This window comes from Phallusia mammillata, chromosome 3 (genome assembly GCF_965637545.1).
Source record: "Phallusia mammillata chromosome 3, kaPhaMamm4.hap1.1, whole genome shotgun sequence".
Classification (NCBI taxonomy): Eukaryota; Metazoa; Chordata; class Ascidiacea; order Phlebobranchia; family Ascidiidae; genus Phallusia; species Phallusia mammillata.
Window position 1 is genome coordinate 17,127,185 of NC_137254.1, and position 72,089 is coordinate 17,199,273.

Sequence of the window (72,089 nt, forward strand, 5' to 3'; positions counted from 1 at the left end):
ATGTCCTAATTAAGGAAAGGGGACCTAAGGCAACCCAAAAGTTTATTGACACTTGACTAGGCCGCTAAGCGCAAATGGGACAGGTCAGGATTTTTCTATTCGGTTCATAAACATTGCAAACACGTTCTATATGTCCGAAAATATTACAAACGAGAAAGCTGTTAGATAACGCCTAGAACGGACAACTACACTGAGACCGCGAATAAGGAGTTGTAAATTTTCACGCAAGTAAACAAAGGGCATTTGGGGTAAACATTTACCTGGTATTAGTCAAAACAAGAATACATTTGAGACTATATTTAAAAAGTACAGATCATGCAATTCTGCATGTAGTGGGGGACACTGGTTGTGACAGGTAAAATGAACATATTATCTGCAGACGGAGCCTTGAGAACTTTAGAATATTACAAGGCAAAACAAATGACAATCGTCGTTTGATGCAATATATTGTCGATATGAACGTGCAATTGTTTATCCTAGATGCCCGAAGGTGAAGCAGTACTCGACAACATACCAGGCACACAAATGCAAAAAAGGTAAACAATTGCAAAAAATATATCAATGGTGACACGCTAATAAGACTTATTTTAAACCTCACGAAAATACTATCTTGATTATCGTTTTTTAATCGTAACAATTTGCTACCAAGTGTTGATTCTTACTGCTCTTTTGTTTCAGAAAACATACCTTTGTACACAAAATGAGATTCGTTTATTGCGCCTCTGTCCGGAAGTACCATCGTTTGCAAAGGTTAGTAATATGTTGAATGTATAACAATTTTTCTATGAGATACCTCACTCTTTAATTATAATCTGCCAAAGTTAGTTGTTTAATCAAGCATGTGCTTTTTAATTCTTGTCAATCCAATTCAAACTCTAACATACTGTCGCTTGGAATCTATGTTTTAGATATTTTAGATTCCGATCCTTGCAGCGCATTTGTTTTTGTTTGTATTTTTAGACGGACCACACAGAGTACAATACAACGGCAAGTACGTAGCGAGAGCGCTCAAACTTGCGTAGGTTTTGTTTTATTTTATCTGTCGGATTACAGCTGATTTTGGGCGCTCATGATTCGAAGAATGAAGCGAGCAATCGCCTACTGACCGTTAGCATAGTGTAAATAGGCACAAACTTAAACAATAACAGTCGATGTTTGATCTATTTTTTTTGGTTATTATGACTGTTACGTCATTTTATGATATAACACGGTATATAAGTCAAAGGAACATTTGAAATAAGCAACAAGAACTTGGTCACACAAATATCCACAAACGCCATAAACACTCGGAACCCTCATCTCTTTTATATTCGGATATGTAGTAAAGCGCATTTGTCCAGTCAGCATCTCTAGGTGAATGGTCTTTTGTTTTTAGATCAACGTCTTTCAAAACGCGATTTCGTAGTATTTGGATTGTACGCAATGTTTTATGATTCGCAAGAACTGCTAACTAAAGTCGAATTATCGGTGCCAACTCAAGTGTAACTGAGAATGTAGTGATTACGTCATAATTTGTGCAAACCTTGCAATAGTTATTTACCAAATTAGCTGGTTTTACTTGCTAAAATGCTCGAGTTGATAATATTCCCTGTTACAGTTAAAGTAGGAGATTGTTCGACCTTGCTATCTGGTGTTTACCCGCTTTAATCGCATGTTTTGGTATTGTGCGGTAAATTTGGCGCTGTTTAGTGTGTGAGAAAATGTGCAAGCGCCAACGGCAGAAGCATAGTTGTACAGTTTAATGTCACGTGTTATGAATTTATAAAACGTACCGCTGATGTAATGGCTCATAGCAGTTTTAGTCCTACCGCAGTTAACTCTTTGGCTTACTGTTCAATTATTTGCATTGAAGTAATAAACAAACGAACTGAAGTGCAAGACACGTGTGTGGAGTTCCCAGGACTCGGTCCTGACAAGCCCAGGAGCTTGGGAGATTAAGGACGGTGGTATACCTCTTTAATTTGTAGTGACACGGTTATACCTTTGAGACTCATCAACGAACATTAACATAAACATTCGATCACTACAAAAGTTGGTGCCGCTTGAGTGAGGAGAACTTACAAAAATTTGCTGTTTAACGAGTGATAACTTAAGAAAAGCTCTACTGATGTCAGAAGTTTACGACAAGCGACCGAAAGAATTGCAGAAATCTGTATTTTATGTGTTGTCATCAACGATGAACATTTTTGTTTCTCACCGTTCGGATCATGTTTCTATTTCATCGTACGATCAGTTACACCACAGTACGATGTCTTTTCTTAAACGGGGTGAGCAAATATTGAAGTTCTATTCTTGGCTGATTTGTTATTTGTATGCATTTTTTTAACAAAAGTAGGCCTAAATGTTTTTACAACCCATGTTACGTTATATGCGCACAAAGAATTTTGTACCGGTCTTTCTAGACCTCATGCGCCTGACTTCAAGAAACACATAATTTAACCATAAAAACAATCAAATTGTGTAGGTACTGTCCACTAGCCTAGCCATAGGAGTATATTGTTTATGCCACCGTGCTACTACATCGCATGTTCCGCCAAATAGGCGTTTATTGTTCTTCTTATTCCTGCATGATACGCCAACTGGGCGGTCTTTATTACTTTTCTGATGATTACATTACTACGCCAACTAGGCGGTGATTACTTTCTTATTATTGCATTACTACGCCAACTATAGGCGCGTTTCTGTTTATTACAAAAGAACGAACAATCGAAGCTTGTCGCAGCTTCCGAGCATGGCTCGATACACGTACGTACTTTTTATTATTTCCCCACGAGGAATGAATGCTATGCGAATGATTACTTGTATCAATATACTCCTGAGTACCATCTCAAATGTAAGGTTTAGTCACGACATCGGCTAGCTTGGGGGCAAACCTACATTAAATCACAACTTGATTTCATGTTCTACTTTATCAAACGTATTTTTTTGTACAATTTTGTCGAGTTTAGTCAGCCAAGACTACCGCTTTAATTGCGAAATTTATTGCCTGCCCAATAATTGTAACAGATAACAATGAAATCGATTTTCAGGCGATAAATGTGCTGCTCAAAACTGCAATTTTGCCATGCATAATTGTTGTATTTGTTTGTATAAATTGTTGTGTTTGCTTGCATGCAAAAAAAAAAAATTGCTTGTAGAACTTAATGTATCATTGTTATTTCGGTGTACTGCTTGTTTTATTCTTGTTTCAGAAGCGAAAGAACTTTCCACTACTATTGTGATCAAGAACAAAGAACATCCAAATTCACCATACTGACAGACACAGAATTTCAGCGATTCAGATGTCTGAGGACTGGAGACAATCAAACTCCAGAAACACAAAAAAACGTTACGCTCGAAATGCGATAATCAATTTTGATAATTGGTGTGGTGTTAATTGAATGTTGTTTGTTTTTGAATGTATACGCTCATGTTGTTTCAAATGTCTACTGCTGAAATTATTAAATCTGTGCTGTTACGTGTTTTTTTTTGTTGTGAAGTTGATCCAGAAATTTTCAGAAATCAACAAATTGTCAATTGCGTCCCTTTTACATTGTAAATATTCTGTGTGTCATTTTAATGTCCATAAAACGCAATGACCATATATTGCCCATTGCCTAAAAACATGGCGTGGGGTATTTTGTAGCGATTACGTCATAATTTGTGCAAACCTTGCAATAGTTATTTACCAAATTAGCTGGTTTTACTTGCTAAAATGCTCGAGTTGATAATATTCCCTGTTACAGTTAAAGTAGGAGGTTGTTCGACCTTGCTATCTGGTGTTTACCCGCTTTAATCGTATGTTTTGGTATTGTGCGGTAAATTTGGCGCTGTTTAGTGTGTGAGAAAATGTGCAAGCGCCAACGGCAGAAGCATAGTTGTACAGTTTAATGTCACGTGTTATGAATTTATAAAACGTACCGCTGATGTAATGGCTCATAGCAGTTTTAGTCCTACCGCAGTTAACTCTTTGGCTTACTGTTCAATTATTTGCATTGAAGTAATAAACAAACGAACTGAAGTGCAAGACACGTGTGTGGAGTTCCCAGGACTCGGTGCTGACAAGCCCAGGAGCTTGGGAGATTAAGGACGGTGGTATACCTCTTTAATTTGTAGTGACACGGTTATACCTTTGAGACTCATCAACGAACATTAACATAAACATTCGATCACTACAAGAACTTCTTCTCTCGAGTAAATGTTTTTCTCTCTCCTTTTTCAAATATTGCTCTCTCGTTTTCAGTATATATGAACTGTAAGAGTTGGAGTTAAAACTCCACTGTGCATTTCTCGTTTACGTAGTAGTTAGCTGAATTTCGTGTCTCTTTGCTAAATTTCTGATCCGGTCTTTTGGTAAATATAATTCTAACCATATAAAATGCAGTGGCGTTGTACTTTACTTCAGGATAGGCAACTGAGAAAAATAAGACTCATCACAGCGGTAAAATAGAACTCACGAGCGACCTATTTTAATACGTAGCAATACTCACTTGACAATCCCGATTAGCTCACACTCTAATCGAATAAATTCTTAGGTAATAGGTCGCAACAATGACTATATTGCCCGACGCATAACACGGTCGTTTGCAAATTTTGCCGTGAGAGGCTGATGATCCGTTTGCGGAGTAAACTCTGACCTGTACAAGTGTATCTTGTTTTTCTTAACTGCCCATACAGTTGCAAGGCATTCACTTTCGATTGTAGAATATGCCTCTTCAGCTTTGTTCAATTTTTTGCTGGCGTAGCTTACCGGAAAAAAACTTTCCATTCCGCTCCTGTATAAGGTCGCATCCCATTCCGTGTTTGTGGGCAAAAGCGAAAGGTTTTCGCACGTCAGCAAGCTGCAGTATTGGTTTGTTTGCTTCAACTTGCGGAACGCTTCTTTTTGTTTCGGTTCCCACAAGACTTCTTTTGGCTGCCCTTTCTTCGTGAGGTTGGTCAGCGAGGGGTAGAGCAGCGTAGTTCCGAATAAAATCCCGTATCTTCTCGACGTGTGTTAGTCTGGAAATCAATCAAGTCGAAAAAATGCATCCATTCTTTGCCTTGTTTGCTGTAGGAAATTTTGATGACTCTTTGGAATATGTCTCCTTTGGGGTAAGTGAATGCTGCTCTCGTATATTGTCCAGTTTAAATTATCACATGATTTTGTCTCTGTAGCCACATGGTTTTCGTCCACCAACTGATTCGATCTTTTAGTACAAAGAAATTCACACTAGCAACAATTTCGTTTTACATTGTGAATCACCCCGTAGAAATAGATCAACAACTGCCACCTTCTGTGATATGTTTTACATATTTAACACTCAGGTACATTGAAATTGTCTTTAATGATTGTCACCGGGTACTTGTTTGTTATTTATTTGAACGGGGGTTAAATGGACATGAGACGTGTGTTGAAAATACAGATATTATTTTAATTTACAATCAAGTTCGTCAACCATATAATCATCCGATGTTGAGCGTAATACATAAAATGATGTATTCGATTCCAAACTTGACCAATAAACCTATTTTACGCATGTTTTTTTGATTAACTTGTCTTTTATACATAGATTTGGAAATCATCATGAAACCCCAAGCTAGAATTGATAATACATATAGGATATCACACTTTTATGGAGTGAAAATATATACACCGTTGTCCAACACTCTACTTGGTTACACAATGATTACCAGGTATGCTGTTGATTTAAACGCTTGACACTAAGTAAAATAAATATTCATGTTAGTTCTATGTTTAGGAAACCCGTAAATACATTAGGATTTTTTGTATTTTAAAAGTATCTAACTACAGCGTGGATTCTATACTTAGATTTATTTAAGACAATTCTACTGATTTGTTATTTAGGGTCCGAATTGCTCCTATGATGACGTACTCTCAGTACCAGTTCAATTGTCCGTCGGAAACGATTCTATGGTAAACTCGATGCTGCCACCAAGTGTAAAACCTCTACCGACCGGTGTTCAATTTCGTGCTTTTACGGAAGACATGGAAGCGTCTACGCAATGTGTCCTGCTGCTTTTACGGAAGACATGGAAGCGTGTACGCAATGTGTCCTGCTGTTAAGTTAGTGCAGCTGTCATACTGTTTTATTACGAAAATTAGACAGTATTCATGTAATCAAACCAAAGCTGATTACGTCCTCATTTAAAGCTTTGTACCCCAGTAATATGTAAAGAAGATTTTTATTCAAACAAAATTATTCCAGACTGTGATACCTGATCTATTCAATATTTAATACATTACTGTATTAAAAAGCCGCCAATTGTTTAGAGTGAACGATTGGAGCGAGTATGTGTGTATTGGAGGATTGAACACTCCAGTTATTATGCTAAAGTTATTATGATTGAACAGTTATGGGGACACTATTCATAAGCTTAATACCACTGATGAAGGCATGAGCATTTGCCTTAACGTTTAAAATATAAAGCATGTCGCTATTGGCCCGTTATTTTCACCATTAAATTGTTCATGTTAAAAACTGATCATTTAGGTATGATTTACAATTCATGCTCATGTGTCTCGTAGTGGCTTAGAAATAGTTTTACCTCATATTTTTGTTTATCTTTGAAAATAAGTTTGTTGTCCAATTTAAGCTAACAAACGCATGGATCTTAATTCGATGGTTTTAGTCAAATCTTTCACTGTAAAATGCGTTATATAGTCGTACATACGTTGGTGTAGTCATTTCACGATAATATAAACAGTTAAACCGCAAGAATATTTTTTTCATCTGGGATGTGAAGAATGAACAGTTTCATAAAAAAATACTTCAATTAGTTAACGCAACCAGTAAGCTCTGTTACAACAGATTGTAACATATTGAAATGAATGTGGTTTTGCCAACTATAACAAAACAATGAGATGCCATAGAGGATTTTTTAAGTACAATATTGTCGGACTGCCAGACACAGTTAAGGATAGGTAAATAAAAAACAGCTTTTAGTCAAAACTAAACAAATAAATAGGTGGTATTACTACCTGAATGGATTCGTGCCAATATTGTCAGGGTAATTTATGTTCCATGCTTACAAATGTATAACGTTGTTGGAACCAGTCATGTCAAGTTGGGACCTGGCTAATCACCCGTGTTGGGGAGAGGGTGGGGTTCAACAGGAAAAGAAACCACTCCAAGAAAAACTGTTAGATAGTTTCAGGTGCCGGAAGTAAGCGGTGCAATGAATAAATCACGTGACTGTGGGATGCGGGTAAGAGAAGTACAGGAAGTGTAAGCAAAAGGGTACTAACAAATAGTACCTGAAACCGTAGATGGTTACAGGTATATGACATTATCTTGGATTTCGTACATTAGGTATGGGACAATAAGACAGATTTTGCGTCGATTGGCCGGTTATATTTTCATTAAACATCTTACACATTTTTGTTGTCCTTAACCTGATTTGCATGGATCAAGTTTGTTTTGGCATCTGGACACTCACCAACATTGCACTTGAGTGGTAAAATGTGTTTTATGTTTCAAATAGATGACTTTTCATGGCACGCCAACTAATTTTCGTGTTTCAATGAAGTACTACAAACCTGTTTTAAAGGGAATAATAAGAAAATTGGCATGCGTCGCTTAAGGTTGCTGTCTCCTGCGTTAGCTGAATTGCCAAAAAGTAAGCGTGTTGTACGCTTTTCGCAATGTCGACTTTATCAACATCGATTCTCTTTTCAATCACGCGAGTGACCACAGGAAAAGTTGAAGCATCTAATAAGTTCATGTAATTAAATGATATATCTCTGCGAACCGTTGCTCACCCATAAGACAACTCGGAGAACTTCATTAAAACTAGTGCGTAGATCTGGATCCAAAACAACTTAAATCTCGCAAAAGAAATAATATAGCAACCCAGCGGCTGTGCTTAGACAATTTAAATCCCGTTATCGACTGTATAATATATTTTTAAGATCAATATATTGGACAACGCCATATTGCAATGCTAACGAGATGTCAAGAGAGAAGGAAGGCGACCTAATATGGTATCGAATCAAACAAATTTCTTCACCTTTTCACATTTTGTCCTCTAGTTGGATCTGTGGAGCGGATGTGATGTAGAGAGGAACAGGGGCGCTGTTCAAACGCGTCACAAAATGACGTCATGAAATACCAAATTCATTTCCTGTCGCTAACATGGTGAGACTACGTTAAAGCTTGCAGTTAATATGTTTACGCAACGTAATTCCACCGGTAGGCCTCTGTTGCAATCCAACGCATGTTTGTGCGCGGCAACACCGCGTTACACATTGCAAAAAATTGGACCCACTTGCCGAAATTACGGGGAGGCGGAACAATACAGATAAAAAAGATTTAGTTGGGACGTCACCTTACGTCGCAAATTACTATAATGTTTAACATTTATTTTTCTCAGTACTACCTATTATAAAAACGCTTTGTTTTCACGCAACAAAGCGCACATACTTCTGCCCAAGCTATTACAAAATCGTTTCATACGTTTTAAAGTCGCTTGTTTCGTTTACACCGTGTCGCTTATTTAACCCAGTGAGTTTTATGTGACGCAATAATAATTTTAAAGTTTTGTGTACTTCACACGATGTCCTAAACTGCCAGAAACTTTCGACGAGCTAACACGTTAATTTATTTAGTTCATAAACGCTAAACTTTTTTTATCACGTGTTTGTTGACGTATACCTCGGGGCAGCGGCGTTTCCCCTACTCCCGTAAGCGAGCGCCAATACCTTTGTCGTGCTTTTTACCATCCTTTAATATTTAAATTCCAATGCTTCCTGAAGACGTTACAATTGTAATCACAGCGAACAGTTCATGGGTTGAATCATATCACAATAATTTCCATAAACGCATGACTAACAATTGTAATCACAGCGAACAGTTCATGGGTTGAATCATATCACAATAATTTCCATAAACGCATGACTAACGTTGGTCCAATTCTCGGGTATGCGGCATACCCGAGGTTTTCGTCCGGGTATGCCTGGCATACCCGGCATACCCGTGTTCGGCGCCTATGGTAACCAGTACCTATTTATATTTTGGTGTCAGGCTTTTTGGTCGAGAATAAGTCCGTAATGGCTGCGTTTAAATTAGTTTAATTGCGCCAGCTCAAATTTAACGGATACCACCATCCCTAATACCTCCCAAGCTCCTGATCTTGACAGTACGGAGTCCTGAAAACAAGTGTCTTGTCTTTTTGTAAAGGAAGGTAATAAGCCCATTGCTCAAAATTTTGGTTATACAAGAAAAAATGTTTCCACTATGATCTAATTCAATATTTATGCAAACTTACAACAATTTGCAAAGGTTTGGACCAGCAAGTTTTGTATATTAGTTGCTGCGACCAATCCAAATTTGAATGTGTTTTTTTGAACTTACAACTTTTTATAATTAAAAAAAAATGCTTACAAAAATAGAAATGTTTTGTTGTCGGAATGAAATATTTTTTAAAGATTTCGGTAGGGGGGCATTGTAGTTTGATTGGAGCATTATTCAATCCGGAAAAGGAATTACTTCATATAAATTTTATAACGGTTTTGTTTGTCAGCCATTGGTGGCAATGAGGCCTAACAAATGTTTGGCATTTTCTGTAGTGTTTTTTAGTAAAATCGACTGGTATCCAAAAAGTAAAATCGACTGGTATCCACGCCTTTTTTGCTTTCTTGTGGAGATGAAAGTCCTAATAATAAGTTTTTGGCACGTGTTTTTTTAGTTTCATTGGTGACCGACTGTCAAGCGGTCGTTTGTTTGTTACTGTTAGGAGATTTACAGTTATATGTTATTTTTTAGGGGCCTTCTTACCTTAGGTTTTATAATTTGTAACTTTTTGACAAAACATTATAACACGCCAATGTAATCAGCAAAAAAGGATTAAATCACAAGAAAAATACAGAATGACTGAATAGATCGAAGGCTAGAAAAAATACAACAAAGAGGGTTTTAGTAAAGCATTGCGGTTTCATATGTATTGTGGTTATAGGCGGTAAGTTGTGCGCAGGTGCTCTTGCAACAATCACAGGACAAAGCGTACGGTTAAAGCGCGTAAACAGCAGATTACAAAGTTGTATCTAAAACTAATTAACTGCGAAAGGAAATATTACGAAGTTTGAACATGATTTGCCAATGTAGTAAAATCAAACCATTGAACTATTTAACTTCTATTTGGAAATAACCTTTGTTTGTGTTAACAGGAAATGATGACGTTTGCAGACTAAAAAACATCGAAAATTGGAATTCTGTAAATACAAACTATTCCAAATATTCGATCTCAGAACACTGGACAGAGTCTGAAGGTAGGAATAAATATTTAAAGTAGCCATGCTTTTCTCACAAACATGAAATGGTTTTCTTCTTCATTTTGGGTTGGTTAATTTGTACGTTTATGTCCGGCATTCGACTTACCTAAGTTTGTTTTCGGCCTAGGACACCTCTGGCCTAAGACATGCTTCTTAACTTGTTTTAGCCATGAATGACTTGCCCAACCAAAATAAACCACTCGTAGACCACTTTATTGTTAACAAAAATTACATTCAATTTTAATTTTGAGTTTACTAATTTCATCTTTTGGGTCACCACAACTTGGCAAATGTTATCAAGGGGTCGCGGCACCAGAAGGTTGGAAACCGCTGGTCTAAAATGCAGTTTTTATGAAGACTGACGTCAAAATATAAGTTTTTTTTTAGCCTTTTGGGTAAAGAATACTGGTTAGGGTGACGAATAAATTCTGATGGACTTTTGTAATTTGGTTAGATGGATCTTTAGGGATGGATTTTCGAGTTATCCCCTGTGAATCTGTTGGAGCAGAAACTATTAACGGTGAGAAAATTGTGTAACTAGCAAGAGTTAACATTAAGTCAACAAAGCGATAATATCTTTTTGTGTTTGTTTTGTAGAATGCCCAGAAGTGACTGGTTTTGACGGAAATACCTCAAGTCCAAGCATTCACAGATCTGAAAAAGGTTAGTAGAATGTAAATACGTTGCATCTCACCGGTACAGTTTCTGCATGCTTGTCGCAGGACACCTAACCTTAGTGCAGTCAAACAAAGTAGGGTTAAAGCTAGTGGGTCGTCCTAAACCCCTTGTACTTGTTTTCAGTTAACACCGTGAAACATAATATTTTGTTAAAAAAGCAAAGATTGGACACATGCTTTCAACAAAACATCCGATTTTACTCAAATTGCTATTATTTAAATATTGCTTTAAAAACATTTCGTTTTAGGGAATCTTAATTTGAAGCGAAAAATGATTATCACGCCAATTCCTGAAAGTACCATCATTTGCATGGGTAAGTAAAACCCGAAATCTGTAACTTGCAGCAACACATACTTTCTATAACAATTTGTCTATATCAGCCATTTTCAGGGTACTTTTACATTAGTGTAATGATTTCTCGTACAGACTTGTATTGTATAGTGTTTGTGCTAATTATATTTGCAATGGGGTGGCCATTTTTTTACTGTTTACAGAAAAAATATCAATGAACTGTAACATGGTTATCACAGCAGCTCTGTACATACATTGGACAAAAAATAAGTTACTCTGTACCGTACCAATGATGTTCATAACCTTTTCGATGTTATCTTTAGATTCCGCGATTGGAACATCAAACAACGGTAGGAAGAAGTACACTTTGTAAAGTTAAACTAGAAACATTTTTTGTATCTCCTCGACAAAGTTGTAAATCGGGCTGGGCTTTTTTCCAACAAACCAGCTTGTTGCGGATCTGACTCCACACTCTGTGTCATTAGAGTTTTAAAATATACACAAAATTGAAGGTGATTTTATTGCTAACAACATCTACTACAATTTTTTTTAAAGATCTCTCACCCGGAAGCTCAGTTCGCATGAAGGTTGACATTATATTTGTGGTTGATGAATCTGGCAGCGTTGGTTTATCCAACTATCGAAAGGCGTTGGAATGGATAAACACCGTTACAGAAGGCTTTGAGTAAGAAAGGATAAGTCTCTCCACTAACGTATAAATGTAATGCTAAAAGGTTTTTCATTAGGTGTAAACAGGACACACCTGCTGGAAAGTATCTTAAACTTACAAACAAAATAACCGAGATTTAAGCACATAAAAAACATTAGGCTATTCGTCCTTTTTGGGGAAATTTAATACTATTGAGTTTGTAAAGCTGTTGAGTTGCAAATGTAACTGGTGAATTATTGTAGGTCATCAATCAATGTGGGTGATATAAGGGTAGGAATGGTTAACTACGGAAGCAGTGCACGACTATCCATTTCGCTGAAGAACAGAAGCTCTGAATCGTTACACGGTGGGTATCGTGTATGACTGTTTATGTAACAAAACAACTTTCTCACTCAATTTCCTTTGAGCAAAGGAGGGAAGATGTCACTAGAGCTAAAATTCCCTAAAATGACACATTCCCTAAAACGTGTTTATTGACTAATCCTGCATCCTGAACATGTTTAGTTTTTCCCAAAATAGTGATTTCCAATAAGCAGGTTCTAAACCTGACTTAGATTTTAGGCAACATGACCTTCGTTTCCAAAAATAGTGATTGACTTTTCCAAAGTAACCTGATTTAAAAACACTTTGATCATTAACAGAACTTTTGTTCCGAAGGAAAATGTCCCGTAAAACCTTTTCACACAAAGTTTGTGGAGTAAATTGGACCCAAATTACAACTCTCAAATATTTAGAATCGCAATACTTTGTTTGTGTCATGATAGGAACGGTTTAGAAATAATTTAAAAGTTGCCTTGATTCGTTTATACTTTGAGTTGTTGTAGAATTGGTGTTGAGCACTTCATACGCGGGTAGCTCTACCCATATCTACAAGGGAATTGACAAGGCAGTCGAAGAGTTTAAGGCCGTTCCAACTGATAGCAACATTCCACGGGTAATGGTTGTGATGACGGATGGCCGATCCTCTTCTCTAAGCCAGGTTACCCCTTCAGCAAGAAATGCAAGGTTGTCTGAAAAAGAAATACTTTACGATTAAACTGGCGTAAAACAGCTATCGTCATTTTTTTTTAACTTTGTTGCTTGTTTTTATTTTTCGCTTAAAATTTGTAGACTTGCAAAACTAATCATATTGTTCGCTCTTTCACATGTAAGAATGAAGATTATAAGACTTCAAAGGTAACATCAAAACAAAGAGTAAGCATCACAAGGAACTTAACATCTTCAAAAACCAGTGGTTTTCCAGTGATATTGATATTGTTTTTCGCATGTTCTTGTTTACCAATGTTTGTGTTGATTAATCTGATCTATAGGACATAATCCTTTTTTTTTCATCACATGCAAGTTACAATGGTATGAGAAAAATCATGGACTCTTGAAATAGTACACCGATCCGTTCAATAAATCTCTGATTCCAGAACCTACCACAATTCAAATATTAACAAGAGGTTTGTTAACAGGGCGGCAAACATCGCAATCGTATCGGTTGGAATTGGGTCGAACGTCAATGACAATGAACTTCTGACAATCGCTGGGGTGAAAGATCACGTTTTAAAAGTCAGCAACTTCGACACCCTGAATGAAATTGTCAACAAAGTAACAAATGTCATAAAACGAACCGCTTCATTTCAAGTTGAAGGTAAGATATTTTTGTCATTTAAACCCAGTACGAACTGGGAAATAAAGTTTGATCAAGTTTATGTACCTGTCATTTGTTTAGTTAGTTCCGAACACCATGTGACCGTTGCGGGTCCAATATATTTTTTTCTCTTTGACACGTTATTATGCGAAAAGCTAGCGACCGTAGAGATCAAGTCGCCCACAATCACACATTAGAACGTAATGACATGGTGCTAAAGCGAATATAACATTAACGATCCATCAGCAGCAGCATCAGACATATACAAGCTGCATATGTCAATAGTTGGTACAACATAACTGCGATTAGATAAATTTTACCTGGGTAACCATATTGTTGGTTTCCAACGAGGCTGGGATAACACTGCTGTGATAATTCTTGTAAGGTCTCCAACTTATAGAATTTAATTTGGAGGTTTTGCCAATATTGCGACTTTTACGGGTAACCGTATGGTCACAACTGATGATTGTTAATAATATTATTGATTATATTAATCCCATAATGGTAATAACCCACACATATTGTTGAAACTTTCATGTTTATATGACTTTTGCAGGGCCGAGATGCGGTCCGGGGTATGGTCAAGCATACTGCACCGATAATTGCACCAACATTATTCGTAAGCATACTTGAGTTGAAATTGCCCGTTTGACACTTAGCTGTGGCTCAACTCATTTAAAATCGCAATATACTTCTCATTCTGTGGACAGTTGAGTGTAACTCTTAGTACTCTTCTTTAAATTGATTTAAATGCAAGTTACCGTGTTAAATGTAAACCGTAGCACCCCTGGTAAATTGAAGCGACAAAAGGCTCGGTGAAAAAAAAAAACGAACAAAAACAATTCAACATCTGTCATTAGTCTAATGCAGTGGTTCCCAACCTTTTTGACCTTGCGGCACCCTATCAAAGAGATAAATAATTTGCGGCACCCTGGCAAAACTGAATCAATTTTATGAGGTTTCTGTATTTCAAATTGCTTACCTCGATTATAAGCCGCACAAACGGCAGGTAAAAAACAATATAAGCCGCGGCTTGCAATCGAGTAAATACGGTATGCAACAACACAGAATGAGTTGTTCAGTATAGTGCGCGCAAATAAATGTATTTTTTCAACAGTCAGTGTGAAACTTGGGCTTGGCTTCTTGCACAAAGTCCCCTAATATCTGGGGGCACATTCGATAAAGCCACCCGCATTTCTTCCTCGACTATAAGTAGTCGTTCGCGTTTTTTAGTTTTTATATTTGTTAATACAGAAAATCCACTCTCACATAGATATGACGTGGAAAACTGCAACAAAAGCACAATAGCTTTCTTTCCAACGCAAGGATATTGATTTTGAATTTTTAGCCAGAACTCGTCGAGCGGCATCTGTTTGTGCATAAGCTTAAAATTTCCATCGTTACGAATGTCAATTAATTATTCTTCTTCTTTAAAATTCAAAGCAATATGAGAGTCCACAAAAAATGGATTTCTTACCCAAGCGTAATTTTCCGTGGACAAGCTTGGAAAATACTTCACAATTTTTTCTTCCAATGATTTTAGGTGCTGAGTTATTAATGGGGCAACTTCTTTGTTGTTCATTGTAGAGAAATGTGAAAGCATGTCAAAGTTTCCATTCTCCACTCTTAAGGACCATATGTGCAGTTTCTCTCTCAGTGCTTTCATTTTGTCAGTTGAAGTTAAGAGAGTTTCATTTTTGCCCTGCATTTTGGCATTCACGTTATTTAAATGGTCGAAAATGTCCACTAAATATGCTAATTTGGAGACCCAATTGTTATCGCAAAGCAATTCACAAAATTCCTCTTGCTTTTCAATGCTAAAAAAGAAGAGCATTTCATCCTTCAACTCATATACACGCGACAATGCTTTTCCGCGCGACAACCATCTTACTTCGGTATGCAGCAGAAGGTTAGCATAGTTTGCTCCCATTTCCTTACAAAGCTTGGCAAATATACGTGATTTAAGTGGTCTACTTTTGATGTAGTTGACCATTTTGACAACTTTGTTTAACACTTCTTTTAGGTCTGAATCTAATGTTTTTCCGACAAGAACTTCGCGATGAAGAAAACAGTGTGTTGTTATAATATCACTATTTTGCTTTTTTGCCAACGATACAAATCCTTTAATTGACCCAACCATCGACGGAGCTCCATCTGTGCAAATTCCTACACACTGTTTCCAAGATAACCCCGCTTCTTCCAGATACTTATTCAATGTGTCAAAAATATCTTGACCAGTAGTAGTTCCTGCAAGTTCTTTGCAACAAAAAAACTGCTCTGTAATCTTATCATTATTGACATACCGGATAAATGCCAGCAACTGGGCTTTTCCACTGATGTCGGTTGATTCATCGACTTGCATAGCAAAAATTTCACTTTTATTTACAGATGTGATTACGGTACTTTCTATGTCGGCAGACATATCACAAATTCGTCTACAAATGGTATTATTTGACAAGGGAATCTTTTTTATTTCTTCCTCGGCCTTATTTCCCAGCATTGTTTTCACAATTGCACTGCATGCAGGGAGGATAATGCTCTCCGCTTCTGTGTGAGGCCTTGAGTTTTTAGCAATAATTTCTGCTACTAAATAACTGGCCTCTTGAGCTTTGGTAGATACTTTGAAAATTTGTGTAAACGCCTGGCTTTGCTGTTTTCTCTCAGCTAAAAGTCGCTCAAAATATATTCGAGGTTTAGCAGAAAGGTGTCCATGTTTTGTAGTGAAGTGTCTGTTCAATTTACTCGGCACCATGGCTTCGTTTGACAATTCTTGTTTGCATATAAGACACTCTGGTTGAGGTTGTGCTTGGTCACCACACCAAGTAAAGCCTATGCTCAAATAACTTTCACAGTAAAGGCGAATCTTTTTTGCTTTCTTTTCACCTATACTTCCTACTTCTGCTTCTTTTGCGTTATGATCGACATCGCTACACTTTCTTTTCTTTACAATAAACTTCTCCATCATAAGTATATAGAACAAACTAACTGTAACAGCTGAATTATTTTTCTTAAAATTATGTGTTTGGACATGGTCATACTTTACAAAGTGAAAGGTAATTGTCTTAATGCGTTAATATTAACGTCATAGGTTAGCGTGTGACGTCATAAATGCAAATTTTGGCTTGTTTTGATATTGTGCTGGACATTAAAAAATGTTTTTCCTGGACTTGGAACATTTATATCTACCAATTTGATACTTTGCTGACTAATTATTGTGTTAATTAGTTAATTATACCCATATTTTTTTTATGGAAAGAGCAACGAGTTGAAACCTCTTTCACGCTGTTTTTCCTGTGTGAACAAAACAAAGGCTTGCCGCGGTTTATCTACTTACCGCCAGCGACTTCCCACTATGCGACTCTCCAGAAAGGAGCCGGGAATAATTGCGAGACGAGAAAATTATAACGCATTGAAACTCGGTTCAAAATAAATAAATTTCACACTTAACGGGTTAAAGGTAAAATAAAGAACAGGCCGCAGACTTGGAATATCAATATCTCGCGGCACCCCTGGCATTCCAAACGGCACCCTAGGGTGCCGCGGCACCCCGGTTGGGAATCACTGGTCTAATGCGTGCACCTGCTTTTCGGAATAACTATCAAACAATACGATAGTTGTACAATTACTGTAGAAAATACGGTTTATTTGGTTTGTTCCAGATCCAGAGTGTGCGAGGTTTTTCGATATACCAGCAGCAGAGAAATTTTGCGAGGAACATTTTAAAACAATGGTGTTGGTTCGTCATAGGTGAGAGTCATACACGATCTCATACCTACACAACAATTTGCACAAATTTTTTTGTAGAATTCAACTTTAGCGATCCAGAAACTTGTCCAGAGACAGGTAAATCTATGACCGCATCATTTGTTTTTTTAAACTCTGTGACTTCAATAACCTAGCTTCACAGATAAACAGAACGGTTGCCAAATGTACCCGACTTAAAACAAATCGCTTTGTGTTTTTTTCGCTGTTTGTATGTATTTGGATCCACTTTTTTTGTTCATTGGAAATTTCAGAAATTGTGGTTCTGGCCAATCCCTAACTTTGCCAAACAAATGTCATTATGGTTTGTTTCCAGCTGGGAGTTTGATTAAGCGTTTAGTATGGTTTAGAACGTTTCTCATTCAAATCCCGTTTTTATCTATGCAAGCAGCAGATACCTTGTAGAGTTTTAACGTGTTTTATGAGGATCCTAGAAAAGTAAAAGCAATAAAAACGAGTCAAATTTGAAACCAGTGTGTATTAAATTCGAGTTTTACCCAAATCCTGGTTTGTAAACTGTTGGATTTTCTCTGGTTCCACGTGGACCGTGAGTGATAAAATTATAGGATTCTTTGTGCACTGGATGATCTTTAAAAAGTTTTTTTTTAATGTTTTACAGAAACCTTGGAATTTCAGAAAACAGTCTTCCCGCAGTGGGAAGTTAAGAAACCGACTGACGGGAATGGATTAGATGACCTGGAATGCAGAATTGAGGAGTTTTGCCGTAATCATGCCGACACCAACGGAACAACCTACAACCTGACAGATGCCCAGCTGCATGTCGTGGTTACCAACATTCATGAGGAAACGTACAACTTAATTCTCGACATTCAATCAGCTCATATCGACTTCACGCTACAAACAACTAACGTTAGTCGAATGGTTGGTGCTGTGTTTGTCTGTAAGATAAACCAAACAATAACCTTAGATCCCAAATCACCCAGTCCAAGTTCACTCGCTATAACGCGATACATGGCCATAAATAACTCATCGTTTATTGTTATTGCTGGCTGGGATGCCACTAGCTCCCTGCCTGCATCCAACTGCACGGCAGGAAGCGATCAGTTGCCAGGCAACGTCAGCTTTATCGTAAACCCACCGTCGACACAACCAGTCTGCAAGCAGATCGTAGAGGAAATAAAAAACACAAGCAACCTGAGGATCACAAAGCTTCAACACGTCTGTCGCTTCTTCGATCCAGTTTCAAGGAAGTATTCAGATTTAGGTTGCGCCACCATTACTGATGACGTAACAGGTGACGTCACATGCCTGTGCAATCACCTGACTATTTTTAGTGTCCTCATGGCAATGGAGACCGTCACCATACCAAACGGCGTAAAGGTAACCAAAAATATAGTTGTGGTTAATGATGTTTTATTGGGCTGATAAGCTAATAGGAAATCGATTTTGTTCAAAAAAATGCACTAACGTTTTATGTTATGCAGATCACATCTTACACCACTGAAGTTGCCTCCATCGTGGCATTGATAGTCACAATAGCAATCCTGCACCATTTCCAAGACGAAAACGATCGGGTTTCAGTACAAATCAACTTGTCAGTGACTCTTCTGCTTCTTCACGCAATCAACATATCCCATGAACTTGCCGTCCTACATTCAATCCCATGCATGGTGTTTACTGCGGTGAACCAATATTGCTTGCTGTCATTAGGTATGATGCAATCATCATGCATAATATGACCTGTTACGACGCGATACCTAGGCAAACCCCTTTCCAAGGCTCGTGTGCCTTGTTGATAGGACTGACGTACTGTAAGTTATAACTTACGTAAGTGTAACGTGGTAGTTGATCTACCCTTTAGAGTCCACTCATATAGAAATGACCTTAAGTCTAAATCATACCTACAAAATAAAGTCTGTTATAGTTTATCTTAGAACATGTTTGTATTTCAGGAATGTGGTTTCTTGTGGAAGGCTTCCGTCTTCTGATGGCCACCTCTTTTCCATACACATTCCGAACCCAAAACCCTGACGAACGCCAGAGTCTTTATTGTGATTGGCTGGATCATTCCGGTTTTCATCGTTGGATTAGCTGCCGGAATTGGGATTTCCCTCAACATCTACATGAAGCCTCAACCACTATTCAGAGAATGTGAAAAGTATGCAAGTCATATTTTACCCATTCCCAAGTATGACAGATGCTGGTTGGATCCCGGTACTTCAATCTTCTACTCAACGGTCGTCGCTCCTCTTGCACTCGTGCTATTCATCAACCTTATGATAATCGTGAAAACGACTCATGTGATTTTCAACTCACGAAGGATGCGGAACAGAGGTGAAGATCCTGGAACCGAAGACGCACTACGAGCAGCAAAATCTTTTGTTCTATATTTTCTCATGTTTGGTGGAACATGGATATTTGCATTTTTCACAGGTTGGTAAATTGTTTATAACAGCGTTTCTTAACCTAGTGTATGGAATAAATTCTTTACGACATAAAATTTGCCATAATGCAAACACAATCAGTTGAAATTTGTGTGTCGTGAAGTAGTCACATACCAACTAAAATCTTTAATTATACGATAATGTTACATCTTTTATAAGGCATTAGTCTAAAATTTGTACTTTTGTTCTTGCAGGATCTGGCAGCGACATTTCAAACATGGTGTTCGTGTACATGCACACCCTGGTAAATGGGTCGCAGGGAATCGTCGTCTTCCTGCTGTACTGTGTCATGGATGACGTCATCAGACATGAACTGTTTCCATGTACGAGTGAAAACGATGACAAATCCAAGCAGCAACGTAACCCCACCAACCCTGAAGCAAATCCAAGTGCAGAAGCTGTTAATCCAGAACAAAATGAATCGTCCCAATTGTAACAAAACAATTAAAAAAATTATGCCTTAACACCTGACAAAAGTAACGTCGGTCATAACTAAGTCTGTCTGGGTGGGGCAAAAGTTACAACGTATGTTACGTTTCATTGCAGAAAAATGTGGTTAAAACTTTGGTTTCTTATTGTACGAAGTCAAAATAACGTCTTCATCTATATGTTGTTGTGTTGTTTATATTCATTTTCTTTGTCCTGGTCTTCCCGTTGTACTGCGCCATGAACCACGTCACCAGGAGGAAATTCTGCCGTGTAAATCATAACGAACAGCAACGAGACAGTACAGACGCAGGCCCATCACACCAACGTTAAATGGGTATAAGGTGCAACGGGAAAACACTTGTTGAGCGATGTGTTTCTACATACTGGCGTTGTTATGACTTTTGTAGCACAACTTTTCCGTTTGCAGTTCTAATAGTAGCAACAAGGCGGTAACATTCATTCGTTGTAGGGTTCGTTATCATGCCAACAATATTTTCTTTGAGTCACTTGACATTAACAAAATGATTTCCCCAAATGGAATATTATGTGACTTTAAACAAGTACCGTCTAACCATTTTTTTGCAAAATAGGAAATTTACGCGGATAGTTTTTTTTTCACAGGACCATTTTGGAGAAAAAGCGTTTTTAATTTAATATACTAATACGGACCAATAATACAACAAAACATGTTTAGTTTTCGTTGTAGTTTGGATAACTGCGTGGCGTTTATCACAATTATAATTTTATTGCAATTTTAACTAGTGTTAAACTTTGCGTTATACGTTGCTTGCACATAGTCAATGTAAATCATTTAGTTTATCATTATTTCTGGTGTGTATTAAACCACACACAAATACACATGCATAGCATAATCTCTAATTGTAACTCTACGTACATGTTTTTTTCATGTTTTTGCTGAAGACAGAGCTTCTTTTTAACCTTTTCACCAAGCCCTTGTATTTTCCCGCTATGACAGCGATCCGCCTATTGTTGTCTGTCATGTTATCGGAAATTTCTTTACATTACGTTCATTGCGCCGTGCCCTGACGTGTCACACAGGTGCACTTATAATGTTGTTTACATATTGGCAACAATGTAGTGTCCTTTGACTAAAACCCGTTTGACATTCATGACATTCGTTTTAAATCAGTGTTTTTCTATTAACGGTACCTTTACTGCGTTTACATGTCAAAATTTTGGGCCTAGTACTAGGCCTAACTTTCCAAATATGGTCATCGAACCATGACTCAGCAAAATTACAAGGACCAAACCGACGATTTTTTGGGCCTACAAAACCCGGTGGACTAAAGCGTTTAGGCCTAGCCAAAAAAAAGTGTCTGTTTTGTTTCATTCACCTTCTTGATTCTTTTCTGTGAAAATTTAATAAGCGAATCTTGATTATTTTTAAATTTTGCTAACTAATTAAAGTGTGCACATACAAAATGAGGTTTGGAGGCGATTGTCGTCTGTGGATTGTGGAAGTTGCCAATTTTAAACTGCTTTCAAGTTTTATGCTAGCCGGAGCAGATATGTGATCTACTTGTCGCAAGTAGTATCAGTTATAGTTAGGTAGTTATTTTATTCCTACTAGTGCTGTGAGCTTACAATTGTGTTTTCTCACGTATTACTTTTGTAAGCAAGGTGGTGAAATAAGAGTCACAATCATCTAGTTTTGTCTAAACAAGCTGTTTGAACATGAGAAAGAATATTATAATAATACACAAATGTATTTTGTTGTATATGCTCTTAAAATCAAGGCAGAGAAGAAGAAAAGAGCAAATCATGATTACACACTTCTTACGGTTTCAACAACCAGCAAGAAGGTTTTGGATGCGTGACAGGTAATAGGCAGAACCTAAAGTTGTCACAAAAAATAATTTTATTCTTTTCACAATGTGGTAAATTATAGGTCAACCAACTGGTGGTCGAAGGTTTTTAAATCATTTTCAGATAGTGAATGGATTGAAAACTTTAGAATCAGAGAACCCACCTTTAACCGTTTAGTTAACATGTTAAGGGATGACATGAAGCCAGGTAAAGTTTATATTTTAGTGTATGTAATGATTGTGTTTTTTTATATGTCATCTTACTTGTTTTTATCAACCAGATGAAAAATGGGTTAGGCAACCTATTTCATTGGAAATGAGAGTAGCCATAGCTCTATACAAGTTAGCATCATCATGTGAATACAGGGTTGTAGGTAATACTTTTGGTGTTCACAAGTCTACTGTCCATCGTTATGTACTGAGGTGGGTAATGTCTGTGATGGTGTTTTTGTACAAACCTGTTGTGTAGTTTTTGCAGGGCTTTGGTCAAAAGGCGACATGAATTTATTTTCTTACCGGATGATGCAGAGGCACAACAAATGGCAAATCAAAATTTTCAAAAATGTGGTTTTCCCCAAGTATTTGGTGCCATTGATGGATGTCGCATTGCTATTCTAGCCCCTAAAGAAGGCCTAAGAGATTATATAAACAGAAAACGATTTCCATCAATGGTGTTACAAGCTGTTGTTGATAACCAATACAGGTATGTTGCAAACCAAATGTATACTGTAACAAATACAATTGGAGTATAATTGTCTCTTTTTAGATTTCGAGATGTTTCAATTAAGTGCCCAGGGTGTGAACATGATGCTGCAGTTTTAAAAAAGTCAAACCTGTACAAAAATTCAGCCCAACTACCTAAGGTAAAATTGATGTGAATTTAAAAAATATAGTTCTCACATTTGCATAGTGTTATAATAGCTTTATGCTAAAAAAATTGCACAGTAGTTTATGTGGCTTTTTATTAGGGTGTTCTTCAAATTAATGACAAAAATGTGCCACTGATGATTGTTGGGGATGCTGCATATCCTCTGCTCCCATGGCTGATGAGGCCATATTCAGGTGCTTCACTTTCTGACAAGCAAGAGCTGTTTAATTTTCACCACAGCAGTGTGCGCATTGTTGTTGAAAATGCCTTTGGAAGACTTAAAGCACGCTGGAGAATCTTAAAGCGCCAACTAGATATTAAAACTAAAGATGTACCATTAATTGTGGGAACTTGTTGTATTTTGCACAACTTATGCGAAGAAACTCAAAGTCCTGTACCCAGAGATAGTAGTGCTTATGTAAATCCTGTACCCAGCACAGTGCATTCCGAAACACCAATTGATAATTCAATCCGACAAACTATTGCTGATTTCATCTTTCAACAACATGAAGTTAATGGTTAAGAGGTTTTGGCTTATTTTATCCTACTAATAAACTGCTGACAAAACTGTTTTGTGGTTTTGGCTAATAAAATAGAAAAACGCATCTCATGAGCACATGTTTATTATGTATACATATGTTTCTGTTGCTAAAACATAAACTGTCAAATAATAATTTGGTGGTAAACCAACATCTATGGATTAGGGTTGCCACGGGCAGCAGCATCCAAACTTTGTGTCATGCTGGTAAGTGCACCAAGCAAAGTATTCCACATTTGTGCATCCCGTTCTTGTCCCTCCTTAATAAGCCGCACCATTTCTCTCCCTATTTCAATATTTTGTGCAGCAAGAGACTGTCTGCCTTGTGCACGACTGGAGGTACCTTTAAAAATATATAAAAATAGTAATAAATGAAACAAATATATACCTGAAATAGTGCCTGGTGATGGTGTTTGTATCTCTTGTTCCTCATCCGTTAATTGTGTTGCTGAGCTAGAAAGTAAATTCTCCGACTCTGATGTATCCTCTGATTGAGCTGTTGAACTGGTATTCTCTGCCACATGATATATAACATTCAAACCTTATTTATACTTTCACCAATACTTTGCTTTCACCTGCTTCCTGCAGTAAAGCTGATATATTCATGTCTTCTGATAAATGGTCTGTGCAGAAACATGGAAGTATGATGTAATTGTACCAAATTTTTACACTACTATACATTATACCAGTTGGAGTTTGGGTACAATCAGTCATATCAAGTTCTTCCACGGTTTGAGGTAGTGGTTCCTTATCGGATGATTCAAATCCATATGACTGACTGGATGACTAAAAAATGTCAAACAAAACACACATGTATGGGGCATTTAAAACTTGATAGCTATCATATATACATGCACCTACCAATGAACGAGGACGCATGGCAAACAACTCATCCATTGCATCAAAAAACGGCCAGTGTAATGCTTTTGAAGAATGGCCTGATGTCCCCAAGTCTGCTTTAACTTTATGATATTCTGATTTTAACATTTTCCATTTGCGCCGAATTTGTTCTCTAAAATGGCATTAAGGACATAAACAATATAGGTAAACATTTATAGCAGTAGGTAAGTTTCTTTGTCATACATATTAAAGTTGTGACCTCTTTGCATCATTGCCTCTCCTGCCTTTTCCATCACTGTTTTGTTTCTTATCGAGGTCTTGTCTGATTTGTCTACCAACTTCATATCTTTAGCAATGTTTATTAAATCAAAAACTTGATTTTTTGACCACCTAATTTTGCCTGACTTACTCATTTTTGCACTAAAATGTAGCTATAACATGACACATATGTTAAACCATAAAAAAAAAAAACTTGCCTTAACATTTCACGTCTTGTACAAAAAACTATTACCTGATCGACAGGTTCAAATGGTGAACTTTAAAAGCTAAATTTTCCGAAAACCTACAACAATGCTCATGTGGATAATTAACTGCCACGAACGCCTGTGATCGTGGTGCTCTGATACTTGCATGCAGACCCCAGACTTTAAAACCAATAAACCGTGTCGCGGGAAACTCGCCAATCCGGTCACGCACCATTGCGCACATGACATGTAAACGCAACGGCTTTTTGGCCCATAAAGTAGGCTAGGCCCAAGTTTAGTCCTAGTAATTAGGCCTAGTCTATTCACGGACATGTAAACGTAGTAAATGATGCGTTGCAAAATATTTGTTTTCTCAGACTTGGCCATAATCAATCTAAACGAGATTTTGTGTGGTATAACACATGTTACTGTGTGTTGGTGTTCCGAAATCGTAAACGTTTGGAAAGAACTTCTAATGCACGCTATGCACAACATTGTCATAAGACGACTTTACAACTGCAACGCTTTTGTCGCTACCGCACAATCCTACATTATTTTGCATTATGATATTGTTTACCATGTTATTTGTAAAAACATAAACTAATTTTGTCGATTAAACTCGCAAAACAAGAATTACTCACAATATTGTAGCCAGCATAAAAGCCATTTTAGTTCGACTATCGCCATTATCTCATACATATAAAATTTAAAATGGCAAAATATTGAAGTCACACGTAGAGTTTCATACACTTGTTGTATACGTAAATGTTTTATACCTTAGCTGGCGGTTTGGTACCGAAGCAAGCAAAAATTTTTTCGTGCTGGGCATTGCTTTCTGTACCACGTTGAATCTATTGTATGATTTGTCCTGTCTTATAATCTTATGTAAGTTATATATTGTGTTTTTCTGAAACATTACACTAATGTGATTAGTATGGGAATAAACGTGTGTGCTTCTACTTACTTTTTTTCGATAGTGTTTGTGAGATTCGAATATCAAAACCATTTTGGCAACAGCAGCCGCAAAATGATCCTCAGAAAATAAAAGTTTTTTCCAAACTAAATTCAAATTAATTGAAAAGCTGTGTGAAGTCAGAAAAGGCCACAAGCAACAAAGTGAAAGTGATTGTTAAAACGGGAAAATACAACCGAAAGGGAATTATCTAATCCTGGTGCTCTCAAACATGAACGACGCACTTAAACATAATACATATGATACGATGCCAAAATAATTCATATCTAGGCCAACGGGCTTGCTCTGCAGCAAACTTGCTGTTGCTTTTATAAATCCGAAAAGTTGTAAACTTATTTGTTTGTTTTTCAAATTAGTGCCCGCAGAACTAGTTCTCAAAGAAGCTGTTTATTTACAAAAAAATATTTCGGTCAGACCGGAACAAAATGAATATATTGGTAACCGAAACTTCATGGCTTCCAATGCTCTTCAACGATTACCCTCACTTGATGAGTTTTTTTCATTTGTTTCAGGCCTAAATTGCTCCTATGACGACGTACGGCACCAATTCAATTTTCTATCAAAAGCGATTAAGTGGTTAGCTAGATGCTGCCACCAAGTGTAAAACCTCCACCTAACGGTTTTGTTCAGTTTCGTGCTTATGGAAGAACTTGGAGCGTCTACGCAATTTTTCCTGTTGTTAAGTAGATAGCTGTTTTTCATGCATCAAACTTCACGGAAAACTGCACTAGAGAATTAAGGAATATTCACACTTTAAAATCTGTTGCGGCACAAACAAAATCAAAGTTTGAGAATTAATCACACATTCACTAGCATAGACGGTGAATGAAAATGTCACACGGCAAGTAAAAAATGTACTTGTAGATTTTGGAAAAACTTTTAAAGCAAAACAATAAAAGAGACTTGACGCATTTGAAGATCACTCAAAAGTCACGCATTTGCAAATTTCTCTGTATTGTTGTTGTGGTGCCAACAATGTTTCAACTGCAAAACTCCAACAACATGTGCTCCGATTCAAAAGTTTCCAAGTAATTGAAAAAAAAAAAATGAAAATTGGTATTAATGCTTAATCGCTGGTGTGTGACATCGGTGCGTTTTTTGGTATATGCGGGCGATTTTATTGGGATACAACTTAAATGTTCTAAATATAGAAGGTCAAGCGAAAAGTAACAAAAGTTAACTTTTTTCAAATACTTACTTGATCTGAATAGATTCCCTTAATTTCATCTACGTTCACTCAATATTTTCCATCTCCCCTGTCAAGCTCCAGGCAGTAAAGGTGCACAAGTACATTAGAATCCCTAAAATAAGGATTCCAGCGTCTTTCGCCACGCCGACCAAAACGTACGTCAGTGGTGCAGCCAGAATAACCAACACAATAAACCGTAGGTCCAAGTGTTGTTTTTTTAACTACATGTAAGGGGGAAAAATTTTGTTATTCTGGTTCATTTCGCATATGCAGACAGGTAGTGTAGAACCACCCTTGAATCAACATGTGGTCGAGATGCTGTATGTCAAGCAAACAACTTACCATTTACTCAAAATCATATACAACACGGGTGCGATTATGTTTCAACTTTCACCCCGATTGGTCATAAATCTATCTTCTTAAAGTTCATCCCAACAAAATTGACTAACGAGGAGATGTCATGCTAATACAATAAGCAAATGGAAGGTAGAGGGTGGGATTTTGAACTTACGATATATACTATATGACCACTGTTTGATTATAAAACATACACAACTACCGAACACTGGTGTGTTAATATTTAAATTTCCTCGCAGAATAAGTCATCAAAATACAGTATCAAATTCACCCTACAAAACATCAACCCTATTTCGAAACAATGTCAAAGTTTTTTCGGAACTTTACTGCGTAATAAAAGCTCACCTGTGTTCAAGCAATTGTAAAGAAAGGTATGAAAAGCAAGTATAAACAGTCCGATAGGTCCATATGAGATCGTCACTTGCAGCAAAACAAGGTCGACTTGGTATTTGTTTGTTTACCAAATATGTCAACTGAATACACAAAACATATTTGTAGCAACGGAGTCATATCTGCAGTGCGTAACTAAAGTTGTAGATGTGTTTCAATATTTTTGCTCGTAAAAGGTATGTCACTGTCTGGAAGTCTGACTGTTGTCGTCTTATCTGTAGCACATTTTCAAGTTTATGGACAACATTTTTAAGACCGAGCGTAATAATGTTAATTAACTTTAATCAACAACACATTAAATATATGAGTCATGTAATGTAAAATAGAAGTTATCACAAATTATCAAGTAAACGCAAAAAATCAAATGTAATTAAATAACGCAAGAGCGTAAATACACCCTTACAGCGAAAGAGGGCGTAAATTACGGAGTGAAGCCCTCGAGCGTAAATCAGTAGCTCGCTCCTGACCGCAGTTGTTGCAAATTTTGTAAAATCGGGTACGTTGTATCTGAATAACTGCTAGGTCTCTGTAGGTGAGGATTTGCAAAACTTACCACTAAAGCAAAAGACATTAGTGACATGAATACGATAGTAATTGTTTGATACTTTTCGTTTGCTCCCCGATAGTCAGCAATCATGTCAGCACATATCAATCCGCACAACATTGCATAGCCCTACTGTAATATAAAATAATTGAGATCACAGTTTCAAAAAATGATTACTTGAGAACCTTCAGTTCCAACGTACATATCCGGGGGTAAGATTTCCATTGTGGGTTTGGTAATGTAGTTGCTGTTGAATTACATATCTGAGACATAGAATTCCAACAATCTGTAATATCTGCACAAACAGTTAGGTTAGTTGGGTAAAAAGGAGTTTACATACCGGTACACACGTTGAAGGAAGTGACATACAGAGGGGCGGATTTACCCGCATTTGGTGGTACATGACAAATATATCAATGTAAAACATCCGACACAAGTACACAACACGTCAAGTTTACTTTACAATCACTGAAACAAATGTGTTAAGATGTATTATTTACCCTGCTAATGGCTATCAAGACAAACGATAACTTTGGTATGCAGACCATAATTTGCAATGTTGTGATTGCGATTGTAATTCCCGTTGGTAAGAAGGTTTCAGTGCAGATGGATTCAGCTGATTCTGAACTTTGCACCTCAACAAAATAAAGACAGCTGTAATGCAAATTACCTTTGGGTAATTCGTATGTCCACACTAGGATAACGTTTCGACCGTTTGTGCTTTATTTGATGCGAAACATCATAATTTCTTGCGTCTTAAAAATTAATAAAACTGTTAAAAATACCAGAAAACTGGGCATGTTATCTCATCTGTAAAATGGTACTTTGGGGGTTGGTATCATGTAACAATATGCCATATAGCGCATTGCAACGTAAGTTTTGTGTATTTTTTAAACCAGGGGTGGCCAACCTTCTACATACCATTCGCCAACTTTTTTACATACTGTGTTGGATGCGCCATATTTCTGTGTTTTTCCCTATACCTGCTGTTTTCATTTGAACACAAAATGGCGTCCATGAGGCTATATCGCGTAACAATGGGTTGAACTACTTGTGTTTTATATATACTTTGACCATAGAATTCTAAAAACATAGAAGGACCACTCATTGTTCTTGCGTCTCGTTCCGCATGAGTAAGACTGACACGATACCGCGAGTTTTCTCGTTACTTCAGTACCTGTTGTCTGTTTGGTCGCTCGAAAAGTGTAAATATAAACCATGGCGCCTAGTCATTGCCGTGTGCCTGGCTGTATTTCAGGCGTCAGAAATTCTAAAATTAAGAACGAACGCAAAGTTTCAATTTTTGCTGTCCGAAAACCGGCTCTTGCCAAAAGCTCAGCAGAAAAAGCCCATAGAGAGCAGCTTACAAGGTTTGTGCTGTCCATGAGAGATGCAGCCTCTGGTGATTGCATTAAAGAAATGCTACAAAAAGAAACGTAAATTGCCACGAATATGCAAAAAAATCGTAATATCAGTCAATGTCAGTATTTTTCTTCACAGGGCAGCAATTTGTGAGTTGCACTTTATGCCAACAGATATTGTTGTTCATGGCAAATTCAAGACTCTTTGCCAGGGTGCTAAACCATGTTTACATTTACCAAAAAAGTCAAGTTTTACCCATCCACCTAGAAAGCCACCAGTGGCAAGAGTTGCAGAAGAGCCCAGAAAAAGACACAAGAATATTGTTGACTTACAGAAGTCTTTTAAACAACTACCTGAGTTTTTAAAAGGTTAGAGAGGCCAGCTGTTAGTCTGCCAGGTGCCATGTCAGTAAAAGTAGTTAATAATGCAGATTCATTTTCAGAAAAAATGGATATTTTATGAGAAAGGGAACAACTTGGTGTCAGAATTACATGTAGAGGCACAACTAGTTCCTCATTTAAGGTAAAAGTTTAGGCAAGTTTTTACCCCAAAAAAGTACTAATCAGAATTAATTTTCACACTGTTAGGGTTGTTTTTGCATTAAATGCAAAAATTGCAGAGTTGTCTGTAGATGGGTGGAAAGATCAGTATGATTTGGGATCAGTACCTCTTCCTGATGCCCAACAAGTTGCACTAAGTAAAGTATTAGGTAAGTTTCCAATTTTTGCTTTGGTCATTTAAATCTGAACAACATAAATCTGTGTTGTCACCAGTTGCACTGATGAGACACTACTACTTGAAAAAGTGTTTGCAATCTGTAGCTAACTTATTTTTGTATATTATGACCAACTGCTTTTCTACAAACAATATGTAGATGAAATTTCCAATCTGACTCCCTGTAGTGGAGTACAAGAAGTTAAGAACACAAAAGTTCATCCTATTCTTACATGGGAAAATGGATCAATCAAAATTAAAAATGTATTTAGGGCAACAAACTGTAGATTAATTGGTAAGTGTATATTGTTTCGTATCATCGTATGTATTTTCAGATTGTATCAAGATATGTTATAATTCTAGCTTGCAAGAAAAATGCAACATGTCCTGAGTGCGTTGAAATTCACTTTTGCTAGAAGATGATGACTCACAAGTTAAACAAGTACACTATATGAAGCTAGTTACCTATTAAACAGTAATAATAACAATTAATTGCATTTTGCAGAACACCAATCCTTGGAAAGAAATGTTTTTAAAACAACAGTTATTGAACATAACACTGCCACCTAATGCTCGCCGTTACCATCCAGATTTAGTACGATGGTGCATCGAATTTTATTGCCGGTCGCCAGCAGCATATGAACATATACGTGCCTCCGATGTTTTGACTTTGCCTTCCCCAACAACCATCAAGCGTTACCGGTAAAGTTGCAGTTTGTTAAGGGACAGCAAAATATTTATTATACTTTTGTGTAGTAATTTTATAAAGCCTCAGCCTGGAATTAATCAAATGTCTCTTGATGAGATAGAAAGGGTATCCCCCTCGGTCTCGGAGTTAGTTGGATTTCTCACACTGGATGAAATGAAAAGTATGTTTTATTTTGGTGTATGCCAAATAAACATTTTTACTGATCTATGATTTTGCAGTAAAAGAAAACCTTGTCATGAAGGACAACAAACTGGTTGGGTTTGTTGACCTGGACTACTCTGGAGCTGACTTAAGCAATGATATTGCAACACATGTTTTGGGCAAGTGTTTACTTTGAAATGAAAATTTTAGGTTCTTAAACATGATTTTGAAACTCATCCTGTTTTAGTGTTTTTTTGTGAGAACAGTCAAACGAAAAGTTTCACTGCCTATAGCGTGGTATCCAACCAAAGTTACCCCTGCACCAGCTCTGGCCTTAATATTTTGGAAAATTTTGTTGGAATGCGAGTCTAGAGGTTTGCAGATCCATGCAGTTATTGCTGATGGAATGGCTACAAATCGACAGTTTTTTAAATTGATTAGTGGAAAAAAAGAAATAAGTTTGTTGGAACCACTGCATGCACTTAATCCGATTTGTCCAAGTCGTCCTGTTTATTTATGTTCGGATCCTTCACATTTGTTAAAAGTAAGCAACAAGTATACTCCAACTGGATATTTTTTGATGCCTGCCTTTTTTTACATAGACTGCAAGAAACAGTTTATTTTCTTCAAAACCTGGTGGATCAAAGTACATGAACAGGAATGGAAAAGATATTTTATGGACCCATGTTGTAGAATTGTATAATACCGACAAGGATATGCCTGTGCTCAGAAAAACTAACTTAAGCTTGGCTCATATTCAATTGAATTCATGTACAAAGGTAATTAATATGCTATGACTGCATAACCACATAAGTAAGCAGTTTATCATACAGATGAAGGTAAACTTGGCTCGAGATATATTAAGTTGGAGAGTAGGGCAGTGTTTGCTTGCTAACTCCAACACATCTGGAACTGCTGATTACATCCTTCTTTTTGCTAAGTAAGTACATTACTGTACCAACTTGTTAAACCAATATAACATTTGGATCCATTTGTTATATGGAGGTTATTTACAATAGGCTTGTTTGCACTTGTAGGTGGTTCGACATAGTAAATTGTGGCGTCAAGTGTCCAATTCGCAATCCAGAAGACTCTCGATTGTTATGGCTACAAAATGTGTTTATTGAAGAGCTTATTGCTTGGAAGGTCTTTTCATTTATGTAGTACTCTGACAACATTAACAAAACAATATAATAGTTACCTAACATTCTGCATGAAGATTATGTTAACTCTTAGTCCCTGTGATGTTATTCCCATTGGTGTCCTCAGTTCATCACCTCAATGTTTTATTTATGTAGAATGATATAGAAAAACACCACAAGGGTGAGACGAAAAGAATTATGGCCCGTCCAACACTGGAAGGATTAGTATTTACAACAAGAAATCTGATTTTTCTTGCAAAGAGGCTTTTAGAAAAATTCGAATATGTGTGCCTTCACACTTTTTCACAAGATGTGTTGGAGGCATTTTTTGGAAACATTGTAAGCTTATTTGTTGCTGTTTGCATAAATAACAGAAGACCGGTTACACAATTTGTAATTTTATTTAGAGACAACGTGGACATCGAGCCAGAAACCCTGATATGGGGTGCAGCACATAATCCAACGCAAAATAATAAAAAAATTAAAGGGGGAAACACTACATTTGGAAAAAAGAATGTCTGGACAGAATTGTGTGATGAACCACTCCAAAAGAAAAATAAATAATTTACAGCTATTGCAATCCTTGTTATTTTGATGTAGTGGCCAAACTTGCTCGCAACCCAGAAGATTGTTTGTTTACTTTTCTAAAAATGTTTTCGAACTGTTTTTTTGCTAAAACTGTGACCAAGTACCCTTATAAAAAGCTTGACAATATAGGTAACAATTGTTTCACTTTGCTCATAGTCACATTTGGCCATGTCACTTAAAGTTTCTGTAAACCTTAAAAAGTGGGAACCAGAAAATACATAAACAATCACAGAATCAAAATTAATAGTACTAAGTTTCTTGTTGCATTCCTTGCTAAAATTTAAATACAAATAGTCTGTGAAGAATGTAAAATGTTCTGATGGCCTTTTTAAACATCCGTTTTTTCTTTCAAGCATGCAAAGAAATGATGAATTTGCATCATTGGCATCGTACAAATGTTGAATAATATATCGTAGGTGTGGAAATTTCTTTTCTGCTTTATGTACTGTGTAACCACCTACGTAGGCTAAAATTTCACTTTCAGTTTTTGTAAGTGGAAATGATTGAGCCATGGCTTCTTTTTCCGGATGACGCACAATTTCGTTAACAACGTGTAACAGTTGTTTTGCTGCTTCCATTTGTGACAATTTTAAAAATAAAATATGAGCGTCACAACAATACTTTGGATACTCTTCAATAATTATGCTTGCTTGGTTGCATTTGGCATGCATACCTAGCCATTTTGTAAAAACTTCATACCCTGCAGGAGATACTTTGTCAGGTAAAATACGCTTTACAAAATCAGGGGTATTTTCGCATGTGGACTGCATGACACTGACAGGAGTTGTGTCGAGTCGATCTGGAATGTCAAACAGTTCCAAAAGCAACTTTTCGGTAATTTCACTGCCCGACATACTTTTTAAGGTAAAGCTCCTGCTCACAAGGTAAAAAATGTTATAAAATAAACCGACATCACTGCAAAAAGCAGGTACAGTAGCCTATTTGTCGCCTGCCGCTGTTGACACTTTTTCTGATCGTGTCAGTCTTACTCAAGCGTGACGAAGCCCAGTGGTCCTTCTATGTTTTTAGAATTCTATGCTTTGACCGGAACGAGCCGCAATTGTAAACTGACAAAAAATGTGGTGACTGGTGATTATATTTTTTTTCATATTTTTAACTGCAAGAAGAATAGTGGAAATAAAGATATGTTTGAATAATGTTGTGCATGAATATATATATATATAATTAATAGGGCTGGCTTACTTTATTTATTTATTAGTTTATTAGTTTGATTTTCATGATTGTCAAAAGAAGGCAATGCGCCCTTTCTAATCATGCAATGCGCCACGTTTGGCGCATGCGCCATAGGTTGGCCACCACTGTTTTAAACTGTCAGAAATTTTGCGCAGATGTGGCAACCCTCAAATTCACATCGCCACTACATCCGACAAGCGATTGATGTAGTAAATAAAACTAGGCTTTTCGTTTGGCCAATTTTATTTCCTAAAAAATGTAGAATTCTACGTTCATTTAACTACATTGACGTTATAATCTTTAGCGCTAAATACAAACTCAATGAAACTTACTTGTATTTTGAGTTTCCAGAAGCTATATCGACGTCGTACAGTGTTACAACGACTACCAGTGTAACCACTTTCCACACAAGAAACGGTTTTATCATAGAAATGCATAGTTTCAGCAGACTGTTTCGAACTAAGAAAACTGCCTGAACCTTTCTCCATTGTTCATCAACAAAAAAAGTACCTTGTGTTCGCAACTAATGGTTTTGCGTTTTGCAAACGAGCTTTGACAGTAGGTGGTGCATGAAACTATCACTCTGTATTCATTAATGTTTACTCGCAAACTTCGCTACGTGCTGAAGTAAGTTGGTAGAATGTCGTCAATCAACACACATAGCCGTGAACGAGAGATAAGGTTGGCTTTGGGTGGCGGTTCCTTTTGTTTGGCAGAGTAAACAGTCACTATAAGTTACACTTTAACTAACCTGGTATCACACGAGTAACCTAGAACTATTGTTTCCCCTTATTTGATTGGATTTCTTGGCCACCGTCATTATCACTTGTTCGTCACATTTACGCATAACGTGGCCACATATTGTCACAATTGTTTACAAAATCATTTTTTTTTACAAAGTCAAAATTGTTTAGAAACTGCATTGTCGTGGTGTTGTAAAAGTTGCTTTGTCAGTACACTTTTCATTTCACACCTTGTATCCTACTTTATACTGTTGTAAATTGCCCTCGAGGCGGTTTTTATAGGGGCGCCAAGATATGGTCTTTCCACAATCCCATTCAAAATCTGGTAATGCGACTGTTAAACTGTACAGTCTCATCATACGAGCAATGCTTGTATATTACGTCACAAGTATGAAAATAAGGCAATTGGTTGCACACAATTAACAATTGTAGTCTTGTTTGTGACGTAACAAACCGGATGTGGATCAATCTTGAGCGTTGTAATCCTATGAAACTAGGTAATATCAATTCTACATATCGCGACAGGAAAACTTTCGCAAGGAGTAGATTAATTTTTGAATGTTACAAAGGTATCAATACGATTTGGCGAACCAAAAAATGTGGTCGCGGGCCGGATGAATTGACCTTGCGGGCCGGATCCGGCCCAAGGGCCGTAGTTTGGTGACCCCTGGTCTTATCTTACAAGCAATGCTTGTGTAACACGTCACAAGTAACGAATGAAGGCAAACAAACTGGCTTTGGATAAATTCTGGGCGTTGTAATCCTATGTAACTAGGTAATATCAATTCTACATATCGCGACAGGAAAACATTCGTAACAAGTAGAATAATTTTTGAATGTTTCAAATTATTAATACGATTTGGCAAACCAAAAAATGTGTTAGCGGGCCGTAGTTTGGTGACGCCTGGTTTAGACGTATTAAACAATTTGTGTTGTGTCTTAGCTGCAGTGTCCTGGTAGTGATTTTTAATTAGCTTTTCAGAATAGGCAAGTACTGTGTTCAGATTTTTGCCCTTCTGTTAGACTTTTGCACATTCTTTCGCTTTAGTTAGATTAGCCTACATCCATATTTTAACTTTTAATGCGCAATTTAACTACTTGAGTTCTTCATACGTCAAATTTTGTCAAAAAAAGTTTTTAATGTCAAAATTTCTAATTCGTAGGTAAAAATTTTCGTTTTTAAGGTCAAAAAATAGTCCCCCGAGTGATTACCAATTCATCAATGTGCGAGGTGAATGCAGCTGCAACAAGACGTGTTTAGTACACGTCGCCCTTGTATTGTGAACACAGTGAGCCGGCTTTCCGCTTGGACTTTACGTACACGTCGAGGGCGTCATAAAACTCGAAGATTGTGTCTTTGGGCATAAAACTCAACTCCATCAATATTTCGGGTTTGTAAAATCTGGGTAATACACCCCTTAATGAGCTGATTTTTTAACACATGTAAAATGGTGCTCATTGTTAATTTGTGCCGAATCGGCCTAATAAATACTCTTACTAAATCATGTGTAAAACTATTTTCGGTTTCGGTTGGAATTTTTTGAAAATTCGTCCGAAAACGAACTTTTGATTGCATGGAATTTGATGCCTTTACTTTCTCTATCTTTTACAATAACGCACCACGCACAAGGCACTGATAATTTGGAGCAACCACACCAACCCTCTTCATTCCGCGTCAAGTGACCATTGTATCTCACAGTTCGGCCAATCAGGTTGTTATGTTGGATCACGCGACTTGATAAACACATCCGCTCTATCTTCGGGTTGGAAATTGTCAAAAATATAACGTAGGCTACATTAAAATTCCAGTATTTGACATTGTTTTGCATTTGTATCAAACTTTTTATTCCCATGCAATAATAGTGACGTACTTTAATTGTCCCGGTCAGATTATCTTGCTTTTTTCTCTAAAGCTTGACCGTATACTATTTAAACAAAACCAGTTTTAGGAATGACTGCACAGGTCATGAACTGTCTTAAGCCTGTTACTATTTTGTCCCCTTACTTGTTACCGAAAAGCAACCTCTTAAACATTTTCCTTTTTACGTTTCTAAAATCAACTGAAGGATAATAACGGTTTTAAACATTGTTAACCTTGTCACATATACCCGTTTTCAACCACGCTCCCATGTTAATATCGTGACCTGAACGCAATATAAGTCCAGCGCCTTTTAATCAAATCAGCGCATAGCACACTAGTAACTACAGTAGATCACAGCATTTGTGTTGCGTGTTTAACTGCAAGTAGCGCCGTTGTGCAGTGTGACTTGCTCTGCAGAAATATAGGTTTGGGAACTTAACTGTAGTGTTCGGCGTCATATACGTTTCATACGTTCAGCGATTAGTTTGTTTATTCAAAGAGTCAGATCGGAGTGTTAGGAATTGTATACCCTTAGGGTCGGTACAATCAGTTGAAAAAGCTGTTTTGTTAAAAAATGTTTAGGACTGGCAGCTTTTTTTCAAAATATGTTTTTTTTTGCTGCTTGTTTCACAGAAATTAAGTAAAATAAATTTTCTCGTTTGCAGAAATCAGCATTGGAATGAACGGAACACGTCTAGAACATAACAATTATCAGGACTGAAAAACTTCATTACAAATATTAGGGTCACATGGGTGGAAATATCTACAGCGCTTGGCCTGAATTAAACACAGGTGTATTTAAAATTCAAACTATTTATGTGTTGTTGAATAATGTTTTTCTTTTGCAATTTCATCTTAAGATCGGTCACAAATTACTATTTTGCAACGGATGTTTTTCTGTATTTTTGGTTAGTTTAGTGCAGGTTCGTGCAACATCCGGCCCAGAGCCAGAGCATGTCCCGCGACGTCTATCTGTGTAGCCCGCGCTAAATGCGTCAGGTAGTCCATTGTTGTATACTATTCACTGTTAAATCGTAGAAAGTTGTTATTTAGCATTTTTGACATTGTATTACAAGGTAAAGCTCTCTGGTTTAAAATTTTGCCCCCGTGGACCCTTGAAAACAACCCAGGTAACCTTGAAAGGGCCGTGAACTGCAGGTTGGAAACCGCTGCAATAAGAGATGTTTTATCAATATCTATCAAATTGGCCCTCGCATCCTTATACATGTAAATTGTGGCCCATTGCGATAAACAGTTGCACGCCCCTGGTTTAGTGATATTCCTATTCATAGTGAGGTGACTGGTTCAAATTCCAGGCAACTTATCACTGATCAATGTAATACCCTTGCTTTTTTATAGTTGATCGGAATCAGGCCCAAAAGTTGCGTAGCTGATTTTAATTTGGTGATTGTTTAACACAGTGCTATTGTGTAGCATTGCTTCCTATCCTTCACCGATGCTTATGTCCCTTTGTACGTTGGGAAAATGTAACCCCTGAAATGCCTTTCTGCTTTGTGTGTAACTTTGATAACTAAGCTTATGTCGAAATAATAACGCATACAAAATACTTTGACATTCTAAGTCAAATGTTCACATAATAAATTTACATTAACATAAGTACACGACGAAAAGCAGATTGAGTATAATAAGATTTTGCAATGCGAAAACAGCATCATATTGTTTAAGTTTTGGGTTGTTTCATTCCCTGATCTCAATCACTCTGTCGCCTTCTTCATCTGCACGAGCATTGTATCTCACAGCTAATTCAGATGAGCGATTTGCAGATGCACATAGAACGGACAATTTCTCGATCAGCCATTTCTTTGCCCTGGTAAGTTGATCTTCTAAAACTTTGGAGTAAAGCAAGGGATTAAGAGCGCTGTTGATTGGAAGCAACAGACAAGCACTCAACACATAAGCATCTGGTGGCATATTGATTCCTCCAATACTCAAATATCCCATGACACAAATTGGAATCCAGCAACAGAAGTCGGTCAAAATCAATCTCGAGATTCTCTTTTGCATCTTGGAGCTGACATCGTTACTTCTAGATCCTTTCATGCGGTTGCTCTGTTTGTAGATGAGAACATATGCAACCACCATGTAGATGAACATGAGAAAGTTGATTGTGATGAGGAAAGTTGAATATTCCCAAGCAAATTCACTGGTTGTGGCAAACAAACGTGGCATACAGACACTTGTTTTTCCATAATATCCAAACTCTCCTTTGACTGGGTTGCGAGGAAATGCCATTCTTATAATTCGTTTCACATCTTCCCACCTCTCGGGTTTTACATTGGCAATTCGCTCTGCAAGAAATGACATGTCTTCTCTGGAAACAATATCATTTCCAAAAATGTTGTTTGGAAACCAAACATCAGTTGTAAAATATCCTGAAGTGACTTTTAGCAAAGGAACGGCAGCTAAAACCCAGGCAAAACAATTCAGCAAATAAAACTTTACAAACACCTACACTTCGAATTGTAAATGGTTTAAATGCTGATATTAGACGAAAGGTTGTCATGGCTGTCATTGTAAACGCTGATGCCTCTGAAGAAATAATTGCAAGTGCTCCAAGTCCTCAACACAAACTATTGGACCTCCACTCCTTATCATACAAACAATACGAGCCAGAAAATCGAGTTCCTTGCACAGTAACTACAAGCAGATAAATTTCCATGAGGAAATCTGAGCAACAGAGGTTTAGAATGAAAACAGTGGTGTTGATGAAAACGTTTTGGTTTTTGTCTTCATTCCATAAGCTGTAAGCAGTTGCAATGAACACAAACAAATTTCCTCCCAAGGCCAACACTGCTGTTATCCAGAAAATTGCTCGGTATATAGGATTTGCAATCATTTGGTTGACATCTGCAAACGCGTCCCCAGCCAGTCCACACATTCATCACTTCCATCCGAACAATCCAGAATTCCGTTCTGTACCAGTTTCCATTCAATTGACAAAGGTTTTTTGTTTGTGCAATAAAACCTTAGTCTTTTACAACGACATTCGCTTTCATCTGATTCATTGTCACAGTCGATTATTCCGTCACAAACAGATTTTCTGTCAATAGAAAATCTATCTTTGGATTTGCAATAAAACTGGGTTTTGTTACACAGTTGTAAAGATTCATCCGATCTGTCGTCACAATCGACTTTTCCGTCACACACCTGAGTGAGTTTTATGCTGATTTCTCCATCTGAGGAACAATCAAACATGTTTCGACAATTAATTTCACCAACTATTCCCAATATGTCATTAATCGTTCCATCACATCCGAACCTCAACCAGTCTTTCACAGCAGAAAAATCATCTCCAAAACTCGACAAGATATTGTTTAACAAATTGTAATCTGTTCTCGCGCACTTCAAAACTTCTTTAACTCCGATACCATCAGGATTTCTCAATATACATTGAGTTCGGAAGTCATTTTGAAACAAACAATATTTCGTGTTTATTTGATCAACACATTGCACGCTTGAGTTGCACAACTTTCCACTTTGAACTGAACATGCAGATTTATTTTGGCAATGTATCTGATTTGATGGACAAGTACCCCTTATATCATTACACAAACTTTGATTCAAACACTCATCTGACATATCAAAGCAATCCACTATACCAGGTGTGGCCAACACGTCGATCGCGATCGACTGGTCGATCGTCTGCTTTTGACTGGTCGATCGCACTAAATTCTCCATTACTAATCAAAATCTTATCAATTGAAAAACAAATTAAATAATATAAAACAGCACTTCTGACATTTTGACACAACCCACAAATGTGCAATGAGACAATAATAATGTAAATGTCACTCTCTTTGTTGGGTAACAATTGTGATTTTCGTTTGTCGTCACAACTTTAATGTTTGCGTTAACGAAGCAGTTGCAATTGATTGAGGAGATTTAAAAGTTTGAAAAATATGTACATATGCGACGTTTTATTGTTGCAAGAACTAGGTGATGCTTTATAATAAAACTCATGAATATAAATATGTGGTAATTGTCAATCAAATCTCATGCAGAAATTTGCGTTATTGCTTTGTGTAAGTGGTAGCCTAAATTACTACTGATCAGTCGATCGTGTGCAATTAAGAAAATTTTCGTCGATCTTAACGACTAACAAGTTGGCCACCCCTGCACTATACCGTCACAAACTTGCTTGGGTGATATGATCAATTTTTTATCCAAGCACTGAAAACATTTGAACTGTCCATTAACGAAACAAAGATCAGATTTATCAGAACATTGAGCCACTGAATCGTAAATGTTAGGTTGAGGCAAAACACAAACACCATGTCTCGATGATCCAGAGCATTTAAATCCAAATCCTGACTTAACTTCATCGCTATGGTCACTGCAACTACTAAATGAGTCACAAAAACCACTTCCAGCTATGATTTGTTGTTTTTCACAAATGACATAATTCTGACAAAAAATTTCTTTTTTTGTGCAGTTTGAAGAGACGCAAATCATATTCTTGCTTTCACAACTGCTGATGTCATCAGCACATGATGGTTGGATTACTGTATTACACTCTGCCGGAACTGTGGAATGTACAAGATACCTGGCAAGTTGTTCACTGTTACAAATTGTGACAAACATTGTGCAAGATTGACATGTGAAGTTGGAAACTGAACAAACTTCGTCACTCCCATCATAGCAATCCTTAAGTCGATCACCAATCCAGTCAAAAGGTATGCATCTGCCAGTAGATGGGCAATGTTTGTTACCAGGTTTACACGGACATCTGGCATAAACTCCAGAGCAGTTACATGTGTAATGTGACTCGTCACTACCATCAAATCAGTCACGATTTCCATTGTTTTGTGTCAACACAAGCACATTGAAACTTGTTAGCTGGACAAGAGCAATTAACTTCATCACTCCAATCTCCACAGTCATTATATCCATTACATTGGAAGTTTTTGTTAATGCAACCAATGCCAGTGGTGCAGTTTTTTGTTTTGTAACAATCACATTCAAACTCCCAAATAGCTGGACAAGTGCAATTAACTTCATCACTCCAATCTCCACATTCATTAAAACCATCACATTGGTATTTTGTTTTTATGCAACCAAAAGTGCATTTCTTTGTTTTGTAACAATCGCATTCAAAGTTATGAGCTAAACATGTGCAATTAATTTCATCACTTCCATCGAGACAATTTTTCACTCCGTTGCAGCGCCACTCATCCCACACACACCCATAAACACCTGGACAAGTTTTGTTGAAGCAGTCACACTGAAACCTGCCTTTAGGACAAACCTCACTTAACTCGTCACCCCAATCACCACAGTGGTTGATACCATCATTTACCAACGACATGTCAATACATCCTGGTTTGTCCTCACATCGACCAAACTTGTGACAAGCACATTCGAACATTGAAGAAGGACAGGTGCAGTTGGGACCGCGATACGGTTTTTCGCACACCGAGAGATTTTCAGGTTCTGTGAATAAAATTGAAAATATAGGTTTTCTAGAAAAGTAAAATGATGCACAAGTCTGAAAGAAATACATCAGTTGAATTTGCTACAAACATGTGCTATTAACTTTTGAATTGATCTTGATCGAGGTAAACTTACTTGTATAAGGTAGAGGAGCGAGACTGAAATCCTCGCCCGGACATTCACTTTCCGCGCATCCGACGAGAAACAATAGAAATAATATCCACAGCATGTTTATGATTTCTATATAACAACTGTTAATATAAGAGTTTAGTTTTTTATTGCAAAAAAAACTCATGTCATGCTTTAGTCTTAACATGTTCCCTGTTACCGTGAACTTAAAACTACTATACCGGATAAAACTGAATCAAACCCGGACAAAATTATTTATGATTTCTACCAAAACATTTGGCAAACACAAAATAGTATGAACAAATCCAGGTGTTCCCAAATAGAAACCTACACGACTCAATTATTATTTGCACCTTTTACCCCAGAAGAAATATAAATATCGATAATCCTTTATTACCTATACAGACAACTAGGTGGACTCCTCAATTACGTTGCTGAAATGGGAGCCCGCTTACATACTTTTGCAGGGCTGAAAGGCTATAACTGCAAATGCAATTCGCAATTAGCCTATTAAGTAATCTGCAATTTGAAACGTGTTTTTCGCAATTAGCCTATTAAGTAATTTGAAACGTGTAACATTTGGTTGGTACTCATTTTTTGGTTGGTTTTTGCTTTTCAGACATTTCAGTGCAAACAGAAGCAAATTTCATAATTTTGCTACTATTTGTTTTCATTTTATCTGGACGGCCAAATAAATAACGTCTGTTAGTTTAAAGTTAGTGCCTCTTGGTTCTGCACTAAAATAAAAACTCTTCCTGGTTCCCGTACAATTTTATAATATTTTTTGGCATTTAAAGAAAATTTTGGTTTTATAAAACTTGCATACAATATTTATTTAACAAAAGAATTCCCCCTAACGCTTACCCTTGAAGCGCGCAATCCAAGCTTAAAACCCCAAAACAGGATAAGACCCAAATAACTAGCACCCGATTTACTTTTTACAAAAGCAGATTACAAAATTATCAGCAAAACCGCCTCAGTGCGACTTAAAACAATTAAGTAAAACAATTTAATGTGCAAAAATGCGGTCTGGAATAATAGATACATACAACATATCCATTACACCCTGCATTGGAATATAACCACAAAATCAAACACCTTTCGCATTTACGACGATAGACATCGTGAAAGCATTTGATACCGTCGATCATAAATTCGTTCTCCAAATTTTAAAGACCCTAAACATAAATGAATGTACTAGATCAGTGCTCTTCAACCGGGTATACTGTATACCCAAGTGTATACCGCACCAAAATTAGGGTATACGACTGGGGAAAGGTATACGAAGGGAATACAGCTGAGGTCAGTGTTACTAAACGTCGTTATTTTTTATGAAATGCAGGAAGACATAACATCGTGACTTATGGGAGACTGACCTGCTTGTTGTAAATATAATTGCGTCAGGTTGGGATTGTTGCGTCAATAATGTGAATTGTGAAGCAAATAAGCACATACCTGAAGTATCTGTTAAGGTTGAACAACGTACTTTCTGAAATTTTACTTTTAATATTCCTGGAGTAAACGATTGCGAATACAAAAAAGGAATTTTTATCTTTTTGAGATCACGTCAAAATCAACAAAATAAATTGATTTTATAATGATTTGGGGCTATTGAGGTCAACACCACAGCCACTGGCGCCCACTTATGCCCCGGGTTTTGCGTCGCTGACTACGTCATAAACAAGTTTTGCGTTTATTTACAAAATAATGCACATACAGTTTTGTATTAACTCTGTTACTAATGCACAGTCAACGACCATAGGTGTAGAGTTTTTAAAAAATATCGGGGGTGCGACTTTTGATCTTCGGCTCCGATACCTATACCTTGTGCCGTATCTGTACCCGTACGATACTAAGGTATAAGACCAAATACCGACACCTCCACATTATTTTGCAAATTGTCACTTGACACAATTTCTTCGTGTGGTTGGGACGTTTTCTGTGCGTCTGAGATCTTATGCTATTTGCCAAATCAGCAATTTTTTAGAACAATTTACTTAAAAGTAATTCGTTTTAGCGGGAAATAACAGTAGAAGCAATTCACGTTCAAATATAGCTGACTATATATTGTTGACGCCTAAACGGAGGTCACCTTGGATCAAGTTAAGGTCGTTGAAGTGCTTTGAAAATGGACATTAAACACGGCATAGGATTCGTTAATGCAGACCAGCACAACAACATCTATAAGCACCTTGCATTGTTAATGTTGGCGCAAGGAATTTATTAACTAAAAAAATAATAATATTTTATTGCACAAGTTTTTGCGCCCAATAATACTAAAAATGTCATGTTTATGTTACAATAAAATCACGTTATTTTAAAAAAAAATCAAGCAACGCATATTGTTATGTCACAAACGTATACAAGTGTTATATGCAATGAGCCATTGGAAAAAACATGCAAGAAGTGTTAACCAAAACTCGGTTAGCAACATCGACACAAATTTAACATGACATAGTTTAAAGAAGGGGTAACCAAATTTTTTTCGGGGCGAGCTGGTTAACATGAAAATGACATTTGACGGCCACATAGCTTGCACGCCCATACGCATACAATATTATTAAGAGACCGATAGCGCTCCTGTCGAACAATAAAATTATTTGGCACAAACTACTGACTGATCCTTTATTTCATCACAATTAACAAAGAAAGGCTTGCAGTAACGAAAGCATTGATACTTTTAAGTCTTGTCTGTGATGTACCAAACTGCCTTTGGACGATATTTATGCATCAAGTTTGAAATTAGATGAACTTAATCCCACATGTTGTTGCGGGAATTTTTGCGCAGCACATTAACTTTCTACGGTTAACTCGTTTTTTTCCAAAATGCATATTTAGAACAAATATTTTCGCGGGCTTTACTTTGGTAATCCCTGATTTAAAATGAAGTAAACTTAAAAACCTAAAATGCGTTACAAACAATTGCTCCGTAAATCAAAGGTACTAAACGACCTAGAAACGTAGGCGGCTTGTTGCGTAAAAATAAAGCATGTGTGTAACAGTTATAGTTTCGTCGGCATCAGCTACTAAAGCATACCAGTACAGAACCACGCCGCAAAGGGTGTAACTTGCGACGTTAGTGACGTCCGGGCTGGAATATTTCTGTCTGTTACAGAGTTATAAAATTCTGCCTCCCCGCCGATTTTAGCAAGTGGGCGCCTATGACCACAGCACATGTCCAAATTGCTGAAAGAATGCAGCAACAAGCTAATCATTAAATCAACTTGTTAGGTTTACACACTTTTGTATGTTAAATTTCCTGAACGTAGCACGGGGGGTGCACAACCTTTCCGCTGTGACGGCCGCATCGTAAATATACTTATTAATAGTGCCTGATAGACAATTTAATTTCTAGCTTGTTACGTAGATTGAGCTGCGCAGTCTAGGGATCAGACTTTAATGTTTATGGCGTCACCATCTAAATTGTGACGCTAATGATGCCTGTTTTCGCATTGTTTATCTATAATAGACTTACAAAAAGTCTTAAACATGCGGCTTCTGGGCTGTTAATATTTTTTCCAGCCCCTTTAAACAAGTTTTGCAAATCCAAATATTTCAGTTTACACGTTCACGGCCACAGGTTGTCTACTCCTGGCCTTGTAGAACAATAATTCACGCGACCAGAAGTAGCTATTGGTTGACTGTTACTTTCTGTGCACAATTAAACATAGCTATCCGTAGGGTATACAAAGTTGCTTAAAAATTGTAAAAGGTACACTACGGGAAAAAAGGTTGAAGAGCACTGTACTAGATCATGGGTAAAGTACAAAAATATTACCAGTAAAATCAACGTAAATGGTACCACAACTGAAAAAATAGATATCAAAAGACCAGTGGCCGTGTGCCAAGCCCTAATTAGTGTGGTAAATAATAATAATATAAATGGATTTAAAATTGGAAAAATTTAAACCAAAATCCAACAATATGCCGACGATTCAACGTTTTCAATTTTAAACAAACAGTCAATACTGGAAACCTTTAAACTAATCGATTTGTATTGTCATGCAATAGGACCGGAAATAAATCAGAACAAAATCAAATTATTTCCCATTTTCAAAACTTTACACGACGAACTAAACTTTAACTCAAGATCCATCGATACACGTGAAAACTGGTCTCCATTTTAAAGACATGCAAAACACTTTGCTATACTTTCGCACCTAGAAAACTCCCATTTATCGACAAAATTCCAATTGTCAATATTATTTTTACAAAAAAAATATTTATAGCTAGAACAGTAAACCGACTCCCACGCACATATGCGCAGAGTTTTACAAAAATGCAAGGTAGCGGACGTAAAATATGACGTCACTAATGCGTGCAACCACAACAGCTCAAACTTAAAGCCCAACAAAGTTTCAATAAAATGCAACGTTCGTCAAAATCATTAATAAGGTAATGTGAAATAAAAGATAGTGACATTGTATTTCAAAACTTTCTATCCTGTATATGCGACATATCTACAATTTAAAAAACTAAGAGATATAACCACCAATGACCAGCTGTTTAAGTATTGAATCTTGCAATTCGTGACAAAATTGTAAATAGCAATGACTCATACAAGTGAAGATAATTTACAATATGATAAAGAGGCAACCACTGTTAGAAACAACTGTGCCGAGATAGTCACAACCGCATCAAGTGAGTCCCCTGTGTCGTATTAAAATATTTTATATTTCTTCCATTATTTATTCGTTTCTACATGTATACGATCAAATCGTGACTATAACGTTCGTTACTTACAGCAACAGTAAGGGCTTCACATGGCCTTAGGCTATAACCAGCATTTAGTTGATATTGCGAGTTTAGTAGGCACAACAGGTGCTAACAGAAAAGTCTACACTAGGCCAGTCAAATTCGCGGCCCACGAACAGTCAACCACAATTGTATTTAGTCAGATTTTTATCTAAAATAATAAGTTTTTCTTACTTTTTAAAGTTAAAGCTATAATTTAAACAGACGTTTACCGAAATCTAATGTATAAATACAAATTCATATGTTATGAATAAAAACGATAGTAATTAAACTGCTCCTCAAAGTTTCAGGGTGTACAACCTGCGGCCGTGCGTTCACATTTAAATATAATATATATGTACTGGTGGCCGTGATGTAATTACAGATTATGAAGCAGTTTGTATGTGTTAAATTTTGTGACGGGTCTAATGATATAGTACCCAAACAGTGGCTGGTAGGGACAAGTGAGTGTGTAGCGGTCACGTGCTTTCAAACCATCATTTTGGCTAAGCATTACGTAATGGAAAATTTTAACTTTGCAAGCATGACTTTTCGTTCCATGGATTTTATATGCTGCTTTTGCGACATATGGCTTTACTGTTCCATGTGTTCTCATGATTCAGTAACTATTGGAAGCACATATTCAGTGTCGTTGTTACATGTTCCCGTCTTCCTGATATGTTCCAACAGCCTGACCATAAAGAGCTCTACACACCAGACGCGGTTGACGGTTGCGGCTAGCGATGTCAGTCAGCGCCGGCGGTTGTTGGCAGATTTTCCGCGTAACGTTTGGCGCGACGTTGACCCTGCACACCGGCAATACGGTTGACGTCCACGACTTTTTTTGCTAAGACAACTGGCTCAATGTGTTTGACATATTGAGTGTTTCTACGTATTAAGAGAGTTGCTACAAAATTCCGTTGAGTTTATTTTGTGACAAAATATAACGTTGAGCATAATCCTCCTACTGCAGTGGTGGCCAAACTACGGCCCGCGGGCCGCATCCGGCCCCCAGTCCTGTTTCATCCGGCCCCCAGTCCTGTTTCATCCGGCCCCCAGTCCTGTTTCATCCGGCCCGCCAAACACCTTGCCTGGTTTTTCTCCAAGCACCATATTTACCACTGTGAACAAGCAGTGCAACAGCGCTGGCTGCTACTAGCAGTAGCTTGTGGCAAGCGTTGTTATTTTTAGAATATATGCCCTTGCAGCGTTATTTTTGGAACAGTCTGCCAACCATGACGTAAGTAGCTAACATCAAAGTCTATATAAAACACAAGTTGTCCAACCTATTGTTACGCAATAAAGCCTATGGAGCCATTTTGTGTCCAAAATGATACTGTGGGTAAACCTTTTATTAAATACAAGCGTAAACAAGATGGTGTTATTTATTGTTATTCTACTACAATAATATATATTTTAATAAAGATGGCAACCAATTACGATAAATTTTACGTAAACCTCATTTAATCCGGCCCTCCAGTGGCAAGACAGTTGCAAATTTGGCCCTCTGGTAAAAAAGTTTGGCCACCCCTGTCCTACTGTAAAATATTTCCAAAAACAATTGCAACAGCAATATTGAATTTAGTTTATTTCTGTCATTGCTGTTGAAACACACGTTACTGTTTTACAGACACTTTTATGTTTGAAAGTTGGCAATATAATAGCAATAACATAAATGAACACAATTTAGGAAACACAAGATCGCAGAAATGCAAAGAAAATATAACAACCTTCCAAAAAAGCTTAAATGTAAAAAGATGCATGTACATTTTCATTTCATTACAAACTTGCACATTGTTGCACAATCACAATGGTGCTAGATGTTCTGAAGTGTGAGAAAAAACTTTTATTCTTTGGCTGGTGGCATTTTTTTAAGTTTGAAAATTCATCATTTTGCTGTGCGATGTTGGATGAGGTTTTCATTGGGAAATTGCTTTCTATAGTGTGAATAACATGTCACAAATTGATGTCTTGAACTCTGGAAACATATGGAACAGTCGACTAGCAGAAACTACACTTTATTCAAGTATACTAACCTGGAAATCCAATTATACACACATTTTCTTTTCTTGCAATGAAGTTTATTGAACTAGTGCACTGGAGTTGCTGAATCAGTCATAGACATGTAGATTAGGAAAAGTTCCTACAATTCTGCAACAAAACACAGTTGTTAAAGGAACAATACATTTAGAATATATACCAAAATTCACCTACAAATATGCTCATATCAGTAGTAATTCCATCCTGGTAAGATTTTAACAGCAGCACCTCTCTTGCACTTTTAAAGTAGTGGTTTCATAATTACAAAATCATTTCATTAAAAATGACCAGTTGACCACCCAAGACTACACAAACAAGCTGTATATAAAAGTTATTTAAACCACTGGTAATAAAATTTTAGTATGTTTGTATTCAGCATTCAATATCAAACTGTTTACAAGTCGAACACCCGCCGAATACCAAGTTTTTCACCCAGCAGTTCATCGCGGCTGACGGAAAAGTTATATCCGATTTAACTTTGCCGTCACGGCAAGTTGCTGTCTGATGTGAATACCCCGTCGCTTGCCGTCGAACGCAAAAACGCGTCGCTATCCGCCAACCGCGTCTGGTGTGACTCTTGCTTAAGACAGGCTGTTGCGTAAACCGGGTGTTTCGAAATAGTTGTGCAATCCTTTGCAGTGCTGCATATCTTTGCAAGCGTTTAACTTAAAACACACTAATAACTGATGTGAGTAAAATAAGGTACTACTGTTATGGAATGATTGCACGAAAAACGAGTATCAGTTTAAAAAAAGCCAATGTTTATCGTTGATCTTTTTCTTTTCCATTGTATCCTTTTCTTGGAGATTATTAGAGACTCGATGTGTGTTGCGTAACCAGAATAAAAGACAAGAACTAAATTGATCTGTTGCTGGATCATGTCGGCTCTATGCAGCAAGCGTTAAGAATCGTAATAATGAACTTACTCGCTACTGCAGACGACCGATACGAACCACGAGAAGCAGAAGAAACAATAAGCTTCCTTGTAAAGAATGACATAGCTCAGCTGACGCAGGAGAACATTTCCAAACCAATATCAGCTCAAGGCCTTGTTATTCATTGCGGGAACCGCGCACGCGCATACACCTAGCCCCGCAAGTGCAGATGGCCCGAAGATGTCACCAACATGCAATCACTTGTTCAGAAACAAGCCTACAGCAGATTGGACAACCTGTCCTTGTTCTATAATGTGTCAAGCAAGTAAGTAAAAAAAACTATATATATTCGTAGCTGTATTGATTATGTCACAATCATAACAAGTGTTGTCAATTGTACATACATATGAGCAATGTGTGAAAAAAAGTTATTCAAAACAACAAAGTAGTGGATTCTTCAACGGAAGAATGTTCTGGTGAGGAAGGAGACATCCAAGGTTCAGACAGAGCAAAAGCACCCAAATTGAATAAGCAGATGATCCCCCCACTGTATAATTTACTTTTTATTAGTGGACCTTATAAAAGAAAAGGATACATGCCTCAAAGAACTGTGGATGCCAGAACCTGCAGATAATGAAAAAGACCTCGTGGATATTATCACACAGATGAAAGTAAGTTATATATATATATTATATATGTGCAAAAACTTTTTGTTTTTTCTGTGTGTACACTGTACTCATTTTCGGAGATACTGTTGAGCTTAAGTTTATAGTATTAAAAGAAATGATGCTAAAATTACGGTTAATGATTATGGTATGCTAGTTGTTATGTTAGGTAACTTCAGTTCACTTTGATGAACCACTGTTTGTTTCTTATGGCAATTTATTGTTTTAAAAATAATTCTTATTGTGCACTGAATGTGATTGCCAATTGGTCTAATTCCTTGTCTTATGTGTTTCAGGATAAATCTAGATTGGCCAAAGTAATTGAAATGGATGGTCTCCGTGGCAATTTTCAAAATTTTTTTAAAGATTTTTATGACCAAACATCTGGCCTTACAATTTTCAGGGAGTAGTTTGGGGCCTGGAAGACAGCTGACGAAAAAAAGCTTCAAAAGGCATGCATTGTTTGCTTTCTTTTCAGGTAAGACACGTTTTTGGCAATGTCGGCGTAGGGACACAGTGTTACCATTAGATGTTCTTCAATACATGCAACTTCAAAAGGCGACACATGACGAAATCGGCTCGGCTTAAAAAAAAAGTTTTTAACGGCGTGACCGACTGGGACGGCGGTCGTGCGTTGACAGCAAAATGTTACAAATCGCAAGACCTCCAGCTGATAAACTTCCAACTACAGCCGAAGGCGAAGCGGACGGCAGTTCAACTGATCCTTGTTTATCAGACAGTGAGTAAGCGTGATCCTTACGCTTGTTCGTTTTTAAATACAAGCCTAACAGTAACACCGATGGGAATGACCGACTAGACCAGTGGCTCGTAACCGGTGGGAAATTTCCCACTAGTGGAAAATATGGTACATGTCAGTGGGAAATTGCACAGTTCAATGTTTTTTTTTTATTATAAATGTTTTCAAAAATACGGAATGTGGATGGACCAACCATAAATCCGGACGTACGCCCCATGTATGGGGTTGTTTCAATGCCAACCCTTAGCCATACTTTCATGCAAGGTTGAGACACGGTTGTCATGTCCGACCCATACTTGGTTGCACCAGTAAGCCATATACGTACTTGGACACGGCCCGGGCATAAATTTTTGCCTGGTGTGCAATGCGCAAGATGGGAAATGAGCGACTAGACCAGTGGCTCGTAACCGGTGGGAAATTTCCCACTAGTGGAAAATATGGTACATGTCAGTGGGAAATTGCACAGTTCAATGTTACGTAAATTGTTGTCGTTGATTTTTCTCCAATACCTATTTTAGGTTTATATGCATTATTAGGTTTATACAGCAGTATGTCTGTAGTTACAATTCATACATGTTGTAAATCTGATTATTGAGTCAATAAGTGTTTTTTCATCAAACAAAGGCCTGTTATTATTTTGATACACACCGTTGCTAAAGGAAGAAGGGGTGCCTTCGAATACTACATGTGCGCTTGGTAACCTTTTTTCGTGTAACGTAACTTAAAACTACTGCAGGTAACTCTCTTTGGTGCGATTAAACTCATAATAGGCGCGACGTAACTCGAAAATACTGCAGATGTCCTGTTTGTATGCGACGATTCATAAATACTGCAGTTCACTTTAAAACAAGCTTAAAATGCTGGAAAAGTGTTACGATAGTCCCAACAGACACCCAAAACCTAAATCCCTGAACTTGAGACCCTGAAGCCTTACCCTAGCCCTAAATCAATCCCAACCTTTACTGCAGTACCTACAGCTTTTTTAACTTACGTCGCACTACGAGTTTCCTCGCTTCAGAAAAGGTTACCTGCATTATTTACGAACTTTGTCGCATTAAAACGAGTTACCCGCAATATACTTTTTTTCACGGGGTTCGAACCCAGGACACTCCCGGGGACGAATCCCGATCAGGTTTTTTATGTCTGTATATGAGTCAGGCGCGCCAGGTCTTTCGGCCAAGTTCCTGCCCACCTGCAATATACCTAGCAAAGTACCGGCGAACTAAGAGCACTTAGCGCACCAGGTGGACCTGCAGTATTCGAAGGCACAGAGGAAGAAGTAGTAAGGCTAGCTGCAGAATTGTTCTGTTAACAACACATACTTAAAGGCAAGAAACCGCAGAGCTAAAACATTTTAGAATATTTTTAATTTATCATTGTGTTCCGCACGCATCTAGTGTAAGCTAGTGCAAAATGTCGATTGCGAAAGTTAAAAGTAACACTAATCGAAAGTATGACGAAGATTACACCAGGTATGGAATTACTTGCCTCGTGAAAGATGGAGTGGATATACCGCAGCGTGCGTAATAGTTTTATGCGCTAACAGCTGCTTAAAACCATTTCAACTCAACCAGCCTTCACAAAACGTCACAATAAGCTGCAAATGGAGGATGATTTACGATGCTATCAATCCTCGCATCGAGATGCCAGCGATACAAAATCAATCGCAAAAATCACATTGATTAAAATTACCACTTTGCTTATTTTGTTTAAAGTAACAAGTAATAAACTTGAAGTTGTTTTGATTGTTATGTCCGTTTTGCAAAGTTTATAGGCTACAACATAGTGCGTACGGCTAATATTGTTGTGGCACGAAACATTATTAAATTACCAGAGGTGGGAAATTCCAACTTGGTGATTGACATAAGTGGGAAACTACACCAAAAAGGTTAAGAACCACTGGACTAGACGGTATACGTAGGGCAAACACAATGATAAGCAGCCTCGGTCAAGTTAGTTTAAGTGAGGCTCAACGACGTAAGAAGTAAGCTGTCCGGTATGTGCCAGACATGGATATAATGTCTGGCCATAAATACGGAATGTGGATGGACCAACCATAAATCCGGACGTACGCCCCATGTATGGGGTTGTTTCAATGCCAACCCTTAGCCATACTTTCATGTAAGGTTGAGACACGGTTGTCATGTCCGACCCATACTTGGTTGCACCAGTAAGCCATATACGTACTTGGACACGGCCCGGGCATAAATTTTTGCCTGGTGTGCAATGCGCAATGAGACGTGTAGCATCGAGGCAAACTATAACTCCATATCGCGCGATCGGAAACAACATTCTTCATTTTTAAAACAATGATAAAAACGCATACACATTTTTTAACTTAATAATGACAGTCCCCCAAGACTACCATGGGCCCCGGTGCGACGCACCGACTGCCCTCCGCTCTTATGAGGCCTATCTTATTGCCTTTTAGTTGGCTCGCCTAGACTGGAAGCAATAAAAACTAGAAGGGTGGCTTTCTGATATACTTCCATTTTATATATTCTATACGATATTTATCAATTTACTATACACATCATTTGATCTACACATATGATTGTTTTTGTAAACAAAAACTAATGGGTCCCCACGCGCGTGTTTGTGCAGATTTACGGTAAACAAATGTTGCGGTAATTTTTAGATTCTTAAGGACGAATTTTTAAAAAGCATTAACCTAACAATAAAAAAAAATTGTTCGTATTCTTTTTGCACTATTATTGTCATAGAATTACAAAAACATTAAAAAAGAACGAAACAAATACTTTAATTTAATCTCTTGCTTTGACCTAGATATTGTCGTCCAAGGTCGGGTTTTAAACACATTTTTTTCTAGAAAGCTGTAACAGTTGTGTTACAGACACTTTAAATTAAAAAGCAATTTGCTACAAGTGTACACATAACAAATTGTTTTTCATTTAACTTTGTTTCGCAAGACCATTGACGCCAATTGACTGTTTGACCTATTGACACCGTTTTCAATAGCACGCCGTCCTTACTGTTCAACAACACTGTTTAACCTAATTTATACATGCTTTGATTATTGATTCCTAAATTGATTGCAAAAAAACGCTACGTTATGACGAAAGAAAGTTCCGAACTGTGTTAGTAATACCTACTAGTTGACCTTAAGTAACCCGTGGTCATGCGGCGGCCGACCTGACAACGAGCATTTAGAAAAACACTTATCTTGCAAAAATGTCAAGTTTATTTTTTCATCTTTATTTTGATTAACAAGTTTTGCTTGACATATACGAAACCGAAGCACGCTTATTAAGTTTAAATCACGTCATAGGTGTGAAACCTTTGCCAAAACTGAAAATGTGAGTGATAACTTAATAAAACGAAATAGCATTGCTGTGCAAAACAGCTGATTTCTGATCACCGAAACGACGTCTTGTAAAACGTCTGTCCGACGTCAAGCTGAGCCCTCCTGCTATCGTAAACCATTGAGCTACTCTCTTGGGACTTCTGCCTACAGTGCCTTTCTTGACCAAACGAGCGTTAGACACATTTACGTTTCGGGGGCCTGTGGGTGAACCGCTGGGTAATTCGGGGTCAAACTTCAGGTGGACCAAGTTTGGATTAATATCTAACATATGTCCAAATTTCAATAAATTTAAAGCACTGTTTCTTTACCAAACCAGCGTTAAAAATTTTACGTTTCGGGGACCTGTGGGTGAACCGCTGGGCAATTTAGGGTCAAACTTCAGGTGGACCAAGTTTGGATTAATATCTAACATATGTCCAAATTTCAATAAATTTAAAGCACTCTTTCTTTACCAAACGAGCGTTACAAACCAGCGTTAAAAATTTTACGTTTCGGGGGCCTGTGGGTGAACCGCTGGGTAATTTGGGGTCAAACTTCAGGTGGACCAAGTTTGGATTAATATCTAACATATGTCCAAATTTGAATAAATTTAAAGCACTCTTTCTTAACCAAACGAGCGTTACAAACCAGCGTTAGACAGAAAAAAGAAAAAAAAATACGGACAAAAACAATATGTGTCCCCTTCAGGGAAGGGGACCCATAATAACCTGCAGCGTCGCAAAGTCGTGAAACCGCATGGTTTAGCCATATTTATCCAAGACAAAACTTTCATGCAAAAACTTATGGCCAATCAATGGAATTTATTGTGATACCTATTTCCAAGAGAGACCAACAAAAATTACGCACATAATTTAAATCACAAAGCAACAACTGCGTACTCAAAACAAAAGGATCAAAGTTCCAAACTTACCACGTAGATATTTGTTAAGTATCAACCTACTCAATTTCCTCAAGTGTGTAAATTCGAGCAAAAATTACGTTTGGCAATGAGGGTTACTAAAATACCACACATACACACTAATCAGTAATCACCTGTTACAGACCTGGACTATATTACTCAACCACCTCAACAAATTCATTGATTTTGCACTTGTGTGTATTTAGGCAAGAAGCTGAAATGAAATTCTTTGTACATTTAGGGCAATGAAGTTTTTTTAGATTGCCTTTTCCATGTTCTGTTCTCATGTGATCTTGAAACTTCTCTATTCTTGGAAAGCTAAGTGGACATTCAGTGCACTAATGACGTTGCGGCGTTGTGTGAACTTTCATGTGACTCAACATATTTCCGCGCTGTCGAAATTTCTTCTCGCAATACTTACAAGTGAATGGCAATTCGCCGTTATGGAGTAACATATGGTTTTGCAAACTTTGACTGTATCCGAAGCTCTCTTTGCAAACTTTGCACTGGTAAGGTTTTTTCTTGAAATGAACTTTTTCCTCATGGGTCGTCGCTAGTGTTTTTGTTACAAAAGTCTTTGAGCAAACGCCGCAATTAAATTGTTTTTTTCCGGTGTGTCGCACCATATGATACTTAAGATGATGCTCTCGACGGAAAGTTTTCTCACAAACGTCACATCTAAAGGGTTTTTCGTCATTGTGTACTCTCATATGGGCGATCAAGTTATGCTTCTGGTCTGAAGAGAACGTACATTCCGAACACTGGTGTCGCTGCTGCATGGACAGTCCTGGATGTTGTAATTTAAAATGCTCCACGAGATTTGCTTTGGTGTTGAACTGGTCTTTACACTTGATGCATTTGTAAACCAAATCTGTAAAATTGTTACGGTTACATATAGAAACGAAGTGTAACGTGGTACCAGTGTCTAAATGAAAATGATGCTGCCACCAATCAAATAAAATCTTTCTACTCAAATTTGAAAAGTTATTTAATATTTCGGACGAATTTAGCGTTTGTGAAAACAAATGTCAAAACCAGTTTGTGCGATTAGAAATTTTTGTGACGATATAAAAGCATTTCAAACAAACCGTGATGAGATTTTTCGTAAAGTTTGCAAGTCCCCGTTTGTGCAAATTGCTTGTCGCAGAACTTGCATCTATACGGTTTTGCTCCCGTGTGTTTGTTTAAATGCTGTTCATAGTTAAACTTTCGGTTGAAGACCTTTTGACAGAAACCACAAATAAACTTCTTTTCTTGTTTATGCGTAGATCGCTTGTGACTTTTCATGGAACTTGACTGGCTAAACTTTTCCCCACATTCTTTGCATTCGTAAGGCTGTTCAAAAGTATGCGTGCGAGTGTGAAGTTTTAGATGCTCTTTCCGCTTGCAAATATCGCAGGAGACTGGGCGTTTCAGCTCCTTCTGAAAAGACATATTTATGCAGTACAACAATCACCGACTAATTAATAACAAAGCTAAAAGCTAGCAAATGTTAGCGTTAATTGAAGCTTTCAAATTTAGCCTGTTTTAGCAATGCGTCTCCACCTTCAAAGTTTGCTGTACAGACATTTGAGCTCATTCGACACAAGTTACTATAGCTCACTATTTATCCCAACCGTATTTTTTTAGTTCCTAAATATCGCAAACCATAGGGTAAAAATGATTTTTTTGTCTCTGAAGGTGCAAGAGTGCAGTGGTGCAAGAAATCCGATAAGACTTATCCAACTTTTTGTTAAGAAAAGATACGTTCAAGTTAGGTACTCACCAATGGTTGTACTTTCCCTTGTTTTTCTTACAACAAAGGGGTTTAGTCTCAAACTTTTGAAAACACGCAATTTAACACCATACAAAGACCCTATAACAGTGACTTGTTCTTCTTACTTTAGGGTATTTTTCGTCTGGTTACTTGCATACGTCGGTGGGTGGTTCAGTTTTGTTGTCTATTAGCATAAATTTTCATTCCTTCGAGGACAAGCAACTAAGTCAACCCACAAGTTGCATTTCGCATCAAACACATTTTATATCTATATTTCGTGCGCGAAAAACGCAATTAAATTTCAGACGTTGACGGTAGCTACGCCTAAAAACAGCTTGAACTGTCGGGTTAAACTGCAATCAGTGCTGGATTAAGGGTCTGCTGGCCTGCAGGCACATTTTATAAGTGGCCCGAAAATCAGGGTTGCCAACTAAAAACATAGACTGTCTCAGTGTTGCAAAATCATTGTCACAAAGATCGTTGTTGTAAAGTGGCCTGGATTTTTTACTGTCCTGTGGACACGTGCCTACTTTGCCGGATGGTTAATCCGGCACTGACTGCAATATAGTTTTAATAGAACAAATAACAATTAAAATGTTTACTCAACCCAAACAGTAAAAGCTGCAGTAGTGTAGCCTGAAATAAGTACTACAGCAACTTTCAGCGATCATCAAGACAAATCGTAAATAGTGAAGATCAACTTCCTTAGAACACTAGCTTGGTCGTGATTAAACCGAAAAGAAAAACAGAAGCAATCTGGTATTTAAATTACTGAAACCCACCGGCAACTTTTTCAATCCAGGTTCCAATCAATTTTCACACTGGGGGTAACATGTGGCGTCACTTGCAAATGCTTTCATCTCTGCTGTTTTACTGGCTGTTAGGTTGGCTTATTGTTGCCGAAATGTTTGTATTTTGCTAACAGTGTTAAAACGACAAACACAATAGTTTAAGTTATTAATTTGGTTCAAGTCGCCAAACAAACACCGACACTTATTTAAGATAATACGCAACACAAAGTGAGTTAGTTCTGGTCTTGTCTGTTGAATTAAGATCAGTCTAATTCAGTTTCATGTTAAGTAGTTAAGTCTGGTTCTTAGTTCAGTTAAGTTCTGGTTATTTAGTGTCTCAGGTACTATGCATATATAGTAAACCAAGTGACGATGACGTAACTGTACAGATGTAGTGACAAATGGGAATTTAGGTCGATTGTCAATAAAGTGAAGATGGCGAAACAATACCATTACATGATTTAAATTAACAGTCCGAATGATACAGTTCTTTGCAATAAAAATTTAAACAAGGAAATCATAAAATGGTTTTGATGATTGTGTTCGAGATCTGTCGATTTATTTCTCAGGGTTCGAAATTTTTCAAGTTCCCTTGCAATAATCTTTTGGTAATCCGAGAACATTTAAAACTTGTTGTTCATTTTCTCATTTGCAGGCTCGTAGACCCTTTCAGCAGAGGGTTGCTTCGAACTTTCAAATCGCGTTAAAGTCCATGGTAAAATTTGACTTGTTGACTATTGTGGCATCGGCTCGTTGCAATTGTTTGGCACGCGTGATGAGAAATTTCCTTTTCCTGTATGTATTATTGTAGTTAAGATTTTTAACCCTCTGTTTGCAAACCTTGTTGACGAGTTTCTTCCGCATCGCCGTTGGTTTTGCTTCCATAGAATTATTCAAAAAATGATGGATAGTGTTTCAAATTCATATAGCACACACTATATCAGAAAGTCGCGTCATAATATGACCCCGGTGTACTAACTTCTGGAATTGTATAGCGCAACTGATTACAGTCAGTGGATGAACGCAGATTAGGGAATACAAGTAAACAACGTCAAAAATACCCTTCCCATTTTTAATTTTTTTTAAATGGTGAATTTAAAAAAAAACGTCAATCCAAAAACGCTGATAAACAACTAAAATCAACAAACTGACTTTCTCATCACAAAATGTAGAAAGCAAAATATGAAAGTGAAAGGTTTCCTCTATGTGATTTACGATTGGGATAAGGAGGCCCGTGACTTTTGTCTAAATTATCCTGCAGAGTCATGTTAAAGTCACCGCCGATAACGTGATTTGAGTTATCTTCGTCTTCGCAAATCTTTTTTGTGAGCAGGATTGCCACACCTTTACTGCGATTTCAACTGAAGAGTGCGTTTCCTGGAGAAAAACGACATAAAATACTTTCCCTTTAAGAAAGTGAAAAATAGCTTTCGTTTGTTATGATTCCCAATACCCTTCACATTGAATGAAGCATTATTTTATACGGACATCGCAGTAAAAGAAAAGTTAAAAAACAAAAACACTCTATTGATACTTCTGAACTCCTACTTCTATGCCCCATTTATATTCACAGCCGCAATTACAGTTGTAAGGTTGACTTGGTTCAATATTTACAGTGTTTTTTCCCAACAGCTTTTCCATATCTTGCGATGTTGGGTTTTGTTTTGTTTCTGCTAGTTTTCAATCAAATCAAAAGGATAATCTTCTTTGCTTTTGTCACAAGCAGACTGTTTGTGGCCTGTTTCTCCAGTATACAGGTTTATTTTTTTTTTCTAGATTAAATTTGTTCATTGTGTGTATCCTCATTCCAGAAAAACTTCCTATTTTGTCTTTTCTGTGCACTATTTTCTTTACTTTGCCATACTTCTCTTCCATGTTTTAACAATTAATGCATTTGGGTTCACAAGGTTGTGGGTTCTAATCCTATCTCGGTCGCTTGTGTTCCCCTGAGCAAGAAACTTAGCGGCATTGCTCCAACCCAGAGGTTCCCGATGGGTTGAACTAAATTGAATTCACCAACTGCCGAAAACCCGAAAAAATCCAATAAAAAAATGAGTCAACGGACTTACAAAACAGGCAGCTCGACGGCGTGAGTATAACACAGTCGAGCGTTGCCCGCCCACCGAGGATAAAAATGAAACAAACAACAACAAATTGCTTGGTGCACCTTGAAACAACGAGATGCCATGAATCTTGATCTCTAAAAAAGTGTCCATTACCACTGATGCAATATTTGGCTCATTTGCACAAATTTAATGTTTAGTCCGCCGATTCGATAAACGTTTCAGTTGATGAACAACTTGATTGAGTCTGCATACGACCAGCCCGCCTTCCCAGTCAAGTCTTTGAGACAAAACTACAACTATTTCACTGTTGATGGCAGTAACCTTCTTATGTTTGTATTGTGTCAATTGAAGAACGTCGACAAACATATATACCATGTTTGGTTTACAAGTCTTGCACATTTTAATGCTCTTTCGTCGATTGCTAATGAAATCAAATCGCTGAGGCAAAAAATTCAACAAAATGTATAATTATTATATTACTTTGGTGGTAAACAAAGAAACATACCAATCAAAACTTTTGCAATTTTATCACCCCAATTTTTAATTATACTATCTCCTTGGGACTTATTGGCTGTACAATTCTTGTCGCTTTCACGCGCCCGCTATTCCAGTCACCAACTTTTGATGTTGAGTTTGATGCTATCAATGAAGTATTTGCCAGGGTAAAGCGTAATGCCTTTTACGAATCACAACCTTGCAACTCTGTTTATTGCCTTTTTATGTTGAGTGAATTGACATGTGCCTTTTCAAATGTTCACCACGTTGAAATGTTTTTTCACAAACTTCACATCGATGGGGTTTCTCATTGGTGTGCGTCAACATGTGTCTTTTTTTAAACTTCCAATAAGACCGAATCTGTTTCCACACACATCGCATTGGTGGCACATGTGTTTTGTCAAGTCACTTCCGCGCCTAAATCGTTTGTTACAAATGTCACATTGATGTTTTCTCTCATTGGTGTGAAAACATTGGTGTGTAGCCCGAATGTTTTCTCACAAACATCACATCGATGCGGTTTCGCTTTGGAGTGAATTATCATGTGCGTTTTTAAATTTGCACTGCGACTAAACCATTTGTCACAAACATGGCATCGGTGGCGTTTCTCCTTAGTGTGAGTCAACATGTGTATTTTCAAAAGTCCCTTCCGGCTAAATCGTTTCCCACATACACCACACGTAAGCGGTTTCTCATCGCTGTGAGTTAACATGTGTCTTTTCATATTTCCCCGACGGCTAAACAATTTTTCACATACCACACATCGATGAGATTTGTAATTGTTGTCAGTAGGCCTAAATAGTTTTAAGTGATTATCCGACTTTCCGGCATAAGTAATAGCTTGCTCAACGTTTCTTTCTCTGGAAGGTTTTAATGGACGTTTGTGAGGTTTATTGCAAGAATGTTGAGAAATGATCGCAAATAAACAGAGTTGATTTGTAGAATCCGGAAATTGTTGATTGGCGCAAACTTAGAGATCGAACTCTGCAGCCTCATTGTAAATTTCTTTCTTTAGTTTTATCTACAAAAGAAACAATTTAGGTGCATCGTTATCCAGTGTCCAAGCTAATTTACAGGTCTGAAGTGTTACATTGACAGCTGTATACTGTCAGGAAATCGTTGCCATAAGGCACAGATTACTTCGCTGTTCATACCACAAAGATTCCAGGCGTTTTGCTCGCAGCTATGTTTTCACATGAGTTAATTATCATGTCGTATTTTCTTGCCAACCTAAATCATATTGGTCCAAGTTTTGGGGAAGAAAGCCTGTACCTTTCCACCGTGTGTGGGTTTCATCCAGTCTGAGTGCATTTTAAGTACTAATTAGGCCATGATATCCAGGCTGCTACTAATTCCCAGACTAAATAATACATGTATTCACGGCATTGGCTGTTGTTACTTTATTCCATCATTATATGAAATAAACATACCTATCTACATGTTTTCCACATCTAAGCTCTATGTCAGTTGCCTCTTCACGAACAAAACAGATTATCTTGTATGTTCTGACGGTCCAACCAAGATTAACTAGTGCAGTGACCCGTTACCTACAGCCTTGTTAAAAAGAAAAAGGATTACACCGTTGTTTATAAGTCTCGTTCTCCAGCAGTGTAAAGTTTAGTGCTGGCGAAAACATATTTAGTACACGCTTTTTCGCCAGACCTGTTCTGTTTTTTATTACCTTTTTCGAACAGAAAACTGTTTGGGGTGACACGACCATTGACAATTTGTCGTCTTTAAAAACGGTTTGATTTTAAAACGCTTGAACTAATTGCTTTGATTTCAGATAAGGTAACGATATCATCGTGTTGCGCTTTCAGTTGCCAATGCACCACTAGCAAGTATTGTTTGCAGCTAACACAGGGGTGGCAAACCCTTTACATACTGTGCGTAAAATATTTGACATACGGTTTCAGAAGCGCCATAAATTCCATGTCTACTTCTGCTGTATATATGGCCAAATTGGTCAAGTAAAAAAATTGCTTAATGCATGTATTTGATCCAAAAAACGTATTTTTTCAAAGCGAGTAGTACATGCAACCTGCAGCTGAAACTGCTCTCTGTAATCATTATCCAGTTAAACGTGTTAAACCTTGAGGTTAAAAAGCAAACCGTATAAAAAAAGAAAATAAAACCGACAGCGGTAAAAAAGTCCCCAGCATAAAACTCGAGTGCTTTTTTTCTTTCGGTTACGGCTCAGTGCATCTGTGTTTGCCTTGCGGCGGCGTGGCCTGGCCCTTTGACAGGCTTCGCGTAGCCAAGTATTAGTTCTGTAAATCTTACACGAAAGTGACAAAGTAGTTACCACCATTTCAGCAACGGAGAAAGTTGACAAGGTATTCTAGAATTAATGAAGTAAGCATTTGTTTTTGAAGAATAATAGGTAACTTTTGAACAAAGATGACCCGTAGCTGACTTACAAGCAAAAGGACATGTTGCTAGTCTTTCTGAATCGTTTCGTTACTGAATAGTATTCTTGTTTTTACACACTGTAGATGTGTTTTGAATTAAATACATCAGATTGTTTGACAAACAGACAGTCAACACTATATGTAAGGCCGAACGGTTACTGCAAGTTTAATACAAGGCACTAGTGCGACAAGTGGCTTCACTGCTTGTGCTAAGTGCCAACCTCAAAAAAGTAAAAGCAAATTGGTATTCAAAGTAAACGTTAACAGAAAATCATAGTAAGCCAGGCCCATTGAAGACGCTATACCGAATTACCCGGTCAATAAGCATTCTCGTATAACAGGGGTGGCCAGACTTGCTTCATGCTCGAGCCGCATATTACAACACTGAGTTTAAAAAGAGCCGCAAGACAAAAAATCAAAAACGAATTTATTCACGCAAAATAAAGTCTACGGCTCTACGCTATCAAATAATGATTGTTGTGTGGTGATGCTGTGTGTCTCCACCTGGACTGCAAGGTGTTTTAAATTAGGCTGATATGAGGGGAACGTTTTTGTGTTCAGCTTCGTAATGACGTTTCAAGTTACTAGTTTTGTAATGATTGAGCGAAGCTGGACAAATAAGACTCACAGGTTTACCTCCATTATTAATGAATGCAAACTCCTCCTCCCATTCTGTTTTAAAAGTTATATTTTCCTGTTTATCTTTCTTTTTTTGCAGTTATTTCTCAACAACATTATAGAGCCGCAACCAAAGGCTCAAAGAGCCGCAGTTTGGCCACCCATGCCATATAACAAGGCGTAGGCGTTTTTCTAGCCTGTGGTGATTTTTGAAACCATGACACGGGCCTTTCCAAGACACGCGCTCTACTATTAGCACGTCAAAGTCCGAATCACAACACCGTAGGAAATCGTTAGATTGGCCAGCAATCAGTTAACATGGTCACGGCACACTTGTTTCTAAATCAAGGTACGCCAGGATTAATCATTCCCGTATGGTAAGGCGTAGGTAGAAAATTCTAGTCTGATTTAAACCCATGACACCAGCCTTTCGGGTTTGCGCTCTACCAACTGAGCTACACAGACTTAGCAATGAGCACGAAGACTTTGATGGACATGATGAACATAATAATGCAACACGTTATCCTGTACATTTTAAACGCAACACTTCTTAATGTGCAATGAAGACAAAAGTGAACTTTTTTTTAAGATTTGAAAGTTTAGATTAAATTCTTGCTTTATGCTATTATTTAGCTCGACGATTTGGTTAATCCTAACCGTTTAAAACTTTATTGTTAAATTGATTGTTGCTTTGTACATTATAGGAGTACAAAAGTCTGACGCGCGTGACTTTACAGCCCAACTAAATGCATTTAGATAAGTTTATCAAGCCAAATGTGTAGCAAAGAGTTAAATCAATTCTTAGCCGCCATTTAACATTAAAATAAAAACATGAAACAGAGAAATGTCACTTATTGATGTTTATTTTGCAGAAGAATACATTTGACAGATGACAATAGCGACACTACAATTTAACATTTAGCAAATATATGCTTTGGAGTTTTAGATTCGAAGTAATTCACTTTTTCTATGTGCTTTAAACAACATTCTTGCATGAAAATGGAACAGACTTCAACCACAACTCTGCCAACACCGCAAAGACGGGAAGTTAATGATCGCACTTGAGTGGAATGTGGTTACTGTACTGTTTGTGAGAACCGGTTTGGCAAAAAGGGACATCTAAAAAAGCACATAACCCACAGGGAGAACAACCTCATCGATGCAAAAGTCGACTTTTGAAAGCACACATGTTGTGCCTCACACTAAAGAAAAAAAACATCGATGCAATGTTTGTGAGAAACAGTTTCAACGAAAACACACTTTAAAAACCCACATGCTGACCCATACCAACGAGAAACCTCATCGATGCAATATTTGCGAGAAAACGTTTGGCCAAGGTAGACTTTTAAAATCACACATGGTGACTCATAATGAAGAAAAAACCCATCAGTGCATCGTTTGTGAGAAACGATTTCGCCGGAGGGGAAATTTAAAACTACACATAATGACCCACACTAAAGAGAAACCACATCGATGTAATGTTTGTGAGAAACAATTTGCCCAGCATAGCCAATTAAAAACACACATGTCAATCCACACCAACGAGAAACCGTTTGGATGCACTGCTTGCGAAAAAAGATTTCGACGAAGGAGTCATTTGGATTGCCACATTTTGACTCACACTAGAGAACCCACCAATTAAACGTATCTGTTTAAAATGTTGTTGCTTTTGATTATGGAGCGCAAATAAGCCGTAATTGTAAAATCCCACCAAAAAATGTGTTACGTAAATATGATATATGCATGCTGTTTCATCCTAATATATTGTTTTTAGTGACTACTTGTAAAATGATAACCACAATATATTGTGTTTAGGATGACATTTAATGCGGACTTTGCCTCATAGTTGCATCCACTCCACGTGTCATTTTTTCGCATTACAAAAAATAAAAATACGTATAATATTCGTTGTTGGTTTCATGAATACACCAACTTTTAGTTTGTATTAGTTCGTTAAGACAGTCGCCAATATATAAATACAGTAGTTGCCAGACTTTTCGCAGTTTCCCCTTTACCCACACCGTTTTACATGATATCTGACACAGTTCTTGACAACAAAAATGTTACATTGTAGCAGCCTCTCTCACTACCGTTATCGTGTCCTTTCATACTACAGAAAACCGAACAGATTGCCTTCTTTCTTTGACTCTCGTCTTATGCGGCGTATTCGCACATTGTGTTGTTCCATTAAGATGTATCTCAAATAAACACCTAGCTACAACATAATATATTCATGCCATGAACTACCAAAAAGCTGTAGTTTAATAAATACTATGTGTAAAAACAATGGTTTTACCGATTCTTAACAGGTATGCCGTTACGATCAACCAAAAATGCTTTATTTCTAGCAGTCAGTAATATAAAATCTATGTTAACTCTAAGGTCGGACAAAGTACTTGGTCCGTGTAAAACACGTAGCTATTAAAAATATTCGCATGCCACACAATCTTTTTTAATGTACAGCAAAGGAGATTATTTTGGTTTCTGAAACATGCACAAGTTTTAGGATAAATCTATTTGCGACGCGATAAAAGAGTATTGATTAGGGTTACAATATTTTCTTTAAATCTGTCTTTTCAATCTTCACACCTTGCTCCACATCTCAACAAACAGGATGGGAAAGATTTCAACATCGTTAGAATAAATCTCCACCAGTTCCAACAACTCCTTTGTCGTCTCGGCGCTAAAAGAATTTTAAAAATTGAAACAGTTATGTCGCTGAAAGCACAAAAAGCGTCAACCTAATTAAATTCCAAGTTGATGAATCTGAAAAACGATCTGACGACCAGTCTTAACTTTTTATGACGTCATAATAAAGATTGTGACGCATGGTGTATCTGTTTTTGGGCATTGTTTGCACACAAAAGGGTTACAAACAGTCTGTGGTTACTAGGCTGGTTATCAGTTTCATCATGAGCATTAACGAATATTCTTTTGCAACAAATTAAACCTATTTCACTGCAAGTAACAAATCAAAGTCTTGTCAATCCACAGTTTTAATATAGGCCTTTGTGATGTCCGGGGACGTGGTAAACTGCAAGGTAATTTTAACTTCGCGAAGCCACATGTAATTTACCCTAGACTCTAGAGGCTCTCGAAAGAAATATTTATAAAACCACTACTATACGTCAAGCAAAAAGAAATGCATTTTTTTCTTTTTTCGAATCAGCGATGTGTTGCGTTGTATTGTTGACTGGGTTTAAACAATTAACTTAAAATATATTAATTGGTTTAACTATGACAATGTTCAACATTTGCTTTTCTGAACTTTTCAACTATAAGATAAATTCAAAACGCCCTAAATCTGCAGAAAAAATAATTTCCAAAAATCCAAAGTCATTAAACGTTTTCACAAACAGCTCACAAGCGTGTTTTTAAATGTCCATTCGTGCTAAAAAAATATTTAACAAGACACAAGCCAACATACATAATTCAAAATCTTAACAAACAATGGAAAGCAGTCTTCCGAGACTTATCAACATAATCAACCTTTTCGCCGCATATTTCATGGAGGATGTTCAAGTCCTCTCCAAATGCTTTCTTGTAAGTTATATCTCCTTGCTCTATAAATGTTTGGGTTACAACAGCCAGTATCATTAAAAATAGGTGAATGCCTAAATGTTTATGTAACAAAACTCTGTATACAAAACAATATTTAAACATGTGACATAAATGTTCTTATACTATATCATTTGTAATTAAATAATCATTTTTTTGCACAGGGATCTCGTATGGATTGGGAACAGAATTCATAGTTCTGTAAGGATTGAAGTTGATTTCGACAGACAATTTTTTGGGGCCCTTGCCTACTGCTTTTGCTGTTACTATGTATACAACATAGAGTACCCTGTCCAGGTTGTGGCCACCCTGGAATTAATTCAAAGGTATGTGGGTTAGATACAAAACTTCAAAATATCTGTAAACATTCTTGTAGCTCAAGGTGTTACACAAACTAAACTGTTTTGCATTTTCTTTCGGGTACTTGGCAGCAAAAACTTGAAGAGAAAAAAGAATACTACTCATCCAAAAGTTTTCCATCTTGTACAGCTAATTAAGCAACTGCAATGATTGTGCCAAATACAATTTTCCAGAAATGACATGTTGGTGTGTATTAACCAGTGTTTCATGCCGGAACGGAACGAAATCAAATAACGTTATTCGTTCTGAGCAAATTATTTATTTCGTTCTGGACCGATAAATTCAATTCGTTCCGGTCTGACCGAAATAAATTTAGAACGGTATTTCGGTCTTAACAAAAGAACATTTTTGTGGTCTTTACAGCTATTAAGCGAAAAAATAAAGAAAGTTGCAACACCCAACAATTATTGTCGGTAGTTGTTACGTCACATAACATTTGTCAATGATGGTCAAACGGATGTAAATTGTGGAGCTTCAATTTTTATCATAGTTCAACGGCGCGAAATTTTCAGCAATTGTTTCATGACAAATGTCCAGAACGAAATACCGGAATAAAAAATAACGGTATTTCGTTGCGTTCCGGTATCTTGAATATTTTTTATTTCGTTCCGGTATAACGTTCCGTTTCGTTCCGGTATGAAACACTAGTATTAACTATGTAGCTGGATCAAAAAAGACAGGACACTAAACGTATTTTGAAATTGTATTTGGAAAACAAGACAGATCGGTAATGGAGCTAGGGGTATCCGGAAAGAATGGATAATCTATTTTTTAGTCTAAATAAGTGACAAATCTGCATGCCTTGTTTGTTGCAAACATGTAGCAGCAAAAAAATCAAACCTGGAGAGATGATATATAAAACCACTTGTGCTTTGGGTAATTTTACGCGGAATTTGAAAATATTTGTTCCGCCCGAAAATGTTGTGCAATTCATGCGGCCTGCGGTAGTAAGTAACTCCCTGCCTTAGTGCAACCTTTTAGTGTTTTGACATTTAGCAAATAAAAACTGCCATTTTTTGGAGACTATAGAACCCTAAAGTTTAACGAATACGAGTATTTGTGTTGTACTCCAATAGACCTTCGTCGAACCCCTGAGTCAGCGTTAAGAACCACTGCTGTAGTGTAAGTTATTTTGAAGCGAGAGAAAACTTCAGAACAAACTCTGTCAAATAAACGAAAGTGTTATTTTACTTGCAGGTATTTTTAAATGTTTACGCAAACCTTCAATAGTTAATTTTCAATTGTTTCTGTAAATTGTGCTTCCTTACGGTTGAATCTCGTTAAATAATGTCTTAAAGAAGCATACAAAGTTAGTGGCTAAGTATGGTAAAACATGCGGACGAGGCGCTAGTAATAAATTGTTAAACATTTTTGGGTTGACATAACTCACGCATAAACAGTTGACACGGGTAAATCATAATTGCGACGATTGTAAGAGTTTTTTTTTTCATCAGAAGCTAAACAAAAATTAATTTGCCCCTGGATTGTTTTTGTTCTTTTTAATGTGGTTGCCGCAATAGTGTACTGCAGTGGTTCTCAAACTTTTTTTTGTTGCGACGCCTCTGGAAAAGTTTTCTGGACTTGCGACGCACCAGCAAATAAAAGTTAGTAAGGATAATTATTATTAAAGTTGTGTTTATTAGTACAACAATAAAAAGTTACGAAACGGAACTATTCTGCGACGCCCTTGAAAAATTGAAACGACGCAGCAGGGCGTCGCGACGCACAGTTTGAGAACTACTGGTATAAACAGATACAAACATGTTTAGAAATCTATAGCTTGCGATTTTACATACATTATTTGTCTGCCTTGTCCCCAGCTGGCGATGCACCTGTCCACTCCGGGAAGTTGATTGTCCAGTAAGAGTTCTACAAGTATTAAGCACTGACACGTCCGGTTTGTTGCCTTGATAGTGTAGTAACAACTGGAGTCAACTGATTTACTACTCGCAAGATAGCTAAGTTGCGACAACTTAGCGTCGCAAGTTAGCTATCTTGCGGCAACTTAGCGTTGCAAGTTAGCTAAGTTTCGTTGCAAGTTAACTAAGTTGCCGCAAGATAACCTATCTTGCTGCAACTTAATTTATTCGACAACGGCGCCCCATATATCAGAATGGTTATAGTGGAGTGCGAAAGCCAGAATTGTTCGGGTTCAGAAGTTGATTAAATTCTAAAAAGTTGACAATGTGCTTGTGAAGAAGTTTTTTAATTACTTTTGAAACTATAGTTTCAAAATGAGTTGATCCTAAAGTTTATCTAAACTGTAACATTAATCGTATAACAATTTAATGGCCAGCCATACGACCTTAAACATTAAGCGTGAAACGTCAAACATAAATCACATTGCACCCTTTTTTCAACAAACAGTATTACGTTTTTATATTTATCATTTATGATAATCAACCTTCGAGACGCCATGCCTTGCACTAACTGATAAGTGTCCGCCAGCACCAAACTTTACACGAAGTCTGCTGGAGAACCACACTTCTAAACAACGTCGTAGTCCCCTTTTTCTTTTAACAAGACTGTAGCAACGGGTCACTGCGGTCTTACATCTTGGTTCGTGTGCTGGTTCGACAGTCAGAACACACTTAGATGAACTAGAATGCGTTGTTTAAAACAAAAAATTGGCTACAGCTGAGAGAGAGAAGACATGTAGAAGGTTTGTTTATTTCATATAATGATTGCAAGAAGCAGCAAAACCCAAAGTCGTCAGGACATGTATTACTTAATAAATGAGTTAACAGCAGCCTAACTGCCATTAATCAATTAACTTCAATAAGTTACTACATATATTTGAGCTTGGACTTTAGGACACCCACACAGTGCAAGGACAGCTTTACTTCCCCCAACCCCGGACCAAAATGATTTAGGTTGGCAAGAAAATACAACCTGATAGTTGACTCGTATCGCGACAAAGCTGCGAGACAAACGCTTAAATTGTTTGTGGCGTGAATAGTGATTTAATCTGTGCCTTATGGCAACGATTTCCTGACATTATACAGCTGTCAATGTAATACTTCAAGCTTGTCAAAAAGCTTGCCGAAATTTAAGCGTTCGTTATTAGATAAAGATGTATTTCACGTTATTGCAGATACAAAACAAATTATTAAAAGTTACCACGAGGATGCAAAAATCGATCTCTGAGCTTATGGATGCACAACTTCCAGACTCTGCAAAAGAATCATGTTTATCTGCAATCTTTCTACAGCATTCTTTGCAAGAACCTCACAAGGGCTCATTGAATGCTGGATTTTGTACAAAAGATTTCAGAAAAGAAAGTGTAGAGCAAGACATTACTTATACCGGCAAATCTGATGATGACTTGAAACGAGTTAGTCATATTTACAACAAAAAATACAACTGCCATCGATGTGAGGTATGTGACAAAATATTTAGCCGTCGAGGAAATATGAAAAGACACAAGCTGACTCACAGCGATGAGAAACCGCTTTCGTGTGGTGTATGTGAGAAACGATTTAGCCGGATGGACTGTTGAAAATGCACATGTTATCTCACACTAAGGAGAAACACTACGGATGCCATGTTTGTAATAAATGGTTTAGCCGCAGTGACAATATGAAAACGCACATGCTAACTCAAACAAAAGCAAAACCGCATCGATGTGATGTTTGTGAGAAAACATTTGGGCTAAGAGAAACGTTAAAAACACACATGTTGACTCACACCGACAAGAAAAAATATCAATGTGACATTTGCAACAAAAGATTTAGGCGCAGAAGTGATTTGACAAAACACATGTTGACTCACACCAAAGAAAAACGCCATCAATGTGATGTTTGTGGAGACAGATTTGGTCTTACTGGAAGTTTGAAAAGACACATGTTGACACACGCAAATGAGAAACCTTACCAATGTGACGTTTGTGAAAAAACGTTTCAACGTGGTGAACATTTGAAAAGGCACATGTTGATTCACACTACATAAAATGTTATTGGAGAAACACAATTAGTTTGTTACAAAATGTTCAATGTTAAGTGCATAAAACCTTATTAGCAAATGCAATGGATTTAAAGTTTTATTTTTTTTTAATTCAAGTGCACTTCTGACACCCCCACAAGTTGGGTTGTTTTTTAGATGAGTTTATTTTGGTAAAAGGTGACCAGCAGCTAAAACATATTCTTAATAAAACACAATACAAGGCTATTTGCTATGTAAACGTCGTGAAGAAAGTACTTAAATGTAAGCTATTGCCAGGCATAATATCAAGTTTGTAGAGCAATTTGCCAGAAGAGCTCTACAAACTTGGTAAGTAACAAATTTTCTACGAAGTGGAAACAAATTTGTTTCGAAAATTATTTTCAAGAAATTCGCCATTTTTGAGCTCTTTATCGACATTGAACGAAAGCACAATTTTCTGAGCAAAAATTCGTTTCGAGTTTACGGAAACAAATTTTTGTTTGGCAGATTTTTTTGGCAAATTTGCTTCGAAAACGAATTTCGAAACAAATTTGGCCAAAAAAATTGTTTCCAAAACAAAATTCGTGATTTCGAAACGAATTTGGCCATTTCGAAACGAAAATTCGTTTCAAATGCACAAATGTATGTAATGGTCAACCTGACCATACCCATTGTT

At 37.3% G+C, this 72,089-nt stretch overlaps 2 protein-coding genes, 3 long non-coding RNA genes and 2 pseudogenes across 7 annotated transcripts in view; 2 read left to right on the top strand and 5 right to left on the bottom strand.

Moving 5' to 3' along the window:
• LOC145217544 (uncharacterized) overlaps positions 1-1,482 on the top strand; it is a 2,035-nt gene extending 553 nt beyond the window's left edge. The window contains exons 2-4 of one of the 2 annotated variants that reach the window (XR_013857428.1): positions 481-536; positions 679-750; positions 961-1,482. This is a non-coding gene — a long non-coding RNA (uncharacterized LOC145217544). Of the gene's footprint in view, positions 1-397; positions 537-678; positions 751-960 lie in introns of those variants that run through there. The other variant, XR_013857429.1, reaches the window with a different exon arrangement.
• Positions 1,483-14,941: 13,459 nt separating this feature from the next.
• LOC145219740 (zinc finger BED domain-containing protein 5-like) lies at positions 14,942-16,486 on the bottom strand. Its single transcript, XM_080087060.1, has one exon. It carries the CDS (start codon positions 16,484-16,486, stop codon positions 14,942-14,944), a length of 1,545 nt encoding a protein of 514 aa, XP_079943186.1.
• Positions 16,487-23,794: 7,308 nt separating this feature from the next.
• Positions 23,795-24,551, bottom strand: LOC145217546 (uncharacterized). Its single transcript, XR_013857431.1, has 3 exons — positions 24,039-24,551; positions 23,928-23,975; positions 23,795-23,866 (listed from the first exon to the last, which is right to left on the bottom strand). It is a non-coding gene; the product is annotated as an uncharacterized LOC145217546 (long non-coding RNA).
• A 6,034-nt stretch (positions 24,552-30,585) lies between these two features.
• Positions 30,586-31,979, top strand: LOC145219741 (uncharacterized; annotated as a pseudogene). Its single transcript, XR_013857923.1, has 6 exons — positions 30,586-30,627; positions 30,691-30,887; positions 30,942-31,054; positions 31,113-31,579; positions 31,638-31,814; positions 31,869-31,979. The product of XR_013857923.1 is annotated as an uncharacterized LOC145219741 (transcript).
• Positions 31,980-38,261: 6,282 nt separating this feature from the next.
• Positions 38,262-39,446, bottom strand: LOC145217542 (G-protein coupled receptor GRL101-like; annotated as a pseudogene).
• A 13,952-nt stretch (positions 39,447-53,398) lies between these two features.
• LOC145217543 (zinc finger protein 711-like) lies at positions 53,399-57,056 on the bottom strand. Its single transcript, XM_080084807.1, has 2 exons — positions 56,526-57,056; positions 53,399-56,308 (listed from the first exon to the last, which is right to left on the bottom strand). Exons 1-2 carry the CDS (start codon positions 56,869-56,871, stop codon positions 55,776-55,778), a joined length of 879 nt encoding a protein of 292 aa, XP_079940933.1. The 5' UTR covers positions 56,872-57,056; the 3' UTR covers positions 53,399-55,775.
• A 7,233-nt stretch (positions 57,057-64,289) lies between these two features.
• Positions 64,290-69,793, bottom strand: LOC145217545 (uncharacterized). The gene is made up of 3 exons (XR_013857430.1): positions 69,289-69,793; positions 67,064-68,654; positions 64,290-66,257 (listed from the first exon to the last, which is right to left on the bottom strand). It is a non-coding gene; the product is annotated as an uncharacterized LOC145217545 (long non-coding RNA).
• Between the last annotated feature and the right edge of the window lie 2,296 nt (positions 69,794-72,089).

Excerpts from the sequence above, each read along its gene's own strand:
- LOC145217543 (XM_080084807.1), bottom strand. The coding sequence starts at position 56,871 with ATGTCTTTTCAGAAGGAGCTGAAACGCCCAGTCTCCTGCGATATTTGC. Across the intron at positions 56,309-56,525 it reads TTACGAAAAATCTCATCACG|ATTTGGTTTACAAATGCATC; the intron begins GTTTGTTTGAAA and ends ACAATTTTACAG.
- LOC145219740 (XM_080087060.1), bottom strand. The coding sequence starts at position 16,486 with ATGGAGAAGTTTATTGTAAAGAAAAGAAAGTGTAGCGATGTCGATCAT.